The sequence below is a fragment of the Selaginella moellendorffii genome, unplaced genomic scaffold (assembly GCF_000143415.4).
Source record: "Selaginella moellendorffii unplaced genomic scaffold, v1.0 SELMOscaffold_1, whole genome shotgun sequence".
NCBI classification, from domain to species: domain Eukaryota; kingdom Viridiplantae; phylum Streptophyta; class Lycopodiopsida; order Selaginellales; family Selaginellaceae; genus Selaginella; species Selaginella moellendorffii.
In genome coordinates, this window is record NW_003314262.1 from 3,075,663 (window position 1) to 3,140,439 (window position 64,777).

The 64,777-nt window shown below is 44.6% G+C and overlaps 13 protein-coding genes across 19 annotated transcripts; 5 read left to right on the forward strand and 8 right to left on the reverse strand.

Moving 5' to 3' along the window:
- Window positions 1-2,210: 2,210 nt before the first annotated feature.
- On the forward strand, window positions 2,211-5,425 carry LOC9657857 (probable receptor-like serine/threonine-protein kinase At4g34500). Its single transcript, XM_024683049.1, has 7 exons — window positions 2,211-3,791; window positions 4,243-4,347; window positions 4,402-4,524; window positions 4,586-4,756; window positions 4,816-4,945; window positions 5,005-5,214; window positions 5,264-5,425. The coding sequence occupies exons 1-7, from the start codon at window positions 2,914-2,916 to the stop codon at window positions 5,393-5,395; spliced, it is 1,749 nt and encodes a 582-aa protein (XP_024538817.1). The 5' UTR covers window positions 2,211-2,913; the 3' UTR covers window positions 5,396-5,425.
- Window positions 5,426-5,981: 556 nt separating this feature from the next.
- Window positions 5,982-7,441, reverse strand: LOC9657858 (protein CONTINUOUS VASCULAR RING 1). Of its 2 annotated transcripts, XM_024683062.1 has the most exons (8): window positions 7,319-7,440; window positions 7,134-7,251; window positions 7,032-7,084; window positions 6,813-6,922; window positions 6,589-6,756; window positions 6,430-6,527; window positions 6,232-6,358; window positions 5,982-6,172 (listed from the first exon to the last, which is right to left on the reverse strand). In XM_024683062.1, the coding sequence occupies exons 2-8, from the start codon at window positions 7,215-7,217 to the stop codon at window positions 6,090-6,092; spliced, it is 723 nt and encodes a 240-aa protein (XP_024538830.1). In that variant the 5' UTR covers window positions 7,218-7,251; window positions 7,319-7,440; the 3' UTR covers window positions 5,982-6,089. The 2 variants fall into 2 exon arrangements, with proteins under 2 accessions (XP_024538830.1, XP_024538826.1); XM_024683058.1 differs by having other exon boundaries at window positions 7,134-7,441.
- Window positions 7,442-22,097: 14,656 nt separating this feature from the next.
- Window positions 22,098-23,277, reverse strand: LOC9630470 (kinesin-like protein NACK2). Its single transcript, XM_024680454.1, has 3 exons — window positions 23,251-23,277; window positions 22,867-23,151; window positions 22,098-22,325 (listed from the first exon to the last, which is right to left on the reverse strand). Exons 1-3 carry the CDS (start codon window positions 23,275-23,277, stop codon window positions 22,098-22,100), a joined length of 540 nt encoding a protein of 179 aa, XP_024536222.1.
- A 4,293-nt stretch (window positions 23,278-27,570) lies between these two features.
- LOC112349175 (uncharacterized protein At4g15970-like) lies at window positions 27,571-29,334 on the reverse strand. Its single transcript, XM_024683076.1, has 4 exons — window positions 29,197-29,334; window positions 28,917-29,129; window positions 28,492-28,863; window positions 27,571-28,418 (listed from the first exon to the last, which is right to left on the reverse strand). Exons 2-4 carry the CDS (start codon window positions 29,079-29,081, stop codon window positions 27,927-27,929), a joined length of 1,029 nt encoding a protein of 342 aa, XP_024538844.1. The 5' UTR covers window positions 29,082-29,129; window positions 29,197-29,334; the 3' UTR covers window positions 27,571-27,926.
- An 86-nt stretch (window positions 29,335-29,420) lies between these two features.
- Window positions 29,421-31,281, reverse strand: LOC9657859 (alcohol dehydrogenase class-3). Its single transcript, XM_002961984.2, has 10 exons — window positions 31,200-31,281; window positions 31,013-31,146; window positions 30,912-30,949; window positions 30,512-30,837; window positions 30,362-30,444; window positions 30,177-30,252; window positions 30,046-30,110; window positions 29,900-29,995; window positions 29,682-29,840; window positions 29,421-29,619 (listed from the first exon to the last, which is right to left on the reverse strand). Exons 1-10 carry the CDS (start codon window positions 31,228-31,230, stop codon window positions 29,509-29,511), a joined length of 1,119 nt encoding a protein of 372 aa, XP_002962030.1. The 5' UTR covers window positions 31,231-31,281; the 3' UTR covers window positions 29,421-29,508.
- A 35-nt stretch (window positions 31,282-31,316) lies between these two features.
- LOC9630472 lies at window positions 31,317-32,879 on the forward strand. 2 transcript variants are annotated; one of them, XM_002961507.2, is made up of 4 exons: window positions 31,317-31,482; window positions 31,704-31,905; window positions 31,970-32,027; window positions 32,176-32,879. In XM_002961507.2, the coding sequence occupies exons 1-4, from the start codon at window positions 31,349-31,351 to the stop codon at window positions 32,649-32,651; spliced, it is 870 nt and encodes a 289-aa protein (XP_002961553.2). In that variant the 5' UTR covers window positions 31,317-31,348; the 3' UTR covers window positions 32,652-32,879. The 2 variants fall into 2 exon arrangements, with proteins under 2 accessions (XP_002961553.2, XP_024538860.1); XM_024683092.1 differs by having other exon boundaries at window positions 31,707-31,905.
- Window positions 32,815-34,223, reverse strand: LOC9657860 (protein YIPF6). The gene is made up of 3 exons (XM_002961985.2): window positions 33,349-34,223; window positions 33,212-33,286; window positions 32,815-33,156 (listed from the first exon to the last, which is right to left on the reverse strand). The coding sequence occupies exons 1-3, from the start codon at window positions 34,204-34,206 to the stop codon at window positions 32,896-32,898; spliced, it is 1,194 nt and encodes a 397-aa protein (XP_002962031.2). The 5' UTR covers window positions 34,207-34,223; the 3' UTR covers window positions 32,815-32,895.
- A 143-nt stretch (window positions 34,224-34,366) lies between these two features.
- LOC9630473 (mucin-19) lies at window positions 34,367-37,479 on the forward strand. Of its 4 annotated transcripts, XM_024682580.1 has the most exons (16): window positions 34,367-34,494; window positions 34,549-34,673; window positions 34,728-34,845; window positions 34,897-34,953; window positions 35,013-35,143; window positions 35,195-35,266; window positions 35,325-35,471; window positions 35,519-35,588; window positions 35,644-35,822; window positions 35,875-36,039; window positions 36,086-36,157; window positions 36,216-36,807; window positions 36,854-36,933; window positions 36,986-37,150; window positions 37,221-37,256; window positions 37,308-37,479. In XM_024682580.1, the coding sequence occupies exons 2-16, from the start codon at window positions 34,566-34,568 to the stop codon at window positions 37,326-37,328; spliced, it is 2,013 nt and encodes a 670-aa protein (XP_024538348.1). In that variant the 5' UTR covers window positions 34,367-34,494; window positions 34,549-34,565; the 3' UTR covers window positions 37,329-37,479. The 4 variants fall into 4 exon arrangements, with proteins under 4 accessions (XP_024538348.1, XP_002961554.1, XP_024538351.1 ...); XM_002961508.2 differs by having other exon boundaries at window positions 34,367-34,673; XM_024682583.1 differs by having other exon boundaries at window positions 34,367-34,673; window positions 37,004-37,150.
- Window positions 37,344-39,787, reverse strand: LOC9657861 (IST1 homolog). The gene is made up of 6 exons (XM_002961986.2): window positions 39,652-39,787; window positions 39,439-39,571; window positions 39,275-39,378; window positions 39,013-39,184; window positions 38,797-38,937; window positions 37,344-38,743 (listed from the first exon to the last, which is right to left on the reverse strand). Exons 1-6 carry the CDS (start codon window positions 39,687-39,689, stop codon window positions 37,487-37,489), a joined length of 1,845 nt encoding a protein of 614 aa, XP_002962032.2. The 5' UTR covers window positions 39,690-39,787; the 3' UTR covers window positions 37,344-37,486.
- A 40-nt stretch (window positions 39,788-39,827) lies between these two features.
- Window positions 39,828-41,191, reverse strand: LOC9630474. The gene is made up of 3 exons (XM_002961987.2): window positions 40,645-41,191; window positions 40,396-40,578; window positions 39,828-40,187 (listed from the first exon to the last, which is right to left on the reverse strand). The coding sequence occupies exons 1-3, from the start codon at window positions 41,170-41,172 to the stop codon at window positions 39,909-39,911; spliced, it is 990 nt and encodes a 329-aa protein (XP_002962033.2). The 5' UTR covers window positions 41,173-41,191; the 3' UTR covers window positions 39,828-39,908.
- A 736-nt stretch (window positions 41,192-41,927) lies between these two features.
- Window positions 41,928-42,551, forward strand: LOC112350230 (ergosterol biosynthetic protein 28-like). The gene is made up of 3 exons (XM_024686064.1): window positions 41,928-42,069; window positions 42,129-42,335; window positions 42,389-42,551. The coding sequence occupies exons 1-3, from the start codon at window positions 41,955-41,957 to the stop codon at window positions 42,472-42,474; spliced, it is 408 nt and encodes a 135-aa protein (XP_024541832.1). The 5' UTR covers window positions 41,928-41,954; the 3' UTR covers window positions 42,475-42,551.
- On the reverse strand, window positions 42,337-44,057 carry LOC9630475 (S-adenosylmethionine carrier 1, chloroplastic/mitochondrial). Its single transcript, XM_024686055.1, has 9 exons — window positions 43,985-44,057; window positions 43,820-43,923; window positions 43,704-43,758; window positions 43,506-43,655; window positions 43,228-43,423; window positions 43,125-43,170; window positions 42,953-43,049; window positions 42,830-42,902; window positions 42,337-42,763 (listed from the first exon to the last, which is right to left on the reverse strand). Exons 1-9 carry the CDS (start codon window positions 44,028-44,030, stop codon window positions 42,574-42,576), a joined length of 957 nt encoding a protein of 318 aa, XP_024541823.1. The 5' UTR covers window positions 44,031-44,057; the 3' UTR covers window positions 42,337-42,573.
- Window positions 44,058-44,148: 91 nt separating this feature from the next.
- Window positions 44,149-46,625, forward strand: LOC9630476 (far upstream element-binding protein 1). 2 transcript variants are annotated; one of them, XM_002961509.2, is made up of 7 exons: window positions 44,149-44,518; window positions 44,604-44,671; window positions 44,745-44,930; window positions 45,021-45,104; window positions 45,156-45,227; window positions 45,296-45,409; window positions 45,777-46,625. In XM_002961509.2, exons 1-7 carry the CDS (start codon window positions 44,167-44,169, stop codon window positions 46,314-46,316), a joined length of 1,416 nt encoding a protein of 471 aa, XP_002961555.1. In that variant the 5' UTR covers window positions 44,149-44,166; the 3' UTR covers window positions 46,317-46,625. The 2 variants fall into 2 exon arrangements, with proteins under 2 accessions (XP_002961555.1, XP_024539994.1); XM_024684226.1 differs by having other exon boundaries at window positions 45,024-45,104.
- Window positions 46,626-64,777: the final 18,152 nt, after the last annotated feature.

The window sequence follows — 64,777 nt, forward strand, 5'->3', positions numbered from 1 at the left end:
CCAATTGAACCAATCCATTCTGAAGATCATATCAAATCTTGCCATATCCAAAATAGTGAAATCCATGTCCACTTTTTAGATCCCTACTTCAACCTTTATTTGTTGAAGTACCTCATTGGTGCTTTGGTTACCTTGAATAAACTATATAATCCTTGGTTCTCTTAGCCATTGCACCATTAGTCTAGTTTGCCGGCTTATGTTTGTAGCCACAAAATTATTTTAAGCACTTGTGTCAATAAGAATCTTAACAGAGTTACTTTTGAGCTTCCCTTGGGGGCTAATAAATATCACAAGTGATTTTTTACCAAAGTTGCTCATGTAATGAATAACTTTGAGTTAGGGACTAAAATACATACCTTAGTTTAGACTTCACCCAAGGTTACTAACCCTTAATTCTAACTTGGTTTGAGAGCACCACTAGAGAGTGCCTTCAAAACTAACCTCACTATCTTTATTATACTTTTGGAATCCTTTATAGTCCTTTGCCCATAAAATTTTACCCTAACAAGTCTTAGATTCAATTTGGACTCAGTTTTAAACTGTAAACAACTAAAGAGAACCACTTGAGAGATGATCTATTAAAGTTCAAATATATAAAGAAAGAGCTTATGAATAAGAGTGCACCTTTTTTTTGAATCGATTAAGGGTCTTATAATATTTGGGGTTAAGTGTCCTTAGGTTTGAATAGTATTGCCTAAATGACCTCATGAGAAGTCCAAATCCAAAAGCTTATATTGAGTATTAGATATTAATTGGCTTCACACTATATATTGAGATTGACATCTGATAAATTTAATTTGCCTCCAGTTGGGCCCTACTCTTCAGAGATTAATATCTGGCAGATCTAATTTACCTCTAATTGGGTTCAACTTGAGGGGTAGGGTGTCAAGAGAGTAGGGATCTCAAGAGAGTTGTGGCTCCCAACTTTGGAAACATGGTGAATTATAATCAACCAAATAGAACAACTTGAGAGATAATCTATTAGGGTTCAAATATAAAGGGCCCATGGATAAAAGTTTTTCCAATCTATTAATTTTTTAAAGATATTTAGTGTTAAACATCCTTGGGTTTGAATAGTATTAGAAATCCAAAAGCTTATAAAATATAAAGATAACTAGAGGAGGATGGTCTAAAGTCTGTAAATACTACAAAGTATATAGATCATCTAATTTAGATTGAACCATTCGTTAGAGGTTTTTACCCCAATTAATATAATCCTAAATAAAAAGAAATATAATACCAAAGGAAACTAGCAACTCAGCAATGGAAGTCTCTTTAGCCATGTGTAAGTCCCATTTAAACATAATACTAAAAGAGCATAACTGGCTTGGGAATTGGAGCTCTTTTGTTGCAGCCCCAGCCAACTCACCCTAGTTTCCTTCAGTCCAATCTAGTCCAAATTCAGTCCAGAGGAATAGAGAGTCCAAGGCAGCCAGCCAGCCAACCAAATTTCCTCACTTTTTCTGTCTACTATTTGTTGCCTGTTTGCTGGTATTGTGTGCTAGCCAGCAAAGAAAGACCCCCTTTTTTCTGTGTGACACCATGTGTTGGAATTATGCATTGTCTGTCTAGTAGGATGCTTTCAAGCCACACACACACACATAATACACAAAACTTGTCATTCTCTCTCAGCTCAGGGATTAAATAAAGTACACCAGGCTTTGGAATGAATCTGAGAGAGAAGGGAGAATAAAGTTTCACCCCTTGCAAACAAACAAATCTCATCCTTCCTCAACTGCACGGACGCTGATGTGCCTCTGTACGGAATTTAAGTGCTGTTGTACGCCACGTCTCTAAAGGCAGAGTTTGGCAGGAGCAAGTCACAATTGCAAGTGGTGCTGTCTGTCAATTGAGTCGAGTCTCCGTTCTAGCAGAAATCTTTTTCTCCATTTTTTTTTGTATATTCGAATATTTGTCTTTTTTATTTGTAGTTTTTGACATTCATTCCCTATTAACCCCGTTCTTCACAGATTTCCAGGAACAAACCAGACAAAGGAGAGAAAGTTGGTGGACTATAAAACTAAGTTCTTTGTTTGCTTGCTGCATACATTTTCTACAAGATATTTCTTACAAACGGAAAGTGGGAATCATATACGAATTTGGCAGTGAACCAAATGAAAAAATAACATTTCATCCAGTGAAGTGAATTGGAATTGTTTTGAAAGAGCTGGCCTTTGGCATTGATTTCCCAAAGTAGATTGGAGGTCATTCTCACCCAGTACCACGTAGATGTAATGTAGGGCGCTTCCAGCTTGTAATGCCGGAACGTAGGAGGGAAAGGAGTGAAAGCTAAATAACTAGCTCCTTGGATTGGATCAGGTACGAGGCGATCGATCGGCACTTGGGTCGCTCCAAGCTGCGACTTTGGCCACTGCCCACGAGATTTCTGGGTGGAATCGCCAGACCCATCAAACGGTAAATGGGAGAAACCCATCGATTTCTCTCAAACGGCCAGTTTGACGATTTTGCGGCGCCCACACCACGATCACCACCACGATCACTGTAGCTACAAGAAAGGGATCGCCAATCCCTCCGCTAGCTGGCTCGCATTCCCCCCCTTCTCATCACTATCACCATCTTCTCTTTGTTTGTTTTCTCTTTCTTTGTTATTTTTTCGAAAGTAGTAAGAGCTCTCTCTCTCTCTCGCTCTCTCGCTCTCGCTCTCTCTCTCAATCTCGACTTTGATTTGATCCATCGGCGCCAAGAACAGAGTCGCGAGCTCGGTCTTCCTAGTGGGTTTTGGATCTGGATGCCTGCGAGGCTCGGGGGGAACAGCAATGGATGGATCGAATGTGGGTGCTCGAGATGGAGGCGACCCACATTGGGGATATCCGGCGAGCCACACCCTGATCTAGCAGCTAGAAGAGAGAAACACCCATCGATCCGATCGGCTCGATCGAGCGACGCCTCCCAATGGGCGGCAGTGGCATGCTCAACAGCCAGCTCTCCAAGCCCACGGGCTTCTTCGGCCTCCGGCTATGGGTAGTGATTGGAATCGGCGTTGGCGTCTTCATCGTTTTCATCCTCTTCCTCCTCTCGGTCTGGCTCGCCTCCTCGCGCCGCCGGAGGAAGAGCTCCAGCCCATACCATCGCAAATTCCCGCCGCCACCGCCGCCTCTCTCCTCCTCCTCGGGGGGCGCCACGCCCGCGGCGCCGCCGTCGCTCCACCGCATCCCCGCCGTGTCCAAGGAGATCAAAGAGGTCGTCCCGATCGCGCTGCCCAGCTCGGGCACCGCTGACTCGGTCCTCCTCACCATCTCGGACAAGACCTCCGACTCCAAGTCCGATAAGGTCTACGTCCACGTCGGATTCAATCGCCGCGCCGCCGCCGCCGCCAATGCCTCCACCTCCTCCGCAGGCTCCACCGCGATCGTCGGGGTGGAGATGGGCGGTAGCCGGCGGAGGAACAGCTCCGAGATCACGGAGGAGTCCTCCGCCGCCGCCGCCAAGAATCTCCAAATTGTCCGGGCTGGCGGAGCCTACTACTCGGACAGCCCGGTTGCGGCGTCCACGACCACAACCGGATCGCACGGCTGGAGTGGGGATTCCGGGGCTCTGGTGGAGAATTTGAATAACACCCCCACTAGTGGCCCTGGCGGGGGCCCAAGTGGGGAGAATAGCGTGGTGTCGCGGCTGGGGTGGGGGCATTGGTTCACGCTCCGGGATTTGGAGGCGGCGACGTGTGGTTTCTCGCCGGATAATGTGTTGGGGGAGGGCGGCTATGGGATTGTCTATCGCGGGTGCTTGGGCGATGGAACTCCAGTGGCGGTCAAGAGCTTGCTTAACAACAGGTAAGTTTTCGATCGATCCAGTAGAGAAAAATCTCTCTTTTCGTCTGGTTTTCTCGTGTCCCACTCGCTCTTCTTGCGAATGATTTGAGCTTCTCGTTATTTTGGCTTGTTTGTTGTCCTGGAAGAAGATCTTTGGAATTCTTTCGTGTGGAATTCACATCTTCTTTCGGTTTTTGCTTTTGCTTTCTGCTTCCACAGCTGAATTGTATGTTTGTTTCTTTCGAAGCTTTTGCTCGGGCATTGCTTGTCTTGTGGCTGTTGCTTGTTGTCTACTCCTTCCGGCATTTTGTGAAGTCCCATCTACGTTATACTTTTTCTTTCGAAAGCTTGCTTTCTTCTTTTCGACTATTCTAGCTTTGTTGTCCTCTTTCAGCCTTTCCGAGATTCTGTAGCAATTGCTTCATTGATTCATGCCTTTTGATCCTCTGTTTTGTTTTGTTTTTGATCGTAGTGGTCAAGCCGAGAAGGAATTCCGAGTAGAAGTAGAGGCCATCGGTCGGGTGAGGCACAAAAACCTGGTGCGTTTGCTCGGCTACTGCGTGGAGATAAATTACAGGTACGTCGAATTCTCGTGAAAGATTTTTTCACTTTGGATGACGAACTTCTACAGGATGCTGGTATATGAGTACGTAGACAATGGTAATCTGGAGCAGTGGCTTCACGGCCCAGCCTCCATTCTCAACTCTCCAACATGGGAAGTTCGGATGAAAATCGCTCTTGGAACAGCCAAAGCGTAAGCTTTTCATTCTCAATCGTCTTGGGTCTGTATAAACTCTCTCGATCTTTTCTCACAGGCTTGCTTATCTACACGAAGCTCTAGAACCCAAAGTTGTCCACCGCGATATCAAAGCCAGCAACATCCTCTTAGACGCACACTGGAATGCCAAGATCTCCGACTTTGGTCTCGCAAAGCTGCTCGGATCCGACAACAGTCACGTAAAAACCAGAGTCATGGGGACTTTCGGGTATGAGAATTCAATCCTCTTTGCTCGCGAACGATCAAAGTTTTTGTTCTTTGTCGCAGCTATGTCGCTCCAGAGTACGCTAACACTGGTCTACTCAACGAGAGAAGCGACGTTTATAGCTTTGGAGTTCTTCTCATGGAGATGATCACTGGGAGAGATCCAGTCGATTACTCACGACCTTCGGCAGAGGTAAAGAATCTCTAGTTTTTCTCATCGATTCTTAGATTTGCTCTCTCGATCTTTTCTAGGTGAACTTGGTAGATTGGGTGAAGCTCATGGTAGCAAGTAGGCGATCGGAAGAAGTTGCCGATTCCCGCCTAGATGCCAAGCCATCGACGAGAGCTCTCAAGCGAGCGCTTCTTGTGGCTCTCCGCTGCGTTGATCCGGACGCGATCAAGAGACCCAAGATGGGATACATCGTTCACATGCTGGAATCTGACGATTTCCCTTACAGAGAGGTAGAAATTCTCATCGATCGAGAAAGAAAACCTTCGTTTTCTTGTGCAGGAGACGAGATTATCCAGCAGCGCGATGAGCAAGCGCACCGATTTTAGGCAGGAGCAAATGAGCAGCGAGCTCTCGGAAGGGATGGTTCCTTCCTCCTCTTGTAAAGAAACAGGAGGAGAAGCTACTCTTTAAAGTGGAAATATATTCGTAGTATATTCTAGATTTGCAGCCCTAGGTTTTGATCCAACGGTGAGACTGCGATGATTTAATGTGCACCGTGGATTCTAGGGCTCTTGTTCTAGCACTAGGGCTTGTGTGATGCCGCCGAGGATCTGCCTTCTTCCTCGCAGATGATGAGAAAAGAGATCCAATTCCGATCAAAGCATGAGGCTTACAGGAAATTCGAGCTTTTTAAATCTGATGCATCGACCGCTTTGCTCTTCTTTTGTATTCTTTTCTCTGTGATGACAAAAAGAGATGACGAGTCTGAGCTTTCATCTTTCCTGGCGTGCCCAATGGCTATCGCGGAGCAATGTTCTATTGTTCTTCGTGCTCTGGCTATGGAATCGCGCCGGAAGAAGCTGGATTTCTCTTTGAAATTCTGCTAGTAGTGAAGCACGAATCGAGGCATTTGTCTGAGAGAAGTTCTTGTGATATTTGTAAAGAGCTGTTCTTCCTTTTCCTCCGAGCGATCTCCCTTGGATGATGAGAAAATTACGACGGTCTTCAGAGAAATCTCGTGATAGACAAAACTTTGAACAAGAAAATCTCTGACAAGTTGAAGGATCACACACTTTTTCATCTCTCACCTCTTGATTCATTTAGTTTACAAGACTAGAACAAAACCAAAACTGTAGTCACGATAGGAAAGAAAAAATTCACTGATTTATCTGCTGCTACTTCTTCGATCGCGCCTGTCGATGGAAGTGATCGATTGCGGCATGGACATTCCAACCGATGCTACAATTTCTGATAAAACCAGAGGATCGAAGTTCTAAGAACCAAGTAGAAAGATTGTAAGAACTTACCGATGCCTTCTCGAACTGACAAGTTGGGCCTGATCACGTCCCGCGAGTTCACGAGAAAGATATCTCCAATGTAGAGATGGTTTGTGGGAACGTAGATGCTGCAAAGTTCCTCGTCGCCAGATTCATTCTGGAAGATCACGCAACAAATGAGACAATGGGACGATGAAACGAAGCATTGGAGCTTTGAGCTTGATCAACCTGGAGAATGAGGCTAGACGTGATGAAACCAATCGCGTACTCTCCAACACGAGGGTGTCGTATGATCGCCACCTCCTTGAAAGCCTGGGTGTTTTGATCTGTAGGAAAGAACATTAGCAAAGCAAATCAAACTAATCCATCGTGCGAAGTTCCTCATACCTGGAGAGATCGCAGCACTGATTTGCTTGGACGCCGAGTATATGTGTCTCACGAGAGGCATACGTTTGATAACCCACTCGCCGACCATAAGAACCGACGCTCCCATCCACGACGAAACAAAAACTCCCACCAGGAATATGAAGACGATGGTGGTCACGAATCCAAGTCCTAAACAATTCGCGACAGAAATCTTAGAGATCAATGAATCCAGGCAAAGAACTCACCAAAGAAATTTATCCCCAGATGGGCATAGACCGGCCGGAAGAAGCTATCCACGAATTCCACAAACCACCAAGTGATGTAGAAGGTGATCGCCAGCGGAAAGAGGATCACACTGCAAAGGACAGACAGCAAGAACACATACGAAAAAAGAACTTAAATAGTATTCGTCTAGGCTAGAAAAAAAATTTCCTTCCTTGGAGGAGATGATAGAGAGTTCTTACCATCCACTCATGAATTTCTTGGACGCCCAGCTCTGGAGGACCGCGTAGAAAGCCTATAGAGGAAAGATTTCTCTCCGAAATTTCGTGGATTGAATCCCTTACCTCGCGGCCGGAGTGATACCCAGACGGCGTGGGCGCGCCCTCCTTAAGAGGATCCTCGAGGTCATTGCCGATAGGCATGAGCATCTCCCGGTCGCCTACCCGATCCACCGCCGCCGCCCTGGAAGGAGCTGATGGAGATGGAGAGGAAGAGGAGGAGGAGGAGGAGGAGGAGGAGATGGCGGCACCTTGAACTCCCATGCTCCAGCGCCACGGCGAGATCGATCGCGAGCGCGAAGTGGAGTAGGGCCGCCAATTGCGTAGCTTAAGCGACTCGTCCCAGCCTTGGAAGGTGCGCTGTTCGAATCTCCACGGTTAATTGACCTAAACATTCTGATCAACAAACCTCAAATTAATAGAAAGAACAATGAGGATAAAGGTTGTGAAATACAAAGAATAAAACTATTGTATATTTAATTAACTTAAAAACCTTAAATTAATCTCACTATATTAATAACATTATACCCCTTTGATTTCATATTATCCCCTGTTCACCAGGGTGAAAATTTTACCCCTTGTGTTTCGTTTTGCGTGGTAAAATGGCATGGAAAGCATTTAAGATTTTCTAGTTGATGGGTTAAGATTTTGAAAGAGTAGACATCAGTGGAATTTCTTCTTAATCTCTTTGTATAAAGCATTTCAAATGTTGCACATATATAGTTTTTGGAGGATTGATATCACGCAAAACATTATAAATTTGCAATCCAATTTGCTGTAACACTTTAAATAATCCCTTCCATTGAGTAAAGTAAATTGATAATGATGAAAGTTATAAAGCTCACTTTTGTTCTAATTTATCCTTATGCTTCTACCTCTTTTTCTATCACTTTTGTCTCATTATTATTTTTGTAAATGATTAATTTTTCCATTCAACTTTAGTCATTTAACCATACTTTTTGACCATTTGGAAGAATTTCACTCATAATCTCTATAAATCCTAACCCCATGAGTGGCTTCTACCTTTGCATTTAATCCACATGCTCTATGTGTTTAATCTTACTATAGACACCCAAAAATACCATTGACATATCAATCTGTTATGTGCACTCCAAGACCACTTATATTATAGTCTTATCTCCTAAAGACTCTCACCATCCATCTATGAGTGGTCATTTTATGACCACACTTTAAGATGCCCGAAGATATGAAAAACATTCTTTAATATCCTTTTTTCAGTCTCTACTAAATCCCTCTCTATCCATGGCAATACTCACAAATACTACCACTAGATTAATACCCAAGGGCCCGACCACTAAATCCCATTAACCTTTAACATTTCCTCACCATATAACTATACCTTGGTCATTATGCAAGAGGTTTATTTTTCTTCTTTTCTATAGTTTAGAACTTTGGGATGACATTTTAGAATACCGTAACTCTATACAAGTTTCATAGATACTCCCCCCACCTTCTACCTTTGAGTACCCTCACCACATGGCTAAAATGATGTTTCAATAAGCCATGTTAAATATCGAAGTAAGTAATATCACCCACACTTGGATTAGGAACATTAACCATTCAATCTTTTAGGGGAGCTAGAATTAATTTTTGAACACTTCACTAAATTACTCCACTTGTCCATTTGTATTCATTGTAGCATTAGACTCTTTAATAGTTATATCATCACCCACTATATAAATGTAGCCTTCTTGGGTTATATTGACCTTTCCTAGCTAAACTGGTTCCACTGAAGTCCAACTTCCACACTCTCTCTATCGTACTTTTGAACACCCTACACCCCACAGCCCAACTTCCCCCCCCCCGGAGGATGATTGCTTTGGGCTTTCACCCCACAATCTGTATTAGCATTTGGACTTGGTCTTGGACTTTGTTCAGACTTGAACTTAGACTTGAACTCAAATTCAGTCTAAGTTTTGATCTCAGTCTCAGTTTCAGACTCCATCTCAAACTTGGTCTTGGTCTCTATTCAGACACCTCAAACTCCATTTTGGACTCCATTTTGGATTCAGTCTTGATCCCTATTGGGGCTCTATTTCAAACTCCATCTTAAACTCCTTGAACTCGGTTTTGATACTTTTATATATCATGACACTTGCTATATGTTTGTCCTTCTTGTGTCCTTTTTCCAAAGACTCATTCATCAATTGCTTCATACTCATTCCCCGAGCACTTCGTTAGGAGTTCCATTCCTACTTTTAACTTTTCAAGTCATAAATTTTAGTCCAAATGTGTTACACTCATTGGACTCTCGCTTCGATCATTGCCATATAGCACACTTTTGACTTCAATGAGGTTTAGGGATTTGTGTCTCATAACTTTCTATTGTATTTCCATTTTGCTCTTAGATTCCTTTTTCAAATCCCTCAATTAATCTTTATGTTGCAAAAAATGATTAGCTCAAGGAGGAGTATGTTGATTTCTTTGACTTTGATCTATCATTTGGGGCCAAGATTAAAATATATCATCTTATTTCAATTAGGGTTGCTTGTTCAATTAAAGTTATCATTTGGTGTTGGTCATCAAAAGAGATTAAGATTTATACATAAATGTTAAAGAAATGTTGAAAAGGGATGTTATCCAAAAGTCTCAAGTCTTTAACTATATGAACCTTATCTTGTGATGAAGCTTTCTGCTCATAGAATGGCTACATATGCAAAGTAGCATTATATGTGGGGCACCACCAACACCCAAAAGAGATAAGTATTCTTTGATGAGAGTATTTAATTTTATATCATCTATCATTTATTAAATAAGGTGACTATCCCAAATATGTACCTTCTTCCTCATATTATTGATTTATTAAATCATTTGGGACAAGTAATTGATTTACCAAATTAAATCTTACTTTTAGGTACTCGTTGTTTATAATATGCCAAATGTGATTATTGACTTCATTGATGATATTTTGATCTATATGAAGGAAACATAGGAGGAGTATATCTGTGATATCTATAAGGTGTTAAATTGCCTATGGGAAATTAATTTAAAATTGAAGTGGTAAAAATGTGTGTTTGGGTCTTAAGACATCATTTATCTTAGATATTGTATTTCTTATAAAAGTTTATAAGTTGATCCTGGCAAAATTATGACTATCATAAAGTTTTTTACTCTAAAGTATATGAATGATGGGGAAGGTGTAATATATTTGCTGTTTTATTAATCATCTTTCTGGTTGTATTGCATTATTGCAAACATTTTTTAAGTCATCAATATTGTCTTTCATCTAGTTTAAAGACTACAAATGGGCATTTATAAATCTCAAAAAACTGTTTATAACTCCTCCAATTTTAGTTTATCTTGACCACACTTGACCTTTTATTTTATGCATAAATGCTTTTGATATTGGTCTTAAGGGTGTGTTGATATAAGACAACACAAGTGTGTTTAGTTAGCATAATCCCATTATGTATATCAATTATACCTTATAACTAATAGAGGTGAACTATATAAATAGCAAAAGGGAATGACTCGAGAGACGATATATAGGGGTTCAAATATAAAAAGAAAGGGCTTATGAATATTAATACACCTCAATTAAAAGTTTTTGGATATTTGGGGTTAAGCATCCTTAGGTTTGAATAATATTAGACTTCGTGACTTTTTAGGAAGTCCAAACTAAAGAGCTTATAAACTAGTCCCTTGCTCGCCCGTGCTAAATCTTGATTGCCCTTGCTCGTTGTGCCGTTCCCAAGCCAATCCTCCTCCTAACCCTAGCTCCCACCACCTCCTTTTTTGCTGCCCTGCTGCATTCCAAGAAGTCTTTGCTGATCCACCTCCCAATCCTTTGTAACAAACCCCTCCCCACCATGTCAGATCCCCTTGCCGAGTCATCCCTCCATGTGTTCTGCCTCACTTTGTTCTACAGGCTTGTTATTGGCCCCTACAGCTGTAGTGGTTCTTCCCCCCAATAAAATGGAGACACTTCCACGCGTTTCCCCTTATAGTCTTAGTGGTCTCCTACCTCAATTCTGATATAGAATGCCTGCTTTGCCATGCCCTCAGCCATTGCTGCATCACTGTTTAGCATCCTAGCTACCCAAATCAATGCTACCTAGTACTGTTGCATGGACTTGCCTCTCTTGAATTTGTGATCCCTCATCGTGAGGAAGGCACGTTCAGCAGGCTGTCCAAGCTGGAAGTGGCGGCGGCCACGTTGAATTGCCTCCTCCCAAGATTCCTCTTCAACTCCACTCCGATGGGCCATAAAAAGTTGTTGTGCTTCCCCTTCCAGAGCCATGCATAATCTCTCTCTCTCTACGACTTTGTTGTTGTGCACTGCACACTCAAAAATCTCCAGATAGAGCTCAAAGTCTTCTCCCATTTTGTATATAGGATACTTGACGCGAGCCGATGACAAAACTTCTGGGCAGAAAAGCGCCTTTCTCATTGTAACATTTCCCACTACTGCTAGCAGTTTGCCCAATCACCATGTGACCTAGGGGTCCTTCAAGAGTGCAACCATGGCTGCAGCCAAATGCTCGTTGTCAGCATTCTCCAGCAGCCTCTCAGTGCTTGCCTCCACTTGTGGTTCCTTAGACAGCCAGTTAGAAGCATCCTCCCTTTCCCTGAGTGGGAGTGGAGCATTCGAGTCCCCTTCGTGGCCAGATGCCCGTCCTCGTGATAGTGGAGATGCCATGCTTCTAGTTCATGCCAAATAAGAAAGGTGCCATGGCCCAAGCATGTCACTAGCACCTAGGGTAGATCACCAAGGTCCCCCCACCATTAGCCACCTTGACTTAGCTCATTCCTCAATAGGGTAGATCACCAAGATCCCCCCACCACTGGCCTCCTTGGCTCAGCTTATTCCTAGTGCCTAGGGTAGATCACCAAGATCCCCCCACCATTGGCCTCCTCAGCTCAGCTCATTCCTCAGCCCCTGGCTGGATGTATGGCAGCTCCAACCTTTGGATGCCATACCTTGTGACCAAACCTCTTGGTCACACTGGCTGTCCTAGCTAGGAAAGTTCCTTTAGCCATGTGTGTCCTCCATGTTACTGCACAATGCACTCATGCTTGAAATTTCAATCATGCTAGAAATGGAATTGAAAAGGAAAATTCATATAGACTCCAATATGCCCAGCCAGATGTGATGAGGTGCCCCTCATCTCCACCATAAAATGTGGACCCTCAACCAGAAAGAAAATTTAATAGTAATTTGGGATTTCAAGAAGCTTCATGTGTACTTATATAGTTCTTAAACATTATTCAAAGCTGATCATATTACAGTTACTTCATTATTAAAGTGGAAGAATTTAGTTGGTCGTACAACTTGATAGGTTCTAAACCTTTAAATATATAATTTTAAACTTGTTTATTTTTCAAGGAGTTTTATGGTTATTACTAATACCTTTTCTCAAGTTCCTCTCCATTCTTTGCTTCTTTTTCAATAAGTATAATATTTCAGTATTAATGGATTTTCTAGATGAAGATTTTATACCATTGACATTTGTTATATTTAATGTTTAGTGTCCACAAAGTGTGGAGCAAAATTTACCTTCTTTTGATGAAGTTTGTCAGGTTAAAAAGGTTTAATTATGGATTCAAAAGTTTTGTGATGGGTTTAAGAATTTTGCATCATTTCCTAATAACTTACTATTTTAGCATTAATATTTTTAATATCATCTTGAGGAAAACCTTCTTTATTTTATAAAGATTGATCCTAATAATCATTTACAGTTGGTGGTATTTCATGCTTTCTCCATATCTACCATAACTCTTATATTCTAGGCTAATATATAGGACATTATTGTGTGAATGAGAAGTTGTGCAAGTCTTTCTATTAGCTTGAAATATAATATGATGTTAACTAGTATATGCATAGTTATGTTTAGTGTCAAATTTATAATACTCTCCCTCATACTATATAAGGATGGTTCCCATGTGTTTGAGTTGTTGGTAATTGATTTAATGGAAGATTTTCCATGGTTGACTATTGGTAATGATTATTGCTTCCAACTATTTGACTTATTGAGTGGAAGTTAATGCTCTTATGAGTGCATCTACAACTACTGTTGAATACTTCCTCTTTAATGAAATATATTCCAATTTATTTTTTTTAAAATGGATTCTCTTAGATAATGGTCATACATTTATATCTTAGGCAAGTGTTTAATATTCACAAACTAATGGTTTGTTTAATGGCTCATCTAGACCTTCAAAGGGATGATTATGAAGTATATAAGCTTATAGTATTTCGATTGGGATGGTTATTTGGCATTTCTTTAGTATGAGCATATCATAGGGGTATAGAGTTTCTTAAAAACTCTTATATAGTTATGATTCAATATTAATAATGGAGTTGAATTTTCATAATTGCCTTTGTGATTGCCATGAGTTATCAATGTTATTTCCTGGGATTAATATTTTACAACATTCTTCCACTGGTTTGGATGGAATCTAATAAACACTTAAGCCATATACAAATGAATAAAAATAAAAAAGTATGAAATAGAAAGGAGAAGTCTTAAAGTCACATTTAGCATAATTACACTGCAACCAATCCATACTAAAAATGAAGTCAAAATATTGACATGACATCATTTAGAATGATTGAACCTTAGACTCAAGATCACTTATACATAAACTAGGTCTACCTCATCTCATACATTACTATAAAAAATGAAGATTGGCACTATCATATAATATAAATATAGACAATAACATATGAGAATAAGCTAAGTGATAAAAGATAAACTCAAGCCTATATCAACCCACATGTAGAAGATAACAAGGGATCTCTTGTTATAATAATGAGTTTGGAAAATAAACATTGGATGAATTAATGTCAAATGAAATTTTTTATAATACTCCTAAAATAAAGATAAAGTGGCTATTGATATATATATATATATATATATATATATATATATATATATATGGGTCTTTTACTACTCATGCAACTTCTTGTATCCCAGAAGAATCTTTATATCAAGACATTCCATTGCAATAACAGAAAAATATTATTGATGTTAAGATTTCCACCCAAGAAATAAAGGATACCAATCTAAAAAACACTACTAATGTTGATACATATAGCCAACTTCATTACATATCTAACATTAAATATCATGGCCATAACCACGTCCTGATCATTAGCTTTGAACATAAGTAGCAGTCACATCAACCTCTTTTCCCACAATAAGTGAAGCTAAAACATGTGCAAAAACAAGTGATAGATATGATATTTCATAATATTGTGTCAATTAAAAAGTATCGCTAAGGGTGGTTAGGCCAAGTGGATATATAATTCCTACAAATTTTTAATAAAACATTGGCCATAATATTCCCAACTTGATTCGTTCAAATATATTTACCTCTACACAAAATAATAGGCTCTAAGAGTGAACACCAAATTGCATAATTGACTCAAATGGCTTATGACTAAAATGGTACAATTACTAAAAGGCATCATCACAATTATCAATATATCTAAGTGTGTATTTGAAGAAGTCCGAAAGAAAGCTTCAATCTGCATAAGTGGTTACACTCAAACTATTATAATATTGTAACACCATCCCTTGGAGATATGTGGGAAACTTATGCAAATGTTAGATAACATCCCAAAAATAGTGTTTGGCAATCATTATAAAATGATTAAACCAATAGCACATATCATCCCTAGGATTCTCAAAACAATTAAACTTAGCAATGCTACATTCATGACATATGGTGCAGCTCTTTCTATTTTTATTGTCAATCCTTATATTTAGCTAGAGATATAACCACATAACATTGAAAAATTGCACCATTGCTACTTTAGAGTTAAAGAAGGAGGAGGATGTTGCTTTGTTAAGAACAAGAATGAAAAAAAGAAAAAAAAAAACATGAAAAAAGTTATAACAATAAGAAATATCTAAATGATGTAAAAGGTAAATCTAAACCAAAAACACAAATCCAAGCACTCTTCAAAGGCAATAGAGCTATTTGTCTCTTCCAACAATATGAGTGTACAGAAATGTGTATATTTAATTAGCCTGAAAACCCTAGTTTATATATAAAAGCAAGTGGTCCAGATTAAAATCAATTTAATAACCAAAATCCCATTATAAATATTAATATAATATAAAGTTCAAATGTAAGGCTACAATGTTGTATACTAATATTAGCGTAATAGGATTTTAGTAATTGTTAGATTGGTTTCAATCCGGACCACTTACTCTTGTATATAAATTAGACTAATTAATATGCACATTTTTTGTATTCACTTTCCATGTTTTATGCACTCATATTGGTGGAGATGAGGGGCATCTTTGATTATCCTTGAGAAGTGCTTGGATTTGGGATTTTGGTTTAGATTCTGCTTTTGTATCATTTAAATCTAGCTTTTTCTATTTCCTTTTTTTTTTTTGTTCTTTCCTTTCAGGATTTTGGTTTAGATTTAGCTTTTGTATTGTCTAAATCTCCCTTTCCTTCTAGTTTTTTTTTAATTTCTTTTCTTTTGCTCTTTTCTTTTCATTCATTTTCATGGCAGAGCAACAATCTCCTCCTTCTTTGACTCTGGAGTAACAATTGGTGCAATTGCTCGATAATATGCAATTGCAGTTGAAAAACCAAACTTAGTTGATGGCAGCATTCACAGTATGTGGTACAACTCCTTTTGCTCTTGGTACCAATCCTCGCATTTGGTTGAAGTTCTTTCATGGGAATCTTAGTGATGATGTGTACCATTGGTTCAATCACTTTATGATGATTGCCACATATCATTCTTGGGATGATGCTCAATATTTGTATGAATTTCCCATGTGTCTCCAAGGGATAACACTATAGTGGTACAATGGTTTGAGCACAACCACTCATAAGGATTAGAGTATTCTCTTGGATGTCTTAAACACGCATTGAGACATGCCAACAATTGTGATAATACCTTCCAACAATTGCGTTGTCGGGCCATTTGAGTCGATGATGCAATTTGGTATTCATTTCCGAAGCCCTTTGCTTCGTGCAGAGCCAAATATGTCAAAGCAGATCAAGCTGGGAATGTTATGGCCAACACTACATCAAGATCTTGTAGAACTTGTGCATGCACTTACTCCAACCACCTTTACTAATGCCCTTCGTTTGGCACAACATTATGAGATGTTGCCTCTTCCACTTCTTATTGCATGTCCTTTAACTCCACTTTTTGTGAGAGATGGTCCTATTCCAATGAAGGTTAATGCTGCTATTGCTCAAGTTCAAGGACAAGGGTGAGGACGTGGTCGTGGCCATGATGTTCGTTGCTGGGCATGTGATGAAGTTAATCACACTTATCGGCATTGTCAATGTTTTCCGGATTAGTGGCTTCTATTTCTTGGGTAGAGGTCTTGGCATCAACAACATTCTATTGGTGTTGTTGTAGTGGAAGGTTTGGACACTAAAATGCATCTTGGAAATGAAGAGTTGCGTGAGTAATGGAAGGACATTGTGCAAATAAATTGGTGATCCTTCCATCTTTCTTTCGGGAGTATCATCAAGGGGTTCACTTGACATTAGTTCATCAAGTGTTTACTTTCCAAACTCAACTTTATAATAAAAGATCTCTGTAAGTGACTAAATTTTTCCATTCTACTTTAGTCACTTAACCACACCTCTGCCCACTTAGAGGAGTCTCATTCCCAACCTCCATAAGTCCCACTCAGGACTTAGGGCTTGTTAGCCCTGAGAATGGCATCCATGCCACTCAACCTTTGCACTTGGTCCTAGTGCTCCATGTGTTCGGTCCCATGACCGACACCCCAAGGTACCACCGACATATCAGCCCGTTACACTAAAGCCATGCCCCTTTACCTTGGTCACACCAGTGGTCTAACACCACCTGCATCACCATCCTATCTCTCAAGGATTGGGCCATCCGTCCATGAGTGATCGTTCCAGATCCACTCCTTAGCATCCTTAGGATGCCCACAGGCATGGGGAATAGCCTTCCCCAATATCCCTTTTTCGGTCTTCACCAAGTCCCTTTCTGCCCATGGCCGTATTCGCCAACACTGCCCCTGAATCGAGGCCCACAGGCCCGACCACTAAGTCCCACGGTCCTCTGGGACTTCCTCACCACTCGACTGTATCCTTGGTCACTACACTAGAGGACTACTCCTCTTCCTTTCCACAGTCTGGGCTTTTGGGACAACATTTCGGAACACCGTGGCCCTACGCGGGCCTCATGGGTACTCTCCCTGCCTTCCGCCTTTGGGTGCTCTAGCCATGGGCTTAGAGTGAGGTTCCGTTGAGCCACACCAGGTATCCAAGTAGGTAGTGCCACCCACACTTGGATTGGGAGCATCGGTCAGTCGATCTCCCGAGGGAACTAGAGCCGGCTCTTGAACACTTCACCAAGCTACCCCGCTTGTCGGCTCCTATTCACTCTAGTCTTAGACTTCCCAGTGGTCAGTTCATCACCCAACACTGGGTATGGCCTTCCTGGGCCAAACTGGCCTTTCCTGGGCTAAACTGGCCTTTCCTGGCCAAATTGGCTCCACTGGGCTTCAACCCCCACACTCTCCCTACTATACTTTTGGAACCCCCCGCAGCCCCCCCCCCCCCCCCGACGATCGCTTTGGGCTTTCACCCAACTGCCTGTATTAGTATTCGGACTCGAACTTGGGCTCAAACTCGAACTCGAACTCGGTCTTGGTCCCGGTTTCGGACTCAGACTCGGTCTCGGTCTCGGTTCCATCTCAGACTCCATCTCGGACTTCATCTCGGGTCCATCTTGGACTCCATCTCGGACTCCATCTCGGGTCCATCTCGAACTCCACTTCGGACTCCATCTCGCTTCCATCTCAGACTCCATCTCGGACTCCATCTCGGGTCCATCTCGGACTCCACTTCGGACTCCGTCTTGGGTCCATCTCGGACTCCACTTCGGACTCCATCTCGGGTCCATCTCGGACTCCATCTCGGGTCCATCTCAGACTCCATCTTGGACTCCATCTCGGACTCCATCTTGGACTCCATCTCAGGTCCCTTTTTTGGAGCCTTGCTTATTGGTTGCCTCGTGCTCACTCCTCGAGCACTTTGTTGGGAGTTCCACTCCCGCTCTCGACCTTCTAAGTCAGAGCTTTTAGTCCAAACGTGTTATGCTCGTTTGGCTTTCGCTTCGGCCACTACTATGTGGCGCCCTTTCCGGCTCCACTTTGGGGCCTAGGGATTTTGTGTCTCACAATCTCTTATTATTCTTTCCATATTAGTTGATACAGTTTTGAGTTTATCTTCTATTACTCGATCTATTGCCACACATTGCCATCTACATTTGTGTCATGCGGCAAAGCCAATTTTCATTTTTTATGGCAATTGCACAGAATGAGGTGTACCTAATTGTGCATGTGGGCGATTTTGAGCTTGAGTTATAGCCATTGTAGGTAATGCCAAATCAAGTTTTTTACCTCATCCTTGGTATGGATTGGTTGCATTGCAATTATGCCAAGTGTGACTTTGAGGCTTCTCCTCTTTGTATTATACTTTTTTATATTTTATCCATTCTTCTCACTTTTGTACTTCTTCATCCCTTTACTTTTACCTCTGCTTCCATTACTTTTATTTTTCCATTACTACCTCTTATATTTCTATCTTGTTCCACTCTTTCTTTTTTTGATCCTTCTAACGGTCTTTGTGTTGTAGCAGTTAACCAACTCATAAAGAAGTATGTCAATCTCTTTGAATTTGACGTATTGTTTAGGGTTAAGATTGCCACACATCATCCAAATCTAATTAGGGATGCTCATCTAATCAATGTTCCTATTCATCGTCGGTCACCCAAAAAGATCAAGATTTTACATACAAATATATAAGAGATGTTGGAAAAGGGTGTTACTCAAAAGTTATAAAATCCTTAAGTATGTGAACTTCATCTTATGATAAAGCCTGATGAGAGTATTCATTTTTGCATCGACTATCATCCGTTAAATGAAATGATAATCCCAAATATGTACCCTCTTCCTCACACTACTGATCTCTTGGATTGTCTAAAGAGAAGTCATTAATTCACCAAGTTAGATCTTGCTTATGGGTACTAACAAGTACTAATAGCCAAAGAAGATATTCCTAAGACTGTTTTTCGTCACTATTTGATTTATACAAGTTATTAGTGATTCCATTTAGTTTGAACAATACTCTAGTGACTTTCCAGCAAATGATGGACAAGGTTCTTTATGATATGCTGGAGATGATTATTGACTTCATTGATGATGTCTTGATACACTCGAAGGGGACATGGGAGGAACACATCCGTGATGTTTGTAAAGTGTTATATCAGCTACAGGAAGTTGGTTTAAAGCTAAAACGGTCAAAATGCATGTTTGGGTTCAAGGACATGACTTATCTTGGGCACTGTATTTCTTATGAGAGTTTGCAAGTTGATTATGACAAACTTATGGTTGTTCTAAAATTCCTTACTCCAAAGTGTGTGAATGATGTATAGTGCTTTTTGGGCAAGATGCAATATCTTGGTCATTTTGTAAATCATCTTTTTCATCACATTGCATCATTGCAAGCATTGTTGAAATCATCAACATCATTTTTCATCTGGCCTACGGACTGTGAGTAGGTGTTCATGGATCTCAAGGAGCTATTAACGACTTTTCCAATTTTAGCATATCCTAACTACATTTGTTACTGCCATTATTTTATTATTGAAGTGAAAGAACCTAGTTGGTTATACTACTTAGTGGGCTTTGAAATTTCAAATATATGATTTTGATACTAGGGAGTTTTGATATTGTTCATGCCCTTTCTCGAGCTCCTCTTCCTTTTTTACTTTCTTCTCATGTTTCTGACAAACTTGTTGTTCCAGTATCTATGGATTTTCTAGACAAGGATTCTATGCTATTGGCGATTGCTATACTTGATATTTAGTGTCCAAAAGGTGTAGAGCAAGATCTACCTTCTCTTGATGAGGTTCGCAAGGCTCAAAAGATTGAACCATAGATTCAAAGGCTTCAAAATGGGTTTGAGAATTTTGCATCACTTGCTGATAACTTATAGTTCTGGCATTTATATTCTCAATATCACTTTAAAGACAGCCTTCTTTATTTTGTGGGGACAGATCCTGATATTCATTTATAGCTTATGGTGCCTTCAATATTTATTCCACAGTTTCTTATGCTTATCATGATTCTCTTGTTCTATGTGGGCATATAGGACATCATCATATGATCAAGAAGCTACATAAGTTTTTCTATTAGCCGGAGATGTGACATGATATTATCCGATATGTGTGTAATTGTGTTTGGTGCTAAGCTCGTAATACTCCCCCTCATGCTGCGAAAGGATGGTTGAAGTCAATTGCAATTTCTCATCTGTTTGAGTTGATGGTATTTGATCTTATGGGACTTTTTCCTTAATCGACTATTGGCAATGAGTATGTTATTATTACTTTTTACTACTTGACTTGTTGGGTGGAAGTTGGTGCTTTTGTTAATGCCTTTGCAACTACTGTTAGATACTTCTCCCTCAATTGAATAGTGTTCTAGCATTCTTGTTTGGAGCGAATTCTTTCAGATAATAATCCCGTATTTATGGCTAAGGAATTTCATGTTTTGACATCTTAGTTGGGGATGCACCACACTTTCACGAGTGTTTATCATCCACAATTAGACACTTTGGTGGAATGGCTCGTTCGGACATTCAAAGGGATTATCGTGAAGTATGTGAACTTTCAATATTCAGATTGGAATGGTTATTTATCGTCTCTTCTATATGCATATGTCACAGGGGTGTATATAAGCAACTAAATTTTCCATTCTACTTCAGTCATTTAACCACAACTTTGACCACTTGGAGAAATCTCACTCACAACTTCTATAAGTCCTATTTTGGACTTGGGGCTTGTTAACCCCGAGAATGGCATCCTTGCCACTCAACCTCTGCACTTAGTCCGAGTGCTCCATGTGTCCAATCCCATGACCGACACCTAAAGGTACCACCAACATATCAGCCCGTTGCACTAAGGCCATGCTCATTCACCTTTGCTATACTATTGGTCCAACACTAACCATATCACAGTCCTATCTCTCAAAAACTAGGCCATCCGTCCATGAGTGGTCATCCCAAATCCACTCCTTAGCATCCTTAGGATACTTGCAGACATGGGGAACAGCCTTCCCCAATATCCCTTTTACAGTCTCCACCAAGTCCCAAGTTTCGTCCATGGCTGTGTTCGCCAGCACTGCCACTAGGTCAACGCTCACAGGCCCGACCACTAAGTCCCACTGTCCTCTAGGACTTTCTCACCACGTGACCATATCCTTAGTCATCATATATCTGTCACTCCTGGATCAATCTCTCCCAGACATTGGAGGTACTTGATCAGACTCTTCGGGCCCTGCCTTGGGGCACTTACATGAATCCTCTTCCACTCCCCAGGAAACAAGCTTGAGATCCACATCTTTCTTAGTAGTCCCAATTGACATGCATCATGCATACTGTGTTGATGCCCGTGCTGCTCCGGTCACACAGCCCCCCAAAGTCCCTGGTGGAAAGACACCAGGAACTCTTGAGAGTGCTGGAACTTCATGAAAATCTCCTGCTCGTTGTGCTCGTGGTCGATGATGTCTCGTATGGCAGTAGCTCAAAGTCCTGTAAAAATGTACGGTGAGAGTAAGCCCTAGATGGGGAAAGATCTTCCCGGCGCCATTCTTATCTTCACGATCCCCAGGTATGAATGAGGAGTGGGTACCGTTAAATCCTTGCCATGCCGAAATAACAACTTCTTTGGCATGGATGTGGTAGACATCAGAGTTCGATCCAAACAATTGATCTCTTACATGGAGATCTATAACAACGTCAACTACATGTAATCTTCATCAGGTTAAAGTCCAGGTATTTGTGTGTTGGTACTAATAGCTTGTGATGCAGAAAGACCAGCTGGCAGAAGGAAATATACGAATTGGCAGTCGTTTAAGTACCACGAAGACGATTGTTTTCTGACTGAAAATCCTCCACCTTTCTGTTAAAAATCTCGCTATTGCTATCGAGTAGCACAATTAGCTTTCTAGTCTTTTCCATTGTTGGAAAAAAGACGAATCCAAGCATTCAAAGTAAGAAGTCTGATTCAAACAAGCTCGGTCCGTCGGATTTTACACAGGGTGTGTACTCTGACGTAGACGGAGCTGCTTGGTCTTCTGTGTTTAAAGTTGCCCAGACGTCATCGAGTTCTTGGTTTAGGCGCGTCCATGCATCTTTATTGGCAACATTTGGTTTGTCCTTGGTCGTTGTTTGTTGTAAGTCACGAGAATGCAAAGGAATGACACCTCCGGTGTACTTTGAACATCCCAAAGATCATCAGCATTCTTTTGGAGAAGGGACTCAAATGTAAGGGTGTCACTATCCCGCCTAGTAGAGATTCGAGAGTTGTCCAAACGTGTTAAAGGGCTCCGAAAGCATTCAGAAAAGCTAGCAAATAAATACACATAAAACAATGCGTCCAAAATCCTGTTGCGCGGAAAAAATAATTCATGAAAATAACATAAAAAACCGGGGTCAAACCCCTTCGAATGATCATCTCGAGCTGCTGAACTTAAGACTAGTGTCTACAAAAACAGAAAAGAAAAGAAATAAAACATTTCTTCCAAATAAAATTGCATGAGAGACAGATGCAACTGCGCCTCCCTCCGACACGAAAACATTGTACAATACTTTGGAACACAAAAAGTAAGGCGCTTACACGGTTTAGGAGGTGATGCCATACCTCATTGACGTGCACGCATATTACAACTCTCGAAGAAAATTGAAGTGTTCCCTTTGTTTCGTCTGTGTGCATCTGAAACAAATTATACGAAACTTAGGCACTGAGCGGTTATACCTCATGCGGTGTAATGGTGTAAATAATAGCCGTTTCTGCGTTACCGTTTAAAACGGATTGAAGAATGCGCGTCAGTTGTCCCGGTATGGTATATGACCAAAAGATGAAAGCTAAAGACTTTCCTGGACCCTCGCTGAGCTTATTGATAACAATGACCCTTGGCCTTAAGTCGAACTGAGCTGCTGTTTTTGCAACGCGTTCAGAACCGGCTAGATCTACCAGGTTCAAGTTATAGTGCAAAGATCGTAAAATTCCAGGCTTACCAAAGTAGACACAGTCCCTATTCTGTTATTGTCAATGACCCTGTGTGAATGTGACAGCACTTAACCACCATTTGAAATATAGAGTGAGATCGACTACTGTATCTGTTCATGTTCGTCTCACCAAAATGACGATATGCTGCAATACCATTGACAATGTCAGTACCCCTGAAGCTTTAAGGAATCAAATACTTGGTCAGGTTTCCTCTTTGAGTCCAGCAACCCTTCTGTACAATGAAGTGTAAGAATGTGAGAAACACTTGCAAATGTTACCTCGAAATCGTGTATTTACATTTAGCTGTTCTAGCTCACTTTCTAGACGACTATTTACTTTCCGTAAGTCAATCACTGTCTGCACACAAAAAAATAATTATAAAAAATAATGTTAAACATCTGGTAACCAACAATATCGCGAAGTCCAACATTACCGTGACCGAAAACACGGTTCTCTTGGAGGAACTAGGGATTCTCTACTTAAATCTGCGAAGCTTGAGGTCTGGTGTGGTTGGGACGGATTGATTTATGCGTGATTTGCAGGAACATGAAACAGCAAACAAGCTTGATGAGCTGGAGAGAAAATACAGCCAGAACATGCGAGCAAAAACACCTACTTGAGGAGAGGCTTTTCTCTCGGGTAAATGTTTATGGTTCACTCCAAAACGCGGCAGGTCTAACGAGCAAATCCTCTCAGGAAGAGAAATACAAGACACAGCTCCATGAACTGGTAAACACGAACAAGGAGCTTCAAAGGACAAACGAACAACTGAAATCCTTGTGGGTATAATTTTCATTCTAAGATGCACAGTCAAATAGCTTTACTTTCTTGCAGGAAGAAAACTACAAGTACTCTCAGATAAAAACACCAGCCTCCAGAAATTGATCAAAGAAACTGCACGTAATTAAACTTTAAAAAGTTACTCCCTCGTATAACATAACATCATCAACAAGCGAAGGCCAGCAACGAGCTTAAACTCTCATTGGAGGCCCAGGTACCTAAGGTAAAGATGTTCCAAACGATTGCATGGCACAATCCATCACACGCAAGGAATCGCAGCTCCGGGAACTAACCGCCAAGCTCTCGTCCCTTGAGGGTTGCCTCTACGCGCTAGCGAGTCTCTACCTCACAACCATACTCTCCAGTCGAGCGAGCACGAGGCCCTGATCGCTCACATCGATACTGGACAAGGATCTCCGGCGGGCGAGGTGAGATCTGGCGGCCAAAGTGGGCGTCCAGGCCCAGCAAAACCAGGAGCTCCTCGTCAGCCGAAAGTATGCAAGGTTAAGCCATGTGGACGGCTATGATTCAAAGCGACGAGCGCGGCGATTTAGATTTAGGGTTCTAATGGCGGAGATCTCTATGAATCGGCTTGTGAGAGCTTGTGAGGTAGCTTGCGATAAGATCTATCCCAGGAAGGATTACAAGAGGCAGTTCAAAAAGGGCCCATTTCACTGTGTTTCGGGTGTGGAGTCTGCCGAGTTTCAGCGATTGGCGGATCAGGATAACGTGCGAAAGTATGGATTAGCATACGAGCACGATGGAGGAAACGTTAGCATCTGCGGGGACAACACCGAAGTCCACGCAGGGATGAAGGGGTACGTAGCCATTGTTCTGATGGATCAACTCCTTAAGCTCGGTCTTGATCCACTCTGCGGCCCCGTCTATCACTGGGTGAACTTCATGGTGGTGTTCCCCAATGGGGACATGAAGATGGTGGATCACGCCCTCTTTCAGCGCTGCCCAGAGACGAAGCGGGAGCTGCCGATTGTTGTGGTGGAGCTAGCGTTCTACAACGAAAGCCACGAGAAGTTGAGGGAGAACGTTGCGAGGATCATGGAGGTGGCCAGTGTCAAGCTGGTGATCGGTGTAAGTGCCTGCATCGATGATGCAGACAACCTATACTTCAAGGCATGCATTGGCTACGCTGGAGACATTCAAGACTTTGATCCACTTAGGGGGGAGGAGTGCTTTTCGGTGCCTACTTCCACCTTGTTTCAAGACGTGCCAGAGCTGCCTTCCAGCATGGGCGAGCATTTCAAGTACCCTCTCGGAGCAATTGTGAAGTATTCAAAGGGAGCTCTGTACTCGCGAGACAACAAGACCAGCAGGTTTTGGAGCTGTAATTAAATAAAAGAAAACATAGTGTTTTTTAGTGAAGCCCGATGTTATCGGGAACATAATTTTGCTATTCATTTCTCATACTTGTTATCTACAGTCTTTGATATGTAAAGTGTTTGCTCTCCGAGTCCAACAAATTTCAAGAGTGGGAGAGAAACTTGTTGAACAAGGTTGGTCATGGTTTTGGTGAACAATTAGTAGTTCATCTCGCTCAGATTGCTGAAAGCAGGGGCAACAACAGAATGTTGGTAAGCTTCATTTTTATGATCCTTTTAACATATTCAATGATAGATACATGCACACAAAAACAGCCATTTTACTGAATCTCTGAGTGCCTCAAAGTATATCATTTTATCAGTGTTTTGCTAAATGCAAGTAATCTTTGTCAAGTATAATACATGCTTGTGATAGGAGAGAATCTAAAAAACTATCTGAAAAGGGATGCTTGGATTCTCTATTTAAGCACAAAGCTTCTGTGTGAATTGATAGATTGATTATGAGAAATTGCTAATGTGCAAACACTAGCAAAAAATATATCTAAGATCAGATCTTTGAAAGTTAAGAATTTTATTTTTTGATTCTTATAATTGATAGGAAATGAAAAAGCTCATATAAATCTGTAGTTATTTTAGTTCTGAAAACTTCCTTAGAAACATTTAATTGAAGTGTGGCTGATCACTATCCAAGAATAAAACCTAAAACAATAAATTTTATTAGAATAGAAAGACATTTAAATTGAAAATTATACCTGTATCAAAGTAGTTTTATTGGAATGTTCGTGCAAAAACTTTAATAACAATAGTATAAAAAAACCTTTAAAGAATTAAATATAAATATATAATATATAAATAAATTACAATTCTATATATATTATGTTACCAAGATTTTAAGGAAGTCTTCATAGAATGAATGTTTTCATTTTGTTAACTTGTTATCTGTGAAAAATCGAAGCATATCATTAGATTACATACAAAGTACACATATTATTTTATTGACATGAATTTACCTAAAACATTTGTTTAACATTATGATATTACCACTTTTAACACAAATAAATTTTTTCTAGATTCCCCAAAAATAATTGATAAAAAATACTTATAATAAAATATAATTTACTCAATTAAATATATAATATTATATTTAAAAATTAATTAATTAATTAATTAGTTTAAAGGGTGAACTTCATCTTGGAAATCAATTCCAAATGCCAGAACATCTCCATAAAAAACCAACTTATAATTTAATTATGTAGTTGGCCAAAAGGGTCCCACTATAACCACTAAAAAATAACACTAATTTGTAATTGTTTATTTCCATATTAAAAGCAATAAGATCTAAAATTGTATTGTATAAGCTTAAAAAATATTGTCTTAAAAGAAAAAAAAAGTGGATTGCACCCATAGGTTTTTACATATTTAGAGAAAAATTTTCTGAGCTGTACTTTCCCTGTTTCAAGCTCTTGTTAGAATGGTTGAACTCCTGGCAATCTTGATCACAAACCTTGACAGCTGCTCCGGTTAGCATCGTTGTCTCTCCTTATAACTCTCCTTATGGTTGACATCCTGAAAATTTGTATATAGTGCATGGCCTAGCAAGCGAACACATACTTCTGAATGATCGCCTCCAGCAATCACACTCTGCTCCAGTGTCCCAGTGGCTCCATCGGTCAGGTAAACTGGCCGCTTCTTCCGACATGGGACGCCCGTTTCTTTGTTCTGCAAAAGAACAAACCAAGATTTTACCGCGCTTAACATAGGAAACATCCAGCAATCTCACTCTCCTTGAGCATCTCGGTGTTTTTCGCTAAGTAAAGTTCCCGCGTCTCACCGATGCCCATTTCTTTCTTCTGCAAAGAGCAAACCAGGATACAGCAAATGCGAAAGCTCTAGACTTCTGATCTTTCCAGCGCTCTAGGAACATGCCGATGATCAAGAATCACAAACCTCGATGCCAGCGGTCACCAGCCTCACGATCTTGCAAGAAGCCACATCGCTCAGTGAAATTCCCCGATTACAAGCCGCGGTATTTCCATGTGCTTCATCTGAGCTGCCTACTTCCTTGTCCTGCAAAGAAGAATAAAATCCACCATGACCAGCGCCAGAATCACCGCAAAAAATGTAGCACTGCGCCTCATGATGCGATCGCGATCATCCGGGCGCTCTAAAGAACCCTAAAGCTTGAGAATTCCGCCGTCTGAGCTACGGGCGGGAGAGGCACGCTACGATGGTGTGGTACGAAACACGCTATGTACGGAATTTTTGCTTACCTGTCATAAATTCGAACATTGGATATTCTGTTCCTTTCCGGACATCTGCTAAGTGGCATTGGTTTATCTAGACATTTAGAAATGTTCTATTTGGATCACGCTAATATGTTATAACATTCTCCAGAATTCCGCCATTCACAATTCACAGCGACACAGGACGATCTAGCGGCGCAGTTTTGCGTATTCTGAGCACACGGCACTACAGTAAACAAGAGGACTAGAGTTTCTTTTGTTCCGTATGAGACGATGCTGGGCCAAAAGAATTAAGAATCAGTGAAGCTATCCAAAGGAACTTTTTACCTCCCCGCAGTTTAAGTGTTGTGTCCCACCAGCAAAGTGTACAAATGCTGAGAAGACAATATAGAGCCTCGATGTCGACGATGTGAGGGAACCTTTTCCTGCTTTATCACGGATTGTATCATTGGAGGTACTCGATTAGACTCTTCCGGCACTGCCTCGGGGCCCTGAAACGAATCCTCTTGCGCTCCTCAGGCGTTGTTGTCGACTTAAACACCTTCCAATCCTCGATGACGAGCTTGAGATCCGCGGCTTTCTTAGCAGTCCCCTTGCAGCAATTGACGTGCATCGTGCACACTGTGTTGATGTCCATGCTGCTCCGGTCGCACAGCCCCCCAAAGTACCTGGTGGAAAGATAGCGCAGCCTGATTCCCAGGTCCAGGAACTCGTGAGAGTGCCGGAACTTCATGAAAATCTCCTGCTCGTTGTGCTCGTGGTCGATCACGTTCCTCGTATGCCAGTAGCTGAAAAGCTGTATGGTTCTCTCGTTGGAGCGGGCGTAGACGAGCCCCATGTTGGGCGTAGTGCGTGAATAGCGGTCGCAAGTCACCTGGAAATCAGCGTCCTCGGAAAAGTGCTTGATTGGTGAGCGTAGCCAGACAATGTCAAGGTCCTGTAAAAAGATATAGAACCCCGGGAAATGATGAATCTCTGGACCAACTAGAGAAGAAAATAACGAGCCATACCGTGAAGATGAAGTTGAATCCCAGCTGCAACACAATTCCCTGGAAGTAGAGCCTTCGTTTGTTCATCTTCACGTAGTCTTGGCTCATGTAGAACTGGTCCACGGAAAGGTCCACGCCGTCGATTTCTAGCCGAAAGCAGTGTTTGTGGGTGTCGAGACAGTGGTCGTAAGCATCCTTGTCGAGAGCGATGATCACCAAGTGATCCAACAGAGGGACTGTGCCCTCGCCAACACGGAAGCTCTCCAAAAACACGTCTAGAATACCTCCGGGCTTGGCCCAGGCACTGTTGAGCGGTGCTAGAATCACGGTCTTGTTGTCGTCCATGGCAGCATTGGTCAGGATCTCAGCAAGGTTCGTGAGCTCTCCATCGGTCTGGAGCACAGGAACAAGAGCGACTAAGAGAAGAAACCAGATTTTACACTCACAAAGTTGCTCGACAGCGCAAGAACACTCTGGGAGTTCTGGGATTCGTGAAGAATGTGGATGCCGGAGCCGATGTAGAAGCTGGCAACGCCAAAACAGAGCATGGCCAAAATCATGAGCGCGGCATTGCTCCGTCGCAGCCGGTATCTAGAGGCTACTTCCCCCATCGCTCGCCGTCAGCTCCCGGCCAGAATCGCAGAACAATTCCTCTCGCCCTGAAATACCAAGAAACGACCGCAATTTCCCAATCAATCGATCAATCGGGGCAGAAAACAAGAAAACCTGGCGCTCGCAATCGCAATCCACATGCAAGAACACGAGCTGATCGCTCGTCGGCGACGCGCAGCGCCCTGGCCTCCTCGATTCCATTCAAAATTCCACTGCGCGCCCAAGAAGCCGATCGATAATGGCGGCCGCGCAATGCCCAAGAACCCTAAAATATCAAAACGCCCCCAGCCTATTGGTAGAGAAGGAAAGAGAGAATTTGGTAGAGACTCGACACCTAACGCGCTTAATTTCTTTGCTTCTTTCTTGGCGAGGGAAAACAGGTAGTGGAATATGCCCCGAATCGTTCCGCGATATTTAAGGTCGACGTCAGTGTGAGAACACGCACTTTACGCATTCCACCTCGAGCAGCAGTCCAAATCCCTCGGAGATTCTCGACAGCGGCAAGTTGTGCGTGATGTATCGATCCAGATCGATCACCTGCGCGTGATGTTTCCAATGATCCACAAAGCTTTTCTAGCGTGATCGGAAAGAATTCTTACCCCGGTCATGAACTTGTCAACCAGCTCGGGCATTTGGCTGCGAATCTTGAATCCACCGAGTGATCCCGAGAGGATCTGGCGGCCAAAGAAGAGGATGTTTGGATCGAAGCTCAAGTTTTGGCCCTCCGGAGTCACACCAACGATGATGAGGCTTCCAAACTGCGCAAAAGCAGCGTGAGAGCACTTGGAAGCTGGAATGCGGCTCGTCAAAGACTTACCGCATGGAGCGAGTTGAGAGCATCAACCATGAGCTTGGGATTCCCAACACACTCGAAGCTGTAATCGACGCCACCGCCGCTCAGCTCATGGATCACCTGAGCGATGGAGAACGAGAAATCTATAGTATGAACAAAAGCAGACTAACCTCGTGGATGGGTTTGTCGTTGTAGTCCTTTGGATTCACAAAGTCAGTCAGCCCAAAGTCCTCTCCTGTGCAAAGCAACAGTGAGGAAAACTTCGCATATAAAATCCGAGGCAGAGAAAACGATTGATCACCAATGCGTTGTTTGCTTGGCTGAATGTCCACACCGATGATGCGAGATGCGCCAGCGGTTTTAGCACCCTCCACAACCTTCAAGGACGCCACGAAAAGGAATTTAAGCAAAAGAACAAAAGAAGCACATGGAGTATGAGCGGAAGAAGTGGTACTAGAGGACTACGATTGATATCTGAAAGCTTACGGCTAGTCCGACTGTTCCAAGGCCAAAGACGGCCACCGTAGATCCGGCCTCGACCTTCGCAATGTTCCACGCAGCTCCCAGGCCTGATCATCAGCCAAGAAACACGAAAAGAATCACGATCTTGGTCACCAAGCTCGAAAGAGTTCTCACCTGTGGGAACTCCACAGCTGAGGAGGCAAATCTTCTCCAGCGCCACCGATGGGTCGACTTTGGCGACGTGAGAGTGATGCATGACAGTGTACTCGGAGAAGGTCGAGCAGCCGAGAAAGTGGTGAATGGGAGTCCCGTCCATGGCCGAGAATCGAGTCTTTCCATCCAGCATCGCCCAGCTTTTCACCTCCGCGAACGCCACCACGCACAAATTCGTCTTGGGCATCTTGCAGTAGCGGCAGTCCTGGCATTCGGGCTGGAAGACCGACACGACGTGGTCGCCGGGGCGAACGCCGTCCACATTCTCGCCCACGCTCTCCACGATCCTGGCACAAATGTTATGGCAATTCTGGATGGATCTAGGCGGCGCAAGAAAGCATCGATCGATAATCTCACTCACCCCGATCCCTCGTGGCCGAAGATCACTGGAAACGATCCCTGGCCAAGATCACACCAGATTAGATCGATCTTGGAGGAATCGATAGGCGCGCGCGTGCTCACCTTGCCTTTCCAGAAGGTAATATCGGTGTGGCAGAGCGAGGAGTGGACGATTCTCACCCTGACCTCGCCGGATTGCGGTGGAGCGACGCGAATGTCCTCGAAAGAGAGCTGCTCCGGCTCCCAGGACACTGCCGCTGGAGGAAGAAAAGATCGATCGATCAACCGAAAGAAGATTGCGGGACCAGACCTTTGCAAACGATCTCTCGTCCTGGCGCCATTTCTTTATCCCCGTCGCGGAAAACACAAGAAAAAGAGGTAGAATAGCTGACTTGGCTAGCAACACATCATTCTAATGACGTGGCACAAATGCCGCCGTGCAGATGAGCGGATGAAATCATGGAGATAGTGTTGCGCTTTCCATCGCACTTTAGGGTTAGGGTTCTTAGTGCCATGGAAGGACGAGGAGGAGGAGGTGGTGCCAAGCGCCTGCAATCCAAGGTCATTTCCTCGGCGGATGGTGCGAACCACAGGTATGTCCCTGTCAAGCGTCTTGATCGTGGCCCGGAACTTAGGGAATTTCTTTCCTGTGAGAAATGTGGGTCTTGGATTGAGAGAGTTCATGCTTTTCCTTGTCCTTGTGCTTGAGATCTTGGCTTTCCGATTGTTTCCCAGGATTTCTTGTTGCCTTGTCCTTGTGCTTGAGATCTTGGCTCCAGGATTTCTTTGTTCTAACATTTTCTGTGAGGGGCAGAAGGAAGGACAAGTGGGCGACTGAGAGGCATGAGCTTCCTGTGGAAGAAGAGGGGAGGGGTCGACGCCGCTTGCAAGACCCTGTTGCTCTCGAAGACGCCAACAATGCCGAGGAGGGTGGAAGGCGGCCGAAAAGAGGGAGATTTGAGACTCAAAATGGAGAGAATCCCGAGTTCGTCCCTCGTGCGGGAGCTTTCTTCGAGGTAGAGTGGCGCTAGTGACTTAAAGCTGACTTGAAAGACGTACTCCATACTTGTGCTTTTGCAGCACGATGATCGGAATAGCAACTGGCGCTCACGGACAACTCCCAGGCGCAGGCCATTCGGTATCGTCTTGTCACATTTGTTGTCTTAGATGGTTTCTAAATTGCCTCTACATGTGTCTACGGTACTGCGAAACCTCGGAGCTGTAAGTTCTCTATTTTCTCTGCTGGAAGTTTTCTTTGTTCTTACGCTAGTGCTCAGGTTTTCTAGGCGAAGGAAGTCGGCCGGAGGATCGAGGGCCAGTTCGGAAGCCTCCTGAGGAGCGCTGGGAAGGAGGAAATCCCGAAGCTCCAGGCAGAAGAAACCAGGCAGATCGGTGGCACCACGATCGGTTCTTGGAGCTCGAAAACAAGAAAGGTGGCAGACTAAACGGCCCTCCCCCGAGGTTCAGAGACGGTGACAGGATGGCAGGCAGAAGAGGTGGATTCCCGCGAGTGAATGGCAGAGGCAACGTTGTGGCAACTCAGATGGAACGAGGGCGATGGGGGGAGGAAGAAGCCGGAGGAAGGAACGCCATAGCCAGGAACAACAACAACAACAGGTTTCGCGGGCCTGTGGTGGCGAATCCCAGGGGCGCTGCTGCTAGCGAATGGAAACACGACCTCTTCGACCAGCGGAACCACAGCCCAGCGGCACAGAGGGAAGAAGCCAGCGTCGCTAGAGTGGAGGCTCTCTTGGCGTCGTGAAGCTCAGCCATGGTGACGAAGATAGAGGAAGCTTTGCTCGCTCCATGGCTTCCACGCCTCGTCGAGCCAGTTCATCCAGGACTGTGGCTTTGGAACGGTAGCTCCAGATGGAAAGCTCGTCACGGCGATGGCCACTGGTGGATTCACTTTATAGATCATACAGGAACTAGATCACTGTCGAAGACGACCATGTAAGCTTTTCATTTTGACATAGATTTCACTTAAATCTTCTCGAGTTCTAGCTCTAGTCATTCGCGAGGACGAGCAAACCCATTGAGATGTACATTAGAAAGACTGGGTACACCGCCAGGGCCTTTCTACTCGGCCTCACGGCAGTGGAGACGAAAGGATAGACCGACCAGGAACTCCATAGCAAAGTCGCGAAGATCATGGCGCTTCTATACAGCTTGCCGCTGTAAGCCGCGCAGAGGATCGCTCCAATGTCGAGAGGAAACAAGCAGTAGCCCAGGACGCTCAAGCTCTGGAGGAAATTGAGCTTGCCACCCTGCATAGCGATCGAAGGTCTTGTCAAAGTTTTGGAGCTTCGAGCATGGCTTTACCAGAAGAACTACGTTCATCGTGAGAGACACTGCTCCAGCGGATAGCACTGCGAAAACCACTGCAAACACTGTGGACTATCGATCAAGCACAGCACGAATCAGTGGATCAAAGCTTTGAGTGATCGACGAGTTCTTACTTTGTTGGTGCTGGCTGTGGAGGAGAGGATGCAAGAGAGAGCGATGATGAAGAAGAAGGGTCCCCAGAGATCCCAGTCGCGCAGAGTTCTAGCCGGATCGTTCCGGTTGGAGTTGAAGACGACGATCTGCTGGAGATTGTTCGCGACCCTTCTCGCGTCGCGGGCGAGCGTCACAGACACGGGCTCCGTGAGCGTGCTGTGGACCTCCTGTCGGGTGGACGAGGTGGAAGCTATGGCGGAAGGCTCGGGAACCACGGCCTGGGAGACTCTCGTGGCTGGAGAAGGCCTGGAAGAAGCTCCTCCACCGAGCTGGAGCTGGGGACGAGGAGGAGGAGATGGCGTTCTTTGCTGGCCGGATTGTTGCTCGTAGGGAGATTGGTAGTGCTGCTGTGGATATGGAGCTTGCTGCTGGAGGAATTGCTGCTGGAAGAACTGTTGCTGATTGATGTGGCGAGGAGGAGTGATTGGTCTTTGCTGCTGGAGGAAGCCCGGTGGTGGAGTCTGTGATCGCGGCTGCTGCCGGAAGCTGCTATAATCATAGGATTGCTGCTGGAAGCTCGGTGGTGGAGTCAGTGATCTCGGCTGGCCGAAGCCCATCGATCTCTGGCGCTGGAGGAACTCCGGTGGAGTCATCGATCTTTGCTGCTGGAGAAACTCTGGCGGAGGAGGAGGCATCGATCGTTGCGGCTGGTAAAACTCTGCTGGAGGAGGAGGCATCGATCTTTGCTGCGCGAAACCTGGTGGTGGAGTGCTCGATCTTGGCGGATTGAACCATTGTTCTTGCTGGTTGTATGGCGATCCTCCTCGAAATTGGGACGCTCCTCGCGCTTGGCTATACAGGTTTTGGAGAGCGTCCATAGCTCTATAATGGAAGAACCAAAGGAGAGAGAAGAAAATAAAGGTAAGATTTGAAAATGCATTGGACACGTCGGATTCATTTGGTTCGAGGATCCAACGGCGCAGATTCGCCAATCCCGGCCGTCGATCTTTGTAATAACCTCTGTCAATATTACTAGGGCAGAGCAAAGAGAGGGAGAGCGTAGCATTGCGCGCTCGGATCGATCGATCCATCTCGAGCAGGGCAGGGCGCGGGGCAGCGATTGCGGGGGTGGAATCGAGGGGCGCTGGGCAGATTTGGGGCGAGAGGTAGGGTTTCTCGCGGCGGCAATCGAAGGATTACAGCTGACATTGATTGGATAGCGTCTGCTCTAGCGCCGATGGAGGGCAATATTCCAGCGAGCTCCGAGCAAGCGTCGGTGACTACAGTGGAGATTAGAATCAGGACTCTCGATTCCTCCAATTACACTGTCCGGGTCGACAAAGACGTAAGCTTTAATTGGATGCATTTGGGAAAAAAACTCGTTTTCTTGGGTTTTCAGATGCCCGTCCCCGCCTTGAAAGATCGTCTAGCTCCTGTTGTGGGTGTTCCTTCTCAAAACCAGAGATTGATATGCCGAGGAAGAGTCCTCAAGGACGATCAGCTTCTCTCCTCATACAGTATGCTCTTTTATCTGATTTTTTCTCTCTTCCTTATCTTCTGTGTTGCAGATGTTGAAGATGGACACACTTTACACCTGGTTGCGAGACCTCCAGCGGTCACTGAAGGTAAGCGTCCTTGCTGCTGGTACTTTAGTACTGATTGATCTTTGGGACTGAATTTCCAGAAGCTACTGCAACACAAGCGCCATCAGACTCGACATCTCGCCATCGCCCCTCTCATGTTACTCATAGCTTGCTACTCGGGACCATCAACATTCCAGAGGTACCGGAAGGAGGCATACCCGACTTAAGCAGGGTGCGAATCCTTGATCTCTTGTTGTCCTTGGACTTACCTTGTTTTTTACAGATTCTCTCGGCTGTTCTTAATTCTGTCGGTTCCGGCGCTACAGCATTGGACAATCGACGAGGTGTTGCCGTGGTAAGCTGGAATCTTTCTGTGTTTCTTCTCTGTTTTCACTTATACATGCGATTCATAGATGCAAGTGGCTTCATCAGGTCTTTCCACCTCAAATGCTCCTGCCACCGCTACCTCCACCCCTGCTGCCGCTACTGGTCCTTCCACCGAAGGCAGACGCTCCACAGCGCAAGCATCGGCCGAAAATATTCATTTTAGGAACATAGAGGTAACTTGGTTGGTGGTGTATGTTTGAATTAACTCTCGAGTTTACAGGTTGTTCCAGATGCGCTAACAACCATATCGCAATACTTGACGAGAATGGAACAAGCTTTTGCTGAATATGGTATGCTATATCTCTTTCAGATCAGGTGCTTGAATGTCATCGTTTGTATATGCAGGCTACGACGCTTTAGATAACCCCCTTTTGTCCTCGAGCTCCAGGCCTAGGTATAATAGCGCTAGTTCGTCTGCAGCGACCGGTTTACCTTCTCGACCCCTTCCAACTCCAGCATCCCTGGGTGCTACTATTTCTCGTGCTCAGGAACTTTTGCATGGTCAAGCCAGCTCAGCTCTTGCGGTAAAATTGGATCAATCTCTGATGATGCTTTTCTAACATTCTCAAAATTCAGCATCTTGCTTCCCAACTAGAAACGGAGGCGACACTATCCGATACAGCGGCTCGTGTAGATCTGCAATCCACTGCTGTTTGGAGTGGAAACATAATGCAACAACTCGGTGCGCTACTAATGGAACTTGGTCGGACAACTTTATTGTTGCAGCTTGGGCCATCTCCAGTAAGTCTTTCGTGCTTATCTTCATTGTCTGATGTCTCGTAAACAGGCTCAAGCTGTTGTAAACTCTGGCCCAGCAGTGTTCGTTTCACCGTCTGGTCCAAATCCAATGATGGTGCAAGTAAGGATTCTCTTTTTTTACATTTTTTAAGCTTAACTTGATTGATACTCCTTTCCAGCCTCTTCCGTTCCAAACAGGCTTGCCTTTGGGAGCATTTCCGTTGGGAACAGCAGCCGAAGCTGGAAGTGCCAGGACCGTCGGCATGAACCTAAACGCGGGTGATTCTACTCGTCGACCCTTCACACACATTCCTTTATTTGGCGGTTCCCTACGTCATCTCCAGCATACTGCATCCGACTTACTGGCATCCGCCTTGGAGCCTAGTGCGGTGGACGAGAACGGCGGCCAAACGGGCGAAGGCTCCGAAGCCAGGCAGTCACCAGATGCCGCTCGCTCTCCCAGTGATCTGGAGAATCCCGATCAGAGCGTAGCACTGCTAGTCCAAGACAACGGCTCCGTGAGGCTGGTACCAATGAGGACGCGAACGGCCACTAGCGTCAATCTTCACTCGTCATCCTTGTTCCGGGGCCTGCGGTCGTCGTCAGAAGCTGTTACTGTCCCGGTGCTTGGCATCCGGGCACAAGTTCATGCTCATCCATGGACGCAAGCAGTGCTGCAGGCGTCGGAAGGACAGCGGCCAGTTGGTATCGCAGTGACGATCCCGGTGGACGTGACGAGCTCTCGAGGGAATGCGCAAAACGGCTCTGCAGGTAAAAGAACTATTTTTCTGGTGGTTTTTAATCTCTGCTCTTCCAGATACCGGGATGGACTTCGCTGTAAACGCAAGCGCAACGCCTATGGATCTCCCCGCCGCAGAACAAGGCCGCCAAGACGAGGTTTGTCCTGTGTTTGAAGTTTTTATCCTAGTTTGGTGTTACAAGTTCGTAGGCCCATGAGGGATCCCAGGGAAACCAAATGGAAGCGAGCACCACCGTGAAGCCGCAGGCCTCGGAGGGCGCAGAGGGAGAGAGAACAGCGTCACGCAAACGAGCCGGAGGAGCCGACGGTGGCGGCGCCGCTGAGAGTTGCATGTCTACGACCCCAGAGTCCGAGGTACTACGAATCCCATTTCTCTATTCGCGCTCCACCTTTGTGTTTCATTGTTTCCTTTGTTTGGTGCCAGGGGCCGCAAGAAGAGAGCGAAGCCAAGCGTCGAAAGGTATGAAAGAGAGATTTTTTTCTTCCATTTATCACTGTGACTTTGGATCAGACCGACAGCAATGGAGACTAGTAACAGATCGCGGAGTTTACAAATAACGTCGCCACTATATTTATGATCAATGATTATTTGAGAGAGCAGCATAGCTAGTTATGTACTATGCTAGTATCGTATCTATCGCCCTTGTGTAAATTCGGCTATAATCAACATGAATTCTTTTTAACCTTCGCTCACCTCCTCGTCTTGAGCGCTTGGAAGCGAGCCGTGAGATCGTCGTAGTCCGGGAGCTTTGGGTGTACGGAGTGGCCGCCGGACGAGCCGCCCGAGTCCGTACGCGACGCCGGCGGCTTTGGAAGCTCGGGTGGAGCTCGCTGCGGTGGGATGCTCTTCTGCCACTTGAGATCACCACTGCCGCTGCTCGTTTTCGAGAGAGGAATGGATGCTCCATCGACTCCATCGCCATTAAACTCGGGCTCGTCGAACTGAGGCATGGAAGGCGTCGGCGAGAAGTCGAACGAAGGTGGAGGGGGGTTGTCTCTTCGCCGGTGGAAGGACGAGGAGGGCGGAGGAGCGCCGTCGTCAATGCCGGTGAAGAACGTCTGGCCTTCGTCGCTAAACAAGTTGCCGTGGATGTTGTTTTGCTGCTTGTAAGGAGCCGACGATGAGAAGCCACCCGAGTTTCTCCGCTCCTCAGCACCGAGATCGAAGAGGTCATACTTTGCTGGCTGCTGCGCTGCTCTTGGGGGCGACACGCTCGTTCTCCTGTCCATCCTCCTCCCGTCTTCGTCTCTCTCGTCGTCACTGTCGAAGAATGGCTTCTTCGGAGCGAACTTGGACGTTGCATGGTTGTCGTCGCTGTCGGAGCTCTCGTCCTCGTCTTCGTCCTGTTTAGTCCTGTCCCATCTGTTTGCGAAACTGGCCGGCGGAGCGGGCATCTCAACATCGCTGCCGTCGGAATCAACCTCCTGAGATGGCCTAGCTCGAGAGAACGAAGTTCCCTTGGCCAGGTTCGCGGCAGCTCGGGCGGCAGTGGCAGCACGCTCGGCGGAATCCGCAGCGGCTTGAGCAGCAGCAACGACGTCTTTGTACTCCATCGGTGGTTCTTTCTCCTCGTTGTGGAATGAAGGAACAGACTCGGGTGGTGGCGGCGGCGGCGGCGGCGGCGGCGGCGTTTCAAAGTTGTGGACTGGCGGGGGAGAAATAAACGGGACGAATTGCCTTTCGTTGTCTCGTTGAGGTGCTGCTGGTTCTGGCGGCGGAGACACCGGACGGATACTTGGCTGCCGTTCTTCGTACTTACTTGACTTAATCTCTTCCGGTTCTAGATCCTGCATCTGGAGAACGTTTCCAGGCCGAGATTCGAATTGCGATCGCATGCTCTGGGACGGGACAGAAGGCATATCGTTGTCAGAAGCGTGTTGGCTAGAAACTCGAGACGACGCTGCGAGTGGTCTCTGGCTGGACGATATGAACTGACTTGGTCCATCCTGAACAAAACTTCTTTAACATGAGAAAAGAAGAAAGATCGAAAGGAACCTACGAGAAGGTCTTCATGTTGCTTCGTGAGCTCAGCTTCTGTTTCACTTGCATCCCACTCTATATTGTGCTCGGCAGCAATCTCCTTCAAGAGCTTCAATTTAACTTCTCCAGATGGTGCACGGACCGAAAGCTTTTCTATGATCTGCAAAGACAACACAGCTTCCATCAAAAAACCGTCTAGTACATCCAATCAATGAAAAGGAAAGGACCGCTGTACCCTTCTATTCACGCCACAGTCGGGCCTAAGCTCTCCAGCGGATGCCACAAATTCCTTGCCGTACTTAACCGCAAAGAGCCCACGTACTTCGAGCAATTCCGGCAAATCGGAACACCTTGGAGCAGCAAAAATCAAGCTAGCAATTGCCTCTTTAAGATCGAGAGGACACTGTCTGCAAGAAAATATAAAACAAGTTGGCATTAGTTTGCTCGGCAAGAAAAGAAGCACACACAAAAATAAAAAGAAACGAAGAGAGACTTACTTTTGGGACTCGATGATCGGCAGCCTCACAACAACGAGCTCGCAAAACAATTCCACAATCTCGTACGCAGCCATGATGTTTTGCTCCCTGAAAATGTGCTCAACCTATTTGATGAAGAACAACAAAACGAGAGGATATTTTTGAGCTCCAGTTCTCAAACATACCCGAATCCGGGCGCTCGGCTCCTGTCCAGTTTGCAGCAAATTCGCAATCTCCCTGCGCATGCCCCTCACCTGGAGCTCCCTCCTGTTGCGTAGCAGCTTGATCCGGGACATCGCCAGCCGGAGAAGCGTCTTGCTGCATCCATCCCAATCAAACGACAGGCATCAAATCACAGATCAGATCCAGCCCGCGCACTGCGACGACGATCCACTCACCACTTCGCCGCCTTGAACCCTCTCCCGAGGAAATCCATGCCGACAAAGCGCGTTAGCTCGAGCAGAAGAACATAAACCCTAAAATAAGCCACTAAACAAACTATGCGGAAGATATTCCGTCACCGTCAAACATCCCTGCAGATATTCCGTCGCCGTCAAATAGAAACACACTTGGATGACCTAAAAGAATAAATTAAAGAGGCCAAACCGAATATCCCACCAAACAAAACAAACCCGACTTTATTGCGTGGGGGCTCTCACGCGTAGGCGCAGGAGTTTGCGAGAACTCGGAGGAACTTGACTTGGCTGGTATGGACCTTGAAGCGGCAGAAGAAGGAAGTGCGGTACTTTGGGCGCACCAGCGGGAAGACGTGGGCTCGCGACTGGATTGTTCCAGTCACCGCCAGCGGCACGTCGCCACCGCCGCTCGTGTAGCCCTCTAGATCCGGCCCCGCGCCGTAGAGCGGCACCTTGATCGCCTCCACATTCACGGGGAAAGTTTTCATGCTGTCCTTGTGCTGGTAGAACTTTGGGATCTGGTCCACATCAAAGCCCAGATCAAGATCAAAGCGAAAACTAGAAATTCACAGTAGCAAAGTCTCTTCTAGGGCCTCACAGTGAGCAAAGTCTCTTTTTAAGTTCTAGAGCTTCTACAGTTCTAAGTTCCAGAGCAAAGTCTCTACTAACTCAATCAAACTCGGTGACGTTCTAGAGCAAACTTGAGGGAGAAACGAGAGAACTTACCTGGCCTGTAGCGATCGTGAGCTCGTTGAAAACCAGATTGATGTCGGCAGCGTGGACGTGGAGGCCAAAGTACTGCGATGGGTTGCGGAAATTCACCATGAGCGTGCAATTGGACGTAAGCACTCGCGTCGGGACGCCCGAGTCCGTCCCGGCCACGACGGTAAACTCGTGGAAGATGATTTTCTAGAGCCAGGAAAGAAACAAAGCCGCGCATTAATTCCCTTGTTGCAAGCAAAGTAAAAACCATACCTTGACGACGAGCTTGGGCGAGTGAGGCTGGCAGACGAGCCAGAAGATGAGCGCTCCAAAGCTGAGGAGAAGAACACAGCAGAGAACGCTGATCCAGAACAGGCAGCACCGCGAGAGGGGCTTCCTCTTGCCCGATTCTCCGTGCGATTGCTGCTCCTCCTCCTCCATGATGGTCCCCGGGATCCATTGCTTGTACCCCTTCTTGTGCGGCCTGTGATGGGGAGGGAGCGAGCCGCCGTGGGGAAGAACTCTCCGTGATCCTGGCTTGGGCGCAGGGGGCACAGAGCTGGCCTCGCTCTGCAAGCTTCCCGAGTGCTTGATGAAGGACTGGTGATGGAGAGGCGACGCCATGGGGCTCATCACGGGCGTCGAGTGGAACGATGGCTTCTCGTTGCCATCGTGGGAGTCACGGGACGGGCTCTGGACGAAGTAGACTGGATGGCGCGGCGGCGACTGCGGTGGGGAGAGCCCGGCGCTCGTCCCTTCCGAGTCGAACGAGGAGCGCATCTTGCCGTAATATCGAGCCATCGCGCCGCGACGACGAAATCTCTGACGAAATCTCTGCTGCTAAAGCCAATGCAGGCCTCCCTGGACTGCCGATGCCCGATATTTCGCGAAAACCTTGCTCGATCCACGCAAGAACACCCTAGCTCTCGAAATATCGACCGCGAGAGCTCGAAATCTGGCAAGTGCTGCGGCGAATCCACCAGGAGCACCGCCACGGAGAGCCTGCCATGCACCAATGCTCGATATCGCTGCACAAACCGGATGAAACACCGAGAAGAAAGAAGAATCACTGAGAATGGAGATAGAGAGCTAGCGGCGAGCGAGAGGCCGATGGAGCGCCTTCCATCCCGCTACGCAAACGCCAACCGCGCCGAAGACTCCACGAAGCGCAGCGCCGTCGCGAGAATCGCCGTGTTGCGGATCAGGGGAGCGATGAACTGTCTCCCAGCAAGGAATGCGCAAGGCTGTGGCAGAGCCGTCGATCTGGGCATCGACGGTCGGGAGGGCTCCCTGTATTTTAGCCGTTGGATTGCCACGTTGCCGCGAGATCTGGTCGTCCATTTACTGTACGCGAGAAAGACCATATGGTACATGAAAGAGGCGCATGATAGATATGAGAAGAAGGAATTTGATTAAAATTCCAAAGCGCCATGTGCACGAGACATGTGCTATGAAGCTTCCGCCAGCTTTGACAGGGTGATCCTTTAAAAATACCTAAAAGGTGGCGAGATAAACAAAATGGCGCCCACCTTTAATTTTTTAGGGCTCTTCGTGCGAGATTTAGGGTTCTTGAGATTCTTGCGATGCGAGCGCTCAGTCAATGGCTGATCCTTGTTGGGATCTTGCGGCTCTCTGCAGTCTGGTTTGGATTCTTCGACATTTGGGCCCTGCGCAAGGCAGTCTTCTCGAAATCCTCAAGTAAGATGATCGATTCGCGACCGATTCGATCCATTCGATCCATTCTTTCTCGCTTGCAGTGACTGAGATCCACGGGCGGACTTTTGGCGTGTGGACGCTGCTAACGTGCACGCTTTGCTTCGCTTGCGCGTTTAATCTGGAGAATCGCGAGCTCTACTGGGTCACATTCGCGTCGTTCGTTTACGCTCTTGGCCACTTTGTGACCGAGTTCTTGATCTACAAGACGATGGCTCTCTCAAACCTCGCCACAGTCTCGATCTTCGCTGGTACTGCTAACATCACTTAGCTCGATTTCTTGAATTCACTCCTTTCTTTCCAGGTGGTTCTATAATCTGGATGCTTCTCTTTCGTCGCAATTCAAATGTCTCTTCTAAAAAGATCCGAGCTGCTGGAAAAACAAACTAGAAAGCTGAGTTTGCGATCGAGCCTCGATCCAATTGTCGATGGTGAGAGCCCAAAAAAAATTCACCGTTTTCTCGGTCGAATCGTTGATCCTAGAATCGCCTACGCGGCCTGCGATAAGATCTGGAGCCCGCCTTTGTCGTTAAACTCTCTCCGGAGTTTCTCCACGGCCATGAACGTCAGTGCCGAGGCTGGACACCACCACATCACTCTCGGCCCAGCTCCTTTGAACAGTCCCCTGATTCCTTCTTGTTCCTTTATCTTGGTGATCGCATCGAGCCAGCCAGTGTACCTGGATTCGATGAGTCGCAAGTAAGCAAGCAATCGAAGATCTGGCAAAGCAACTTTAGTAACACACCTTGCCGATGTACTTTGGACTTGCATCCGAGTCTTGACAACGTCGAAAGGAGTCGTCAGGAACGCACTGAAGCCTAGCCGAACAAAGAGTTAAAGCGGGGCATTTGATGCACTGAGCTCTCACCTCCGGCCGCCCCGCCGAGCAAAAAGTCCTGCGAGCACGAAAGATCACCGTTGGCAACTTTCAAGGCTGTCTTCCTGAATGCTTCATACAGAACGATCTGCAAATGCGCCAAACAAATGTCAGCAGGACAAAAAACAAAAGAAAGAACGACCAAAGTTAAAGTGTATACTACCTGCAAGCCTGCAAAAGGAATGTCACGCACAATGGTGGAGAGAAGGCTGCAAAGAAGAAAAGAAAACCATTCGTTAGCTCACTTCCAGGTCAGAGAAACTCACCCAGCGTAAAGGCCGCGAGTTCCTTCCTGCGCGTGGATCGCTCTCGCCGCATGAAACATCCCCGAGTAGTACTGGAAGACTGGAGCTTTTATCTGCTGCTGCTTCGCAGTCTCCCACGCCTTTCGAGAGCCTTGGACCTGCATTCGCTGCTTGATAACTTCGCACGGGACGTAGACCACCGCGCCAAGAGCATCTCCTGGAAGAAACAAATCGAAAGAGAGTAGAGATCGATTAGCGAGAATTCGTCGTTTAGAGAAAGAAAAGGAACTCCAAAGTACCAGCTGCGCCAGCGAAGAACAGTGCCCATGGTGTTGGTAAGTTTGGCCTCTTCTCTTGTAGCAAGTCCTTCGTGGTCTCGATGAAACCGAAATATGTGGCGCCCGTTACGAACGATCCAGTGACTCCCGGAAAGACTCCCCGATAGAATCCTGTCAATCGCGTCAATGCCGGTAGAAGAAACGATCGAAATATCGCACCTCGGATGCCGTCCCTAGCGCCGATCGTCTTGGAAACCTGGACAAGATTCGCATTCTGCGAAAGCGAAGCTCTGCTCGATCGACCGACGCAAGAAAAGGGAGCGAAATCTCTCTACCTGGCCGAAGCCGCTCTGGAGCCGCGTCTTGATCGTGTCCACGGGATGCATGATCGTCTCGCCGAAGCCGCACGCCAGGCCTCCCCATAGAAACTCCCTCCAAGCTGCCAAACAGAGAGATCGAGATAGAAACCGAGAATGTGGCGCTCGATCCAGGAGAGATACCAGAGAGAGAGACGGCACTGCGCGATCCCCCCGAGTCGGCGATCATCTCCCCGCCGGTAGCAAAATATCGCTCCTCCTCACGACCATAAACCCTAAGCCCCAAGCTAGGAGAGAGAAGTATATTCCCGGCACCAGTATTAGGGTTTGTACATTTGGATTAGGGCTTTGGGGGTACAGCAGCTATGGCGGAGAGCGGGCGCCCAGCTCATGGCGACTACGAGCGGCGATCTTCGTCCCCACGGATGGCCTCCAGTAAGCGGAAATACGAGGAGCCAGTGGAGGCGCCACCGCGGCAGCCGCCACAGCAGCAGCGTCCTCCTCCGCCGCCGCCGCCTTCTTCCGACAGCCAGCGCCCGTCTTACAAGAGCGTCCCTCCTCCTCTCTCGGGCTTCGAGGCGGCGAAGCAGCGCGCCGAGCAGATTGCCGCGCGCCTGGTTGGGGAAGTGGAGTACAAGAGAGCCCGGACGAGCGCGGATGACAACGATGGCGTGGCCAGCAATGTGGAGCGCGCCGGGGGACACTATGGGCATCAAGGTACTCGCTACTGTTGGTTGATTGCTGCTAGAAAGGACGATCCTCAATCTTCTTTGGTTCTTCCCCCTTTTTAATTTTCATTTAGATGATCGGCCTCCTTCAGATTCGTACGTCCAGCACCAGACTAAGAGAGTGGACGTTCCTAATACCAAGGTTTGTATCGAGAAGTTCCTTTGTTGTTGTTTTTTTTTTTTTTTTGATCTTATGAGTTTTTTTGGTTTTGCAGGTTGGGCTCGTGATTGGCAAGGGAGGTGAGACTATCAGGACCTTGCAACAGCAATCCGGTGCTAAGATTCAAGTGACCAGAGATGCCGAGGCTGATCCGGGCGCAGTAACAAGGCAGGTTGAGCTCACTGGTACCCCTGAACAGATTTCTCGGGCCGAGCAACTTATCAGAGAAGTCGTGGGAGATGTACGCGAAAGTCTTTTTTTTTTGTTTTCTTCTCTGGCCTTTTGGTCTTTCTCTTTTGCAAGGGAGCTGAAGGTAACGCTTGTTTTGCAGCAGGGTATCGTGGGAGGACCCGTGGGAGGTGGAGGCACTGGCAGTGTTGGAGATCCAATACACGTCCGGGTTCCAAATAACAAGGTTCTTTATGCAGTCTTTGCTGGAGCTATTTTAATCTAGATTTCGTCACAGGTCGGTCTGATCATCGGGAAAGGTGGTGAGACCATTAGAAATCTCCAACAAACATCCGGGGCACGAATTCAGGTATCAAGTCTATAGTTGTGTTAGCCAACGGGCTGGAGATTTTCCTAACGTTTTTCTTCTCCTGTTAGGTGCAACATGATAGAGAAACGGAGCCAGGTGCCACGGAGAGGATCGTGACGTTAGTAGGGACCAAGCAACAGACCGACATTGCAACTGACATGATCAAAGATGTCATTGGAGAGGTATTTCTTATCAGTATTTCAGGTTTGGTGATAGCATTCTTGGAAGTCGTGTCGTCCTCCTGGCTTGTAACCATTTCATTTTGCTTGCTTGGTAAGACAACCTTGCGAAAATTTGCCGTCCCCTTTTTGTTCTCTCTGTGCGGCTCTAACCTTCAACAGTAAGCATTAGGAGGCAAAAGTTCGTCTCATCAGCAGTGTGAAAAAAAAACCATGATACTCTTTTCCCAATGGTATGTTTCTTGAGGTCTCTAGAGTAGTCACATTATCTATGCTTTCGAAAACTCTTCTTTGTTCTTATACTTTCTTCCTTGCATTCTATATGCCTGTGCTTGTGTCTGTTTATGCTAAGTATACACTGACCTTGCAGGGACGCTCGAGGGCCGGAGGCTACCAGCAAGGCTTTCGACCGGCCTGGGGTGGTCAGTCACAGTCCCAGTCCGGCTATGGCTACCAGCAGCAGCAAGGCTACGGCTCACAGCAGTATGGAAACTACTGGGACCAAAACCAACAGCAGGGTGGCTCTTACGACTACTACCAAAACTCGGAGGGTGGCGGCCAGCAAAACGAGGGCGATCCAAACTACAACTATGGACAGCAGGGGTACTACTACGACCAGCAAGCACCGTACGACCAGCAGTACCCGCAAGGCTACGATCAATCAGGATACAACCAGGCGGGCGGCTACAACCAGGATCAAGAGTACGCTGGTGCTACTGGCTATGGCTACGAGTATGATCAGTCCTATGCTTACGATCAATCGGGACAGTATGCTCAAGCAGCCGAGGGAGGAGCAGCAGCTGCGAATGCCGCTGCGAATTCTGCTGCTGCCAGTGCTCCAGGATCAGAGTCTTACTCGCAGCAGCCACCGCCAGCGTCCTCGTCGGCTGCTCAAACGGCTCATACTTGATTGAAAGATGGATCATCGCGTCGGTATGTGGCGAAAATTTTTTTTTTTCTCGTTTTTTTTCTTCACTTTTCTTCTATTTCTACTTCTTCTCTACTTGGTTCTTTTGCTTTCATCTTGCTGGCAGCCAGCATAAACAGCAGCGCAGCAGCACAGGCTAGGTACTATTAAAGAAAAAAAAAAGTTTTGGTTTCTTCTCTAACTCTTTTTGTGTGAAAATTTTGGGCTTTGTGTTAACAAGATAGATCAGCTGATAAGAAAAGAGAGGGTGTTCTTCCTATTGTTTGGTATTTACAAAAAGGAATTTGCGCTCTTTGATGCTTTGGGTATAAACACTGAGGAGAAGTAGCTCTCTTTTCACTCCATTTTTTTTTTCCTTTGTTTTTCTCGGCTGTAAAAAATCCAATTTTCATCTTCTCGCCTTCATCCCTGCTGGATTTTGTTCGCGTTCTTCCTTTTCCTTCCTGTTGGATTGATTGATCGATCATGGCTTCTCTTGCGACGATGGATCCGATCCAATCCACTCCCGTCACTTCTTGTGCAAGTGGATCCGGCCAGACTGCGCAGCGTCCACGATGAGATCCAGCAGCGGCCTCTCGGGGTGGAACTTCATGAACTGGAGGTTCCTCTGGTACATGTCCACCAGCTTGAGCGCGTCCACATTGTCCACGTAGATGTGCCACTGCGCGAATGGAAGCAAGCTCCTGGACCAGGCGATGGCGTCCAGGATGGCCATCAATCCGACCGACACCGCCGACACGCTGCCCTTGTCCAATCCTCGCATCATCGGCGAGTAGCCCTGGTGCTCGTACCTCATCTCGTCGAATTCGTCGTTCCACACCAGCGCCCGCGCGACGCAGTGGCCCTTGTAGTAGACCCAGTAGCCCGCGCGAAGATCCGAGCCACGGACGTGGAAGAAACCCTTGGTGAAGACGTTCCAGGGCGCCGTCGCCTCCCACTCGTGCTCGCCGCCATCGATCGTCGACACCCACAGCGGCAAGATCCGCCGCTTGCTGCCGCTGCCATCCTCGCCCTCGCAAGCGTAGGGATACGAATCATCGATCGCCCCAACCGCGGCGGCGCCGGAAGCCAGGGCGAGGTCGGATTCCTCCTCCTCGGCGGCGGCGGCGGCGGCGGAGTGACTGTGGTGGTGGTGGAGAAGATTGGGTGGCGGCGAGGCGGCGCTGGCAGTGGCGATCCCGGCGGCGGGGGAAGGAGCAGCACTAGGGATCTTGGAGCCGTCGGCGGCCCTGGCGTGCTTCATGGAGAGGGGGCATTCCAGCGGCGCGCAGCAATCCGACTTCCTCTTGCCGCGGGCGCCGATGGAGGAGGATCTGGTTGCGCCGCCCGCGGCCGCGAGCTTTGCAAAGAGATCCGAAGGTGCGTCGCCGATCCCCATATCCGCAACACGCCCCCCACGAACCCTAAAATTTCCAGAGAAAGCCCTACGTGGCCAGACAAACTTTTTTGTGTGTTTGACGCCGAATATTCGCGGGAAACAAAACTGGCATATTCTCGCCCGGCAACTGGATATTCGCGGGCTATGGATCGATCACGAAGGAAAGGAACGTACATTGTAAGTTGCCGTAGCTCTTGGGCTAGCTAACACCAAGAGAGGCAACAATTTGATACAACAGCCATCGATCTCTATAGTTTTCTAGCTAAGAGAAAAAAAACAATGATCTTAGCTCATGAGAAATTCTCGAAGAGCTCCTCCCTCTCGTCGCTGTAGATCTCTTCAGCGCGAACTTGTGATCGCCGTACTGAAGCGCGAACGCTTCCCACAGCAGCTCCTGGGACGGCCTCGGGTAGAAACTCTCGTTGTGAGGACACACACCTTCGGTTCTCGCCTCGCAGGATCCCACGCTAGCTGAATTTTGATCAGAGTGCGGTGGAGGTGTGCAGTGAATCGCCCCCCAAGTGGCGCAAAGATCCAGTCCCATTGCTTCGGCTTCTGTGAAGCCTACAGCGGGCTCGGGAGCCCAGCTTCCTTTTGACGATCCGTTCCCCTCCCACAAGTGATCTGAGAGAACCGACAATGGCAACGTCTCCAGCTTCTCCATGACGATGACCGGAACATCGTAGGCTTTCAAGCCACAGAGCTGGACGTTGAGCGATCTTGCAATCTCGTTTGCACTAGAAAAGAATGCGATGAGGCGAGCGACCTGGACCGTGGAAGAAACCCGGCTACATGACTCGAACACGACCTTGTGCGTATCATACTCGCGCTCCAAGTCCTCCTCCTCTGATTCTCCTACCTTGAAAGCAAACTTCACATTCCCGTGCACTCCTTTGTCCAGGAGTTCGAGCTAGATCACGCGATCGGTAATTCGGATAAAAACTCCGAAACATAGTTTCTGGATAGTAGAAGACGCAAAGAGAGCTCCTTGACTTTTCCATATCTATACCTCCGCTCCTATGAATTCAAGAGGAAAAACAATCGGAACATGACATTTTCATGGTACCTGTGACAGTTAAGCTCGTTGTTGGCTTCCTCTTGATCCTCGACTGTGTTTCTCTTCCTGTAATTGTTATGTTATACGTTTTGGAACTTTTTGAAGTTTGGTAACTGCAGTTCCATCGATTGCTATCTGAGAGCCCAGTGTTCCTATAGGAAAGTAAAGCTAGTAAACCTTGCACCTTGGAATGTAAAATTTACCCGGAAGAATTCAATCGCTTAGAAGCTCGGTGGTTGTTCATGCAGCTGTGTCCCTCTCCTCCAGTAGTTGTTTTTGCTCCACAGCTTTGTCTAGCTCTTGCTTGTTCTTGCTGTTTTTTGATGTTTCCTACAAATCAAGCATATATCCCAATGAACAATTCACACGTTAAAGCGTCTGTCCTCCAAGAGAACACGGGTCAACGGCCAATTCATATATTGTCTTCCGTTTCTGAATTTCATTAAGCAGTTGCTCGCAACTAAAAATTATAAAAATGTTAAACATGCGACAACAAACAATAACTATTTACCTGCGAAGTCCTACATTCACGAAGACGATTGTTAAATGACTTGTCGCGGGGACCATGTCTCTCGGCGAGTAACCTGCTGATAAAAGTACGGATAAAAGTAGTCCAGAACAAATACCATTAAAACCGAGGACAAACCACCTTCGAATGGTCATCTCGAGCTGCTGAACTTAAGAACTCACTGCAAAAGGAGAAAGTTAATCGTCTGAACATGGCCCCTAAAATAAGTTTTCAAGACTCAAATAAGAACATTAAGAGCGAAGACACCACAACTAATCACGAAGCTCTTTAATTTCTTTTTCCTGCCGCTTAAGAAGAGCTGTATCTACAAAAACAGGAAATGAAAAAATACGCATGAGAAGCTGGTCAGCTGCAAACTGCGCCTCCGGGATCCATACCTCATTGACGTGCGTGCATGTGAAGCTTTTTTCGATCTCGAGGCAAATTGAACTGTTATTTTGTTTCGTCTGTGTGTTTCTGAAACAATACGAAACTTTGACGCACTGAGTAGCTGACGTGTTACCTCACCCGGTGTAATGGTGACCTTACGAGCAAAGATCTCGCTGTGGCACCTCATTAAAGAATCTCTTGGCCTGGTTCATGAGCCCTAGATCAAAGATAACCTCTGGTGGCTTCTTTGGCATTGTTGGACCAAAAAGACCGTGGTATGTTCTCAAAGATTCGGTAGCCTGAAGCTAGCATTCTGCATTGTGGATAAACAACTTGCATTCAATATCGAACTGCAGCATTCTTTCAAAAACATGTTTTTGGTCCAGTGTGTTACCGTCTAAAGAGGATTAAAGAATGCGCATCAGTTTGCTGTCCAGGTACGCTATATAACCTTTATCATTGGAATATGTGAAAAAACAATGAAGCTAGGAGGAGGAAAGTGTTACCTTTTCCTGGACCCTCGCTCAGCTTATTTCTAACAGTTCCAATAGTCATGAGACTTTTGCTAATGTGTTGTCCCTCCTTAAGTCGAAATCCTCCAGCTCCTGTTTTTGCAACATGCTCAGAACCTGCTAGATCTACCAGGTTCTGAAAAGCACAAGTTATAGTGCAAACGTATAGATCGTAAAATTCTAGGCTTACCACACTCGAACAGAGTCCTGTTTCTGTTGTTGTCAATGACCTGTGTGCGTGATTCACGATACATACCATCCGAAATATAGAGTGAGATCGACTACTGTCTCTGTTCATGTTCGTCTCGCCAAAATGACGTGTGCTGCAACAATGTCAGTACCCCTACCTTCTCCAAGCTTTAAGAATGGTCAGGACTGTTAACAACTTCCTCTCTGAGTCCAGCAACAAACAACCCCTTCTGTACAATGAAGTGTAAGAATGTGAGAAACACTTGCAATGTGAGAAATACTTGCAAATGTTACCTTGAAATTCTCGTGTTAAGAGGCCGTTCATCTCTTCGCTATAAATCTCCATGTAAGAAACACGAACTAGGAACTCCCTGTTAGAATTCTAAATGAACAGAAGTCAGCAACACACAGTTCCGGGTTTCGATCTCCAGCAAACCTGGAACATGCTGTCAAAAACGTCTCGGATGATACCAGGATGATTATCAGAACCTTGCATCGTGTAAGTCTTCCCGCTACTCATACGCAAACACATGAAGATTGACTCTTTTTCAGGACTCAACTAAGAGAAGCTCTAAGCGCGACACTTTGCTCTCCCGCAGGTCGGATTCCTGGCGATCCAGTGGCGGTGGCGGCTGCGGCGCAGCAAGATTTGTGACTGTGATGATCAGCAAACACGAACAGGAAGGCGAGAGGAATGGCGAGAGCGCTATAGGCATCAATGATTATGGCGCCATTCCTCTCTCCGTATCGTTCGAATCCCTTACGGTGACTCTCTCTCTACCCTTGCGGCTATGGAGGATCCCGTGTGTTTCCATCGGCAGGCAGCGGCAGCGCTGGAGCTCCTGGTGCCGTCAAGCATCCCTTGTCTTCGTCAATCGGTGCTATCCCGCAGGCAAGCTCCAATTCAATCGCAGCGAGAGCCTGATGCTTTCTCTCTCGAGGATTTCCTCTTTGGCTACCATGGCATCATCCTCAACTGCTCTGTCGTCCCTGGCGACTTGTCCAAGCACAATGTCTGGGAAGACATCTGCTCGATCTACCAGGAGATCCGCTGCAAAGGTAGAAAACCGTAAATAAAGCTTCTTTGTGATCTAAAAATCCTTTTTTCTTGTAGACTTCAAAGACGCTCCGCCTCCAGTCAAGGCGGTGCGCCTCCTCGAGCTACTGCTGCGTTTGGTCAGGCCGAGATCCAACGTCCTGGACAATGTGCTCGTCGTCACAGCTCCAGACAATGTGAGACACTTTGTGGAGGTTTTGCGTTGCTACTACCACCCTTGGACGCTGGTGGGAAGCATGGAGGAGCACCAGTGGATGCTGGATCGTCTGGATATAGTTGTGGCGAGCCCTCGAGAGGCTCGCAAGCTGAAGGCCAGCATCACACTTCTCGCGCTTGTTCTCGTTGACGACGACAAGCCCGAGTTTTTCAGCCAGGTAAGTGTTTTGTTCCTTTCCTTCTTTCAGTGCGTTACTTGATCCGTGTGCTTGACAGGTTATGGACCTGGTGGAGTCCCTCCTGTCTTTCAGCCTCCCGACATCACTGAAATCTTCCCCTTGCAGGTTTGCCTTCCTTGTTTAGCCTCACCCAAACTTTTGTATTTGCAGGCCTGCCAAGGTGGATGTAATCAATTACCTTGCTCCCTGGAAAGCGGTCAACATGAGCAAAGAGCTACGCCGGGCTATAGAGTTGTCAATCCCAGGTATGTATCTTCGCTTCTTTCTCTTTCTTTCTTTTTTCTTCTAGTGATTGGTGGAGTTCGCTTCGATTGTTTCAGAAGCAGCGTGTTGCTCTGGTTTGCTCGACCCGTGCTTCCGCAATGCGGTCCAGATGTTCTCCGTGTTTCGACGCAACGTTGTGTGCCAGGACTGGTCTGGCATTGTGGCCTTCATGCCGGGCCTCATTCCCGATTCCACAAGCACTGCTTCAATAGTTCTCGCTCCAGGCCACAGGATTCCTCAGCTTGCGGAGCTGTTGCAGGCTTTCGTGGACGGCTTGGGACTGTTTGAAGTTCAAGTGGCATGCCTCCCAGCGATCACGAATGAACTTTCACCCAGAATTGTCCTCGGGACTCCGGACAGGATGCACGAAGCACTGTGCGGGGGCAGCACGACTTGGAAGCCACACAGAGCGGTCCTGGTGGAGACGGATGTGATTCTTTCGACACACAAAGTACATGTGGAGGCAATATGCTCCAACCTTTGGAGCCACGACGTGATCTTGGGGATCCACTCGCTAGACCCATCTCCCGACGTAGAAGACATTGTAACAAGGTTTTGCAAGGGCGAGACTACAAGGATTCCCAGGCCAGGCATCACCTTAAGCTCAGTCAAGCACTTCTATGCAGCTGTCAAGAGCGCCAGTGACAAGCTCGCCAAGCTCGGGGAAGTGTGGAAGTTGTTTCGGACCAGGAGCGACACAGTGACAGTCTACTGCAACTCGGTATCGCAGGTGGAACTGGTTGCTTCTGGGATGGAAAGTGCGGGTTTTGAAGTGGCTGCAACGCACACTGGCATGCCAAAGCACTGCATTGAAGAGACGAATCGGGCTTTCTGTCAGCGTGGTTTGCTTCTAATCACCAACATAATCTACAGCGGCGGGAGGCAGCATGTGATCAACTTTGACATGCCCGAGTCTGCGGATGAGTACTTAGCGAGAGCAGGCGTACAAAGCAGACTTTGGACGAGAAAGGTGGTGAGCATCTGCTCTGAGCTTGAAGTTTGTTTGCTGCACGAGTTCGAGAGGAGCCTTGGTTTTGAGGCCGATCTCCTGGTTGCAAGAGACCATCGTCTGAATGGAAAGAAGCCACCACGGCTAGAGATAGGCAAGAGAAAGAATAATGTGTAAGTTCATAATGATTTTCCAGGAATCTATAATCACCAAAATTATTCTCCAGCTTTGAGATTCTCAGGATCTCAAAATCCTCTACATGTGCTGTAGCTCCACCACCTTACAGTCCTAATCCACATCACCACTCTGACTGCCTCTTTGATTACGAGTTTGATTCTTCACAAGTTTGTGCAGTACAGGCTCTTTGGATGAGAAAGGTGGTGAGCCTGCTCTAAGCTTGAAGTTTGTTTGCTGCACGAGTTTGAGAGGAGCCTTGGTTTCGAGGCTGATCTCCTGGTTGCAAGAGACCATCGTCTGAGGGGAAAGAAGCCACCTCAATGAAAGAGGCAAGAAAAAAAGAAAGTTGGTCACTCTAGTAAAAGAAATAAAATTAAACATCTGAACAGATTTTCTATGTCCCAGGATCTGGTTGCCCTTTGCAGGAGAAAAAGGGGTGTCAACAATAATTATACATCTTTTTTTGTAAATTATATTATTAGTTATATGAGCTATGTATAATAGTATAGCCCGAGAGTCTATTTTTAGCATCTAGCTCTTACAAAAGGCTAGAGAGGCACCAGGCCAGTGTCTTCTTTCGCACAGCCAGCTCTTTGATGCACTACCTTAATGCTTAGATCAGGAGTAAACGGCCACACGGAAGAGTTGTGCTGCGCGGCGTGCTAGCGAGCCGATTGGCCACGCCTTGCAATTGAAGACCTGGCCTAATATTCAGCAAACCAAAAATTGTGCATGCCCGATGTTTACATCCTAGCCCATCCACCAAAAAACTCATTACTTATTTTCTTCAAATTCAATTGCGAGTTTATTATGAGTTTGGCATAGATGCAACTAGAAAAACCTATATAATTTCTCAGTTGACAATGTCTATATCACCACAAGCTTTGCAAAGAGATCACCAATCACCATCACCCACGAACCCTAAACTTTCCAGAGAAATTGATGCCGACTATTCGCGCATATTAACTGGATATCCAAATATTGCAAAACTCAGGAAAGGAACATACATTGTACGTCGCCGTAGCGCTTGGGCTAGCTTCTCTTCAACCCATCGCGCGAACTTGTGATCGCTGTAGTGAAGCGCGAATGTTGCCCACAGCAGCTCCTGGGACGGCCTCGGGTAGAAACTCTCCTTGTAGAGAATGCCTTGTCGATCGTCGTGAAGGGCTTCAGAGAAATCGAGGACACATAGCTCGCCTCACAGGATCCCACGCCAGCTCAATTTCGATGTCCTCGCCGTCCAGACCCAGAGTGCGGTAGTCAGCAGCCACGGCATAAAGATCCAGTCCCATTGCTTGGCTTCTCTGTCGCCTACAGCAGGCTCGGACGCCCAGCTTCCTTCTGACGATCCGAGATACAAGCGGCAGGTTCTTTCTCCCTCCCACATTGAGCTGGTTGTATTTTCTCTCGAGGAAGCTGCTTCATGCTCCTGGAAATCAAGCATAAATGAGTACGCCGCAGCTTAAGTAGCCATTTCAATTATGATAGTAATTAAGGGAGTTCCTCAGTTGCATCCGCTGCTTCTTCACTCTGAAAAAAAGCAGTGACATTTTATTGAGAAGAGGAAGACGAGTTCTTACCTTTGAATCAAAACGGGATTGAAGCTCTTTAATTTAGACCTGGAGTTCCTTCCATCTACAAGCACAACCAGCATTAAGCTTTGCAGCACGCAAGACTTACAAGCTCGGTCTCGTCGGATATTACACGGAACTGCCTGGTCTTCTGTGTTTGAAGTTGCATCGAGTTTTGGTTTAGGCGATCTTCATCAGCAACATTTGGTCTGTCCTTGCTCGTTGTTTATTATTTCGTCACGAGAATGCGACAGAAATGACGGGCTCCGATAAAAAACAAGCAATAAGGACACATAAAACAATGATCTTATCCAGAACCTTAGCTGATGCGTCCAAAATGCCACGTAAACCTGCTAAAAAGATTATTTCAGAACAAATAACATAAAAACCTCTCTTAAGACTAAAGAGCTCAGATTTTCAGTCTTCTGGTATTCCTCTCTTTTCACGATCCAGCTGCGCTTTTCTGTCCTCTTCTACCTCAAGTGCAAGTTTCTCCTTCTCGAAATCGTACTGTAAATGAAAAAAGAAGAATTCAGATATCTGTGGGCTATAACCAAAACTGCCACTCGATTAGATTTAAAAGTTGTTTTTCGAAATCTAGCACCTGTATTCAGGACTCAACTAAGAGCATTACATACCAACAACTTTTTAGCACAGCTCTTCAATTTTTCTGCCTGCCGCTTAAGATACCTACAAAAACAGGAAAAGGAGGTTGATGCCAAAAAATCCTTGTTGACGTGCGAGCATTTTGCAACTTTCTTCGCTCTTTGTTTCGTGCATCTGAAACATGATGAGGCGGCGGAGTAAGATTTGTGACTGTAATGATCCCCCACATGCGAAGTGCCGTACCTGTTTGCATTTGATCGCCATGGCGATGATCCAGCCACGGCGTTGGAGTGGGGATAATCCAGAGCCACCGCGACGCCATAGCCATCGAAAATATTCACCCTTGTGGATTTACTTGTTCGAATCCCTTTAATATATACTCCCCATAGAGCATGGAGGGTCCCGTGTGTTTCCTCGAGCTCCTGGTGCCGTCAAGCATCCCTTTTCTCCTTCATTCGGTGCTGTCCCGCAGGCAAGCTCCAATTCAATCGCAGCGAGAGCCTGATGCTTTCTCTCTCGAGGATTTCCTCTTTGGTTACCATGGCATCATCCTCAACTGCTCTGTCATCCCTGGCAACTTGTCCAAGCACAGTATCTGGGACAACATCTGTTCAATCTACCGCGGAATTGAGCGCTGCAAAGGTAGAAAACCGTAAAAAAAAGCTTCTCTTTTATCTAAAACTCCTTTTGGTAGAGTTCAAGGACGCTCCGCCTCCGGTCAAGTCCGTGCGCCTCCTCGAGCTACTGCTGCGTTTGGTCAGGCCGAGATCCAACGTCTTTGACAACATGCTCGTCGTCACAGCTCCAGCCAATGTGAAACACTTTGTGGAGGTTTTGCGTTGCTACTACCACCCTTGGAAGCTGGTGGGAAGCATGGAGTGTTGTAAACCAAGGAAGAAGAGAAAGACTCTCTCGCTCAGATATCATCATCGCTATACATACAGAGGTGAGAGTCGTGACTCTCCAGATCCACCACGTGTCACCACATGTCTCAGCCGTACGGTGATCTCGGATGTACTACATCCTCACATGGAGGAGCACCAGTGGATGCTGGATCGTCTGGATATAGTTGTGGCGAGCCCCCAAGAGGCTCGCAAGCTGAAGGCCAGCATGACACTTCTAGCGCTTGTTCTTGTTGACGACGACAACCCCGAGTTTTTCAGCCGAGTAGGTGTTTGCTCCTTTCAGTGCTTTAGTCGATCTGATGGTGTGCTTGACAGGTTATGGACCTGGTAGAGTCCCTCCTGTTTTTCAGTCTCCCGGTATCACTGAAACCTTCTCCTTGCAGGTTCGCCTTGTTTAGCCTCAACCTCTCTTAAACTTCTGTATTTTCAGGCCTGCCAAGGTGGATGTAATCAATTACCTTGCTCCCTGGGAAGCGATCAACATGAGCAAAGAGCTATTGCGGGCTATAGAGTTGTCACTTCCAGGTATGTATCTTCGCTTCTTTCTGTTTTCTTCATCTGGAGTTCGCTTTGATTGTTTCAGAAGCAGCGTGTTGCTCTGGTTTCCTTGACCCGTGCTTCTGCAATGCGGTCCAGAATTTCTCCGTGTTTCGACGCAACGTTGTGTGCCAGGACTGGTCTGGCATTGTGGCCTTCATGCCGGGCCTCATTCACGATTCAACAAGCACCGCCTCAATAGTTCTCGCTCCAGGCCACAGGATTCCTCAGCTTTTGGAGCTGTTGCAGGCCTTCGTGGACGGCCTGGGACTGTTTGAAGTTAAGGTGACTTACCTCAGCGAGCCAGCGATCATGAATGAACTTTCACCCGGAATTGTACTCGGGACTCCGGACAGGATGCACGAAGCACTGTGCGAGGCCAGCACGACTTGGAAGCCACACAGAGCCGTTCTCGTAGAAACCAATGTGCTGGTTTCCACACAGAAAGTACATGTGGAGGCAATATGCTCCATCCTTTGGAGCCGAGACGTGACCTTGGGGATCCACTCCCTAGACCCATCTCCTGGTGTAGAAGATATCGTCACAAGGTTCTGCAAGGGCGAGACGAGCAGGATTCCCAGGCCAGCCTTCACCGTAAGCTCAGTCAAGCACTTCTATGCAGCTGTCAAGAGCGCCAGTGACAAGCTCGCCAAGCTCGGGGAAGTGTGGAAGTTGTTTCGGATCAGGAGCGATACAGTGACAGTGTACTGCAACTCGGTATCGCAGGTGGAACTGGTTGCTTCTGGGATGGAAAATGCGGGTTTTATAGTGGCTGCAACGCACACTGGCATGCCACAGCACTGCATTGAAGAGACAAATCGGGCTTTTTGCCAGCGTGGTTTGCTTCTAATCACCAACATAATCTACAGTGGAAGGCAGCATGTTATCAACTTTGACATGCCCGAGTCCGCGGATAGGTATTTGGCGAGAGCAGGCGTGCACAGGATTCTTTGGACAAGAAAGGTGGTGAGCATCTGCTCTGAGCTTGAAGTTTGTTTGCTGCACGAGTTTGAAAGGAGCCTTGGTTTCAAGGCTGATCTCCTGGTTGCAAGAGACCATCGTCTGAATGGAAAGAAGCCACCGCGGAGAAAGAACTAAACATCTGCCTGCAAAGGGTAATCATGAAGCAGATTTTCTAGTCCTGAAAAACGATTTGGTTGCCCTATTGCTGGATTTCACTCTTCTATATATTTTGTACATTTTGTATTCCATCTGTTTTTTAGAAAAGGATGTATAGTCCCATTTCTTTTCCTGGGATGTCAGATCTTTTCAAAGCTCATGGCAATAAATCCGATGTAATGTAATTTTTTATCCTTTTATATGAAATGTTTTAACATGCATATATACAATTTTTAGAGGATCAATTTGTTGAATATTGTGCTAAATTTCATAAACTTGTGCCAGAACACTTCATATGGTCACTTACACTGAACAAAGAGCCCTTTGGATAAACTATATATAGTAAGATTGAGAAAATATACCAATTCTAAATTATCTACTTTCTACTTTACAATTAAATGATGATAAGAGTTTTAATGTTATTTTTGCATAAGTGTTAAGTAAACTTCACTTGGATCAATGGAAAAATGCTTGCCAAATACTAATCTCAAAATGTAGCATTAGTAGCTTATGCGTTTGTGAAGGCAAATTAAACTCTATTAGTAGTATAAAATTATAACTATATAAAAATTTAGATAGTAAAGCATTAATAAAAATTTACACTTTCATAACTATAGCATATGTGATCATGGGATAAGATTTAGATATATTGTTACCATGAATCCTTGGAACCTTAGGGGATAAATGGGGATAAAATAGCCATTAAAGGCTCTTTCATCAAGCAATTGCCTCTTTTCCAGTTGATTTAAGGGGAGAGAGATAAGATGTACTACAATGACATACATATATTAGAGAAAATGTAAATAATTATTGCAATTTAAATGTAAATTTTTTATATATTTCATTATTATCTCTTTGAAAGTCTTTACAAACTATTCCATCAAACCATCCATTTATAGATGATAATTATTTAGAAAGGTATAATTTAGATGTCAAACATGAAATACATCAAACATTAAATACCTTAGCCATAATGCAAGATTAATGTTATATATACATAATTTCAAACTATTGTGTGAAAGGTTATATTTTAGACTATAGAATTTAAATGGGTAATAATTTAGACTTGTTTGAATTGCATAGTTCTAGAATACAACCCTTTAGACCACATTGTGGACTAAACTCATGCATGCATAACCATATTAGACCATTTAGAACCATTGCTTAAAAGAATTTACTATAGACAAGAATGTTAGAATACCATATAAATGAGGAAGAAGTATTTAATAACAATTGTAAATGCATTAATAAGAGCACTAACTCACCCAACTAGTTGGATAGTAAGAAGTAATTATGATATAGTCATTATTAATAATCAATCATGAAAAAGAATTTATCAAATCAAATACCACTAACTCAAATGGATGGGAAATTGCAATTAATTCTAACTGTCCTTCTGTAACACGAGAGGGAATATTATAAACTTAGCACCATAAACTTTTTTCAAGAATTTATAATTGTGCTAAAATTTTTATGATGGTGCTCCATCTTATATTTTGGCCTACAATGATATACATATCAGATGATATTTCATCTCATTTCTAGTATATAAATGTTAAAATGATAAATTATTAGTAAGTGATGTATGATTCTTAGAGCACCTTTAATACCATAACTCAACTCTTTGAGCCTTCTAAACATCATCTAGGGAATGCAAATCTAACTTTACACTTTATAAACACTAAACATTATGCATAACAATTACCAATAGTATAGAATATTCATCTAAAATTTCAATGATATTGAAATAATAGGCTCCTTAGAAATATAAGAAGAAAGAGGAGGAGGAAAAGGAGCTTGAGATAGAAAATCAATATCAACTATTGAACCTCTAAAGCAATAAATAATCTCAAATTTGTAGATTTGAAGCTTCAAGCAATATAATCAACCATGTTCTTATGCTTTAATAATAAAGTGATTACAGTATGATCACTTTCTAGTAATGTCCAAAAACAATACAAGGACATATAGAGCTTCTTAAAGTCCTAAACCACTACTAAACACTCATTTATTTGTGAATAATTCATTTTTAACTAACTATAAAGTATAGGATAACATTGACCAAGGACCCTTGTACTCTTATGCCCTAGAGATTGATATCAAAACCATCTATATGTAAAATGAAGGGCTGAATATAGTTAAGGTATGTTAAAATTAATGGAGTTATCAACACTACTTTAAGATTTGAAAATGCCCAATTGCAATCTTCATGGTGTAATGCAATAAAAAAGATGATTAACAAAACATCCAAAATATTGAGAAAGTGTTGCATATTGTTCACATGCTTTGGTATAAAGAAGTTCAAAATTGAGGAAAGTGAATAAGCATTTATGAATCTCAAAGAGTTGTTAATAACTCCTTAAGTTTTGGTGTATTTTAACTACAATCTATTTTACCACAAGTTTATCAAAATCAATTTATAAACCCTTGTAAGAAATGTGGTAACCCAAGGTCCTTAGATCCAAACATGCATTTAGATTGGGAAAACAAGGACGGGGAAAGGTCTTAGTTTAATGCAAGTGAGTTTCAAACAAATTTCTTATAGCTAATTTAATATTTTGCAAACATCATAAATGTGCTCCTTTTTGTCCCCTTTGAAAAAATCAAAATATCATTAATAAAATTAGTAATCATCTCTAACATATCAAAGAGAACATCTTCCATCATCCATTAGAAAGCCTCTAACTAAATGGCATCACTAAAAACCTATAAAAACCAAATGGTGAATGGAAAACAATATTAGGAATATTTTTCTTAGCCATTAACATTCAGAAGGAAAATATAACTTAGTGAACTAATGGTTTCACTTAAGATTATCCAAGAAATTGGTAATGTGAGTAAGAGGGTATATATCTAAGATACATTATATAACAAATAATAATTGATGCATAACTAATATTCCTATTAGGCTTCAACATAAGATGAAGGATCTTAAAACTTTCAAATCACATCCTTCTTCAACATCTTTTAGATATGAGCTCTTAAGATATTAGTCTCCTTCGGTGACAATGTTGAATATGAATTTTGATTAGATATGCATCCTTAGTTAAAATTGAAATATATGTATGCTATAATAGGAAGGTTTGCTAAAATATAAAACAAGATAAAATTTATTTACAGAAAAAGTAATTTAATAATTTTCTTAAAATCTGTACTATATGCTTTTTGGTTTTTAAATATCATATTTAAAAGAATTTTAAAATGATTGAATTTGAAATAAGATTCTTTTGCAAGGTCATATAACTATTTGAAAGGGAAAAAACAACCATTGATATAAGTTTATTGCATATAGAAGAGAGATTTGGTTCTGTTTTAGAATACTTTCTTAAGGGGTTTATCATAGCATAATGTTTAGAATTTATGGATCTTCATTCACACTTTCATTTGAAGAGAGGGAAATACACATAAAATGTATGTGGGATTTAGTGTTAGTAATTTGAACTCTTGGAATCTTTTTTCCCTAGGTAATAAATTAAAAGCTAAGAACTACCATTGCACACAACTAAACTACATAAAAAAAAAAAGAGAGAACAATAAGGATAGTGATTATGAGTTTGAGATAAAGACAATGATATAAAGTGCAACAAATTAAGTGAAAAAGAATGCCCTCCTACTTATTTTAGAAAGCTACAATTCTGTGACTTTCAAGAAATGTCCTATATATTTTTTAGCTTCCGGTGGAAACAATAGTGACAATTAATATGACAATATATATGCTCTTGTGATATAATGTAATATCACACACCCAAAATACTACCATGAAATATTTTTGAGATGGTTAAGATAGAAATGGAGATACATGAGTATTATGAGAAGAACACTCACAAGTATATGAAATAAAAAGTATATTTTTTAATTATATAAAGTATAATAAGTCTATATTATTGATAGAGAATAAACATTGATAGTCTTAGCAAATCTTGTTAGCTCCAAAAAGCTTCTGTAATTCAGTAATAATAAGGTATATAAATGTCCATTTTAAGATCTTAGTGTAAGGAGTTGATAAAAATATAGTATATATGCTTGCAAGGAATATATGCCTTTTCATTTAATAAATTTTGGACATTTGCAAGGAAAATCTTGAATGACAATAGTGTATTCTTCACTTTCTATTTTGACTATATACTCTTTTGCAAGTGTAGTGATGTATTTTGTGGAGAGAATCTCATACTCAAGAATTTGAGCTAAGACCATATATTTATATGCTATGGTAAAAATAATGTATTTTACTTTGCTTTTGCTTGGAAATGGTATCAATAAATTTAATTACCTTACCTTTTTTTATTGGTCTCATGTGCATCTCTATGGGAATAGTGTTAGTTTTATTGCTCATGTTTTCAACTCTCCTTTCAAGATTGAAACAAAATTTCTTAAGGTTTTCAATCTCATTCGAGGTGAATGCGACCCCATTAGCAATTAGCCTTTTTTAGGTATTGCATCAGATTTTGTCACTATAATGTTTTCAAGCTACTTTATGTGGTTAGCATCAGTGTTGTAGCAATATAGTAAACACCATCTAGAAAATCTTGCTTGCTTTTGTTCCCTATAGAAATATAGGGCTGGAACAGAAGCAAACTTGTGATCATGGATCCAAGCCTAACATTTGCCCTTTATAAGCATCCTCATGCATTTTATATTGGATTTTTCTGACACTCAACAGATTACCTATTGCCTCAACTCTACAATATAGTAAGTGATTTCAACATGTTGTGATGCGCTTTTTTCATTAGGTGCTTAAGATCATTTAATCTGGGGGTAATTTTTTGGAGTAAAATGGTATTTAACATTAGACATGTAAAAGCTTTTTACTCCAAGATTCAAGTGTGGACTATACTTGAGCTCACGAGTTGACGAGTTGAGTTCATAAGTTGAGCTCAAGTTTCATTTATATTTCAATACAAATATTATAAACTTTAAAATATTAAGGTTATGGCAAATTTAATAATTTCATAACTCTTTATACATTATATAGATAAAAATGTTCTAAGGGACACTTCTCATACTAAAAAATTAAATATTTACTATAAGCCATAATAAGGATATTTGTTAAAACATAAACTAAAATGTTTGCAAAATAAATATCCTTGTCACTTTCTTAAATTTGTACTCTATGCTTTTTAGCTAGTAAATGTCAAGTGTGTTAGAATTTTAAAACTATTAAATTTGAAATAAGATTCTATATAAGGCCATATAACCTTTTGAAAGGAAAAAAATACAACTGTTAATATAAGCTTGTTGCATATAAAAAAGAGACTTGGTTCTTTTTTAAAATACATTCTTGAGGGGTTTATCATAGTGCACTATTTGGAATTTATGGATTTCATTCGCACTCTCATTCAAAGAGAGGGAGATACACACAAATGTCTGTAGATTCTAATGTTGGTAATTTTAACTCTTGCAATCTTTCTTCCCAAAGTTGTAATAGCTATCCCATTGAACACCATAACTAAACAATATAAAAGAAAGAAAGAGAAGATAGTGGTCATGAGTTAAAGATAAATGCAATGACAGAGGGTATAACAAATTGGGTGAAAACGAATGCCCTCCTAGTTGCTTTAGAAAACTATAATTCTATGATTTATATTGGATTTTGTTGGCATTCAGTGGATTTTCCATTGCCTCTGTCGCAAATATGACTTCGGATATCGAAAGTTACCTGTTAGCTAGTCTTTACAAACACTCTTTCCTTACTGCCACAATGGCAGGAGGTCGATATTGTTAGTTCCCTTTATCAGCCCCTCTTGTTCAAGTGTTAGTTTATTAGGCTTAGCATCTATACTTAGTTAGATGGACATAAAGTAGGAACTTCTATGTGTTTTTAGTTACGGCTTAGCTCTTAATTCTCTTTTGCTCTCTCTTGCATTGGCTTGACAAGAACCCTCGTGTATTGAGACTAGTTCCTTAATATTGTTGGATGATAGCTTACCATGTTTGCTAAACACTCTCGGTATCATGCCCTTTGTGTTAGTATTATTTCGGTCCTAAATACTATTTATGGAAAGTGTCTAAATTTGCTCATTTGGCATATCTATAGAATGTAGAGATTGTCCTGAACACAATGGTGTTCGTCCCATGTCCAAATTAACAATTTAGGGATATTCCATATTTAGTAAGTTTCAAGCTTGTCCTAGAGACTAACTCCTGATACTAAGGGAGGCTTGGGGTGAAAGCCCAAAGCATGTGTTCCTCAAGGGGGCAAGGGGGGGGGGGCGGATATGGAGGGTTTCAAATGTATAGTAAGGATAGTGGGTCCATCAGGCATGCAGCAGTAGTGATGCAGCTTAGCGATGAGGACAAACTTCATGCACATGATTTGGAGGTTCTTGCCTTGGAAGAATAGCGACAATCTGCATCGAAACATCTTCTTTGAGGCAAGCAGAAGATCAAGTCAATCATTGATCACCAGTGGTCTGCCGAACCATTCGAGGATGGCGATCTTGTTCTACTCAAGGAATTTACGCCACCATCGAAGTTCTCCCCTTGCTAAATTGGCCCCTACTTTGTCCAGCGATACATTGGAGGCGGAGCATATGTGCTAGTTGATGCTGAGGGACATGAGCTCCCATATGCTCACAACCACTCTCACCTCAAACGCTTCATCCGGTGAGGCATTCCTAGTTGCTTTAGGACTATTCCAAGTCACTTCGCACTCCTATCCCTTTGCTCCTTGGGCTGTCCACTCAGAACTTGCTCTGTGGTCCAGTTCCATTGGCTCCATGCTTAAGAGTTTGGCACTGTTCCTTCGTTTAGTGGCCTAAGACCCTGAAGCTTAGGTTCCACACCACTGTCCTTTGGACATGTGGCATGTGGCATATGGCATGTGAGGGTT

Coding starts and splice junctions, on each gene's coding strand:
- LOC9657857 (XM_024683049.1), top strand. CDS start 2,914: ATGGGCGGCAGTGGCATGCTCAACAGCCAGCTCTCCAAGCCCACGGGC. Junction 4,757..4,815: donor AGAGTCATGGGGACTTTCGG/GTATGAGAATTC, acceptor TCTTTGTCGCAG/CTATGTCGCTCCAGAGTACG. Junction 5,215..5,263: donor ACGATTTCCCTTACAGAGAG/GTAGAAATTCTC, acceptor TTTCTTGTGCAG/GAGACGAGATTATCCAGCAG.
- LOC9657858 (XM_024683058.1), bottom strand. CDS start 7,331: ATGGGAGTTCAAGGTGCCGCCATCTCCTCCTCCTCCTCCTCCTCCTCC. Junction 7,085..7,133: donor GGTATCACTCCGGCCGCGAG/GTAAGGGATTCA, acceptor TTTCCTCTATAG/GCTTTCTACGCGGTCCTCCA. Junction 6,173..6,231: donor GTCAGTTCGAGAAGGCATCG/GTAAGTTCTTAC, acceptor TGGTTTTATCAG/AAATTGTAGCATCGGTTGGA.
- LOC9630470 (XM_024680454.1), bottom strand. CDS start 23,277: ATGGTATTGCAGCATATCGTCATTTTG. Junction 23,152..23,250: donor TGCAGCATATCGTCATTTTG/GTGAGACGAACA, acceptor TGACAATAACAG/AATAGGGACTGTGTCTACTT. Junction 22,326..22,866: donor ACACCATTACACCGCATGAG/GTATAACCGCTC, acceptor GGATGTTCAAAG/TACACCGGAGGTGTCATTCC.
- LOC112349175 (XM_024683076.1), bottom strand. CDS start 29,081: ATGGGGGAAGTAGCCTCTAGATACCGGCTGCGACGGAGCAATGCCGCG. Junction 28,864..28,916: donor TTGCGCTGTCGAGCAACTTT/GTGAGTGTAAAA, acceptor CCTGTGCTCCAG/ACCGATGGAGAGCTCACGAA. Junction 28,419..28,491: donor GATTCAACTTCATCTTCACG/GTATGGCTCGTT, acceptor ATCTTTTTACAG/GACCTTGACATTGTCTGGCT.
- LOC9657859 (XM_002961984.2), bottom strand. CDS start 31,230: ATGGCGCCAGGACGAGAGATCGTTTGCAAAG. Junction 30,838..30,911: donor TTCGGCCACGAGGGATCGGG/GTGAGTGAGATT, acceptor CATTTGTGCCAG/GATCGTGGAGAGCGTGGGCG. Junction 30,445..30,511: donor CAGCTGTGGAGTTCCCACAG/GTGAGAACTCTT, acceptor GCTGATGATCAG/GCCTGGGAGCTGCGTGGAAC.
- LOC9630472 (XM_002961507.2), top strand. CDS start 31,349: ATGGAGATAGTGTTGCGCTTTCCATCGCACTTTAGGGTTAGGGTTCTT. Junction 31,483..31,703: donor GCGGATGGTGCGAACCACAG/GTATGTCCCTGT, acceptor TGTGAGGGGCAG/AAGGAAGGACAAGTGGGCGA. Junction 32,028..32,175: donor TCCCAGGCGCAGGCCATTCG/GTATCGTCTTGT, acceptor CAGGTTTTCTAG/GCGAAGGAAGTCGGCCGGAG.
- LOC9657860 (XM_002961985.2), bottom strand. CDS start 34,206: ATGGACGCTCTCCAAAACCTGTATAGCCAAGCGCGAGGAGCGTCCCAA. Junction 33,287..33,348: donor CCACAGCCAGCACCAACAAA/GTAAGAACTCGT, acceptor CTTGATCGATAG/TCCACAGTGTTTGCAGTGGT. Junction 33,157..33,211: donor CGATGAACGTAGTTCTTCTG/GTAAAGCCATGC, acceptor ATCGCTATGCAG/GGTGGCAAGCTCAATTTCCT.
- LOC9630473 (XM_002961508.2), top strand. CDS start 34,566: ATGGAGGGCAATATTCCAGCGAGCTCCGAGCAAGCGTCGGTGACTACA. Junction 36,040..36,085: donor TGCAGCTTGGGCCATCTCCA/GTAAGTCTTTCG, acceptor TCTCGTAAACAG/GCTCAAGCTGTTGTAAACTC. Junction 36,808..36,853: donor TGCGCAAAACGGCTCTGCAG/GTAAAAGAACTA, acceptor CTGCTCTTCCAG/ATACCGGGATGGACTTCGCT.
- LOC9657861 (XM_002961986.2), bottom strand. CDS start 39,689: ATGGATTTCCTCGGGAGAGGGTTCAAGGCGGCGAAGTG. Junction 39,572..39,651: donor GGGTTCAAGGCGGCGAAGTG/GTGAGTGGATCG, acceptor GGATGGATGCAG/CAAGACGCTTCTCCGGCTGG. Junction 38,744..38,796: donor AGCAACATGAAGACCTTCTC/GTAGGTTCCTTT, acceptor AGTTTTGTTCAG/GATGGACCAAGTCAGTTCAT.
- LOC9630474 (XM_002961987.2), bottom strand. CDS start 41,172: ATGGCTCGATATTACGGCAAGATGCGCTCCTCGTTCGACTCGGAAGGG. Junction 40,579..40,644: donor CGCCCAAGCTCGTCGTCAAG/GTATGGTTTTTA, acceptor TCCTGGCTCTAG/AAAATCATCTTCCACGAGTT. Junction 40,188..40,395: donor TCACGATCGCTACAGGCCAG/GTAAGTTCTCTC, acceptor GATGTGGACCAG/ATCCCAAAGTTCTACCAGCA.
- LOC112350230 (XM_024686064.1), top strand. CDS start 41,955: ATGCGAGCGCTCAGTCAATGGCTGATCCTTGTTGGGATCTTGCGGCTC. Junction 42,070..42,128: donor AGTCTTCTCGAAATCCTCAA/GTAAGATGATCG, acceptor TCTCGCTTGCAG/TGACTGAGATCCACGGGCGG. Junction 42,336..42,388: donor CACAGTCTCGATCTTCGCTG/GTACTGCTAACA, acceptor CTTTCTTTCCAG/GTGGTTCTATAATCTGGATG.
- LOC9630475 (XM_024686055.1), bottom strand. CDS start 44,030: ATGATCGCCGACTCGGGGGGATCGCGCAGTGCCGTCTCTCTCTCTG. Junction 43,050..43,124: donor TTCCTTTTGCAGGCTTGCAG/GTAGTATACACT, acceptor GCGCATTTGCAG/ATCGTTCTGTATGAAGCATT. Junction 42,903..42,952: donor GCTCGGCGGGGCGGCCGGAG/GTGAGAGCTCAG, acceptor TTGTTCGGCTAG/GCTTCAGTGCGTTCCTGACG.
- LOC9630476 (XM_002961509.2), top strand. CDS start 44,167: ATGGCGGAGAGCGGGCGCCCAGCTCATGGCGACTACGAGCGGCGATCT. Junction 44,931..45,020: donor TCAGAGAAGTCGTGGGAGAT/GTACGCGAAAGT, acceptor CTTGTTTTGCAG/CAGGGTATCGTGGGAGGACC. Junction 45,228..45,295: donor CATCCGGGGCACGAATTCAG/GTATCAAGTCTA, acceptor TTCTCCTGTTAG/GTGCAACATGATAGAGAAAC.